The following is a 71,761-nucleotide window of genomic DNA, read 5'->3' as shown; positions in this document are numbered from 1 at the left end:
TAGGTCTTGTGTAACTGTTTCATAAATAATGCATTTTCCACATTCTTTAATAAATAGAGGGTAGCAGAATTGAGTATGGATTTTTTTTTTTTACAAGCTGCTTAAACAAGTCTTTTAAAGTTTGAAGACAGGAAAGAACGGGAAAATGTATTTGATTAAACAGAAGATGTATCACCTTCAAAAATGTGTATTTTGCGTTTTCCTTAGGTTTTATGCTATCTTTCCATACTGAAATTGGGACCCAAACTATGTTTAAAAGTTACTGAGAAAAAGTTAAATGGTGTAGTCTAAGTTAATCTGGAATCTGACACGCTATACTTCTTCGACACAGCATTAAATGTTAAAGATATTTTTCAACAATAAAGAAGACCAAAATTATAAAGCAACTAGCATACTGGTGTGACATCTATAACACAGTTACCTATCATTACTCTATAACTCCCAGAATGCAAGTCATCCCCTTCCCTCATAAAATGCTTCCAAAAAGGAAAAACAAGAGGTATATGAAGAAATGTCTGAGAATGTACTTGGATGGTAATTTTCCTCTCAGGGCTTTAGCTTTGATTTTTTTCAAACCATTAAATCTCCTTTGAAAAATGGTAAATGACAACATGTCTTCGTTGTTTATAGAAAATTCCATCAGGCTATGACATAGACTGTATTCACAGAAATGTAAAACTAAGCAATATTGCTTCAAATTTTAAAAATTTTAAAATAGCTTGTGTACTCAATATAATTTCAAAAAATTGATAACCGGCATTTAAGTACTTTCCAAAGGCCTACATTTAATGCTACGGTATGTCAACAATGGAGTCTCACATCATCCAGGCAACTGTAAGCAGCACGTTCAGTACACAAAAACCTAATGTCAGCATTCTTGTTAATTTGTCCGTAATTACCATCAAATAAATACTCATAAGTCCACCAGTGTAAAGCACTTAAGAGAAGAGTGCCCTAGGAACACAAAGGGAAAAGTCGTTTCAATTCAAAAGACCACAAGTAGTTTAGGTATTGATTCTTTCAAAGAGCCCTTTCTCCTTACTTTTCATACATATGAGGATACTGGTTAACGTTGGTGGGAGGCAAGGAAAGGATGGCCTCATTCTAGTAATTATATTAGATAAACCTTTATTAAGTCCGACAAAGATTATTCTATAGATGATTGCACAGATGAGTTCAACTATATTTTTTTGAGTTTTCAAGAAAGGGAAAGTAGGGCTGGCCGTTTTGCTCAGTTGGTTAGAGCACGGTGTTGATAACACCAAGGTCAAGGGTTCGGATCCCTGTTCTGGCCAACCGCAAAAAAAAGGGGGGGGAGTAATTTGTACTTCAAGTTCATTTATGGAAGGCTATAAAAAACAGTGTTAAAAGAACGGTAAAAATCATTTTACTAGAAGTACACTTAATATACTCATGATAAAGTGAAGAGGCAAAGGAAGTATGAACAGCAGAGATCAGAAATCGTTTGATGTTATAATAAAATCCAAATTACAGTTTATGAAAGTACTCACAATAGGACCTTGAGGACACCTAAGATCACTGAAAACATTTGGTAATCAAGCACTGGGTGATTAAGGACCAGACAACTTGCACTTAAAGGACTTAGCCTCTCTTGCCTTGATACTTTTCATCACTGTTTTGGTATTCGGAATCTATAGAATTCTGGCCACAGGGAGTAACAAAGATGTGGTGCTCCCCCTTGGGGAACTCGAATAAGGAGGCTGTGTATGGCGGAATAAAAACATTCTTAAGTGCTTTCATTTTCTCACTTAAATAAACACACAATAAAAGGAAATTTTATCTAGGGAGATGGAGAGCAGAATATTTCGGAAAGCATATGCTATGAATACAAAATAGCTGGTTTCAAAGCAGTCAAAGGAATTTTGATTATGTGCTAAAATTTATTTGTTCCTTCAGAGCTGCTAATGTATATCAAATAGTTAAAAGCATCTACTCAAGGTTTTGACAGTGTTTTAATAACTTAAATAAAAATCTCTGACATGTTTATAGGTCCTTGAGCCAGAAACGATACAAGACCTTTCAATCATTTTTTCAGAGAAAGATTAGTCAAAAAGAAGCTGTTGATTTTCACTCCACATCACTGACTAATGGGAACCCGAAGAGGAAACAATAAATTATTGGCTTATGAGAAAATATAGACCTTCTTGAATATAGTTGTGTTAATCCATTATCTGGTATCCCAAATGTTAAAATAAAAATGTACCTTCACCTATAAAGGCCTAGTTTTATTGAACTAAGCATGCCCTATAAAAATTAACCGTTTATCTGATACTTGATACTTAAGTTATACTTACCTTAACATGAGCAAGTTGCATCATCTGTTGGAATTCAGTTGGCTATAATTAATGCCAAGTAAGAATTTTTAACCTGAGTCTTCTTTTTTTTTATATTTTTTATGGTTATTAGAAGGGGGATAGGAAGAGGGAATGAGAAGGGGGAGGGAGGGGGAAGGTGGAGAGGGAAGAGAAGGGGGAAGGAGAGAGACTGGATAAGGGGCATAAAGAATAAGTATAATTTGTAACAATGAATATGCTAATAAAAAAATAAAAATAATTTTTACTCTTTGTAATCTTTCTAGCCATTAATCTGAGTCTTTAAGCAGTACACCTTCCCCAAGGAAAATAATACTTTTTTTTTTTTTTTTGGCAGTTGGCCGATAAGGGAAGATAATTTTAAAATAAACAATGACTAACAATTAGGTGATTTTCAAGCATTATTTTCCACACAAGTCACTAGTTGAATAAGACATTGTTTAATTCCTGAAAATCACCAATAGGCTAATTCTACCTCATGGATTATAAATTACAGGACTCAGCAAACTAGCTCCACTAAAAAGGTAAAAATCAATATAAAGTCCTAGAAACAATGAGCAGTAGCAGTGAGCATCCTTGGCGCCTAGATTAGGGCCTCTACAATTTTCCACTAAAGGAACCAGGGCTCCTTGGAGAAATGACTGGTTCCTGCGCTGCAGCAGGAAAGAACAAAATTATATCTCAGTTTTTAAAAATGATCACCTTTGGAGAATGCTAGGGAATCAATTCATTATTTTGAAAACTGGTAAAGGGGGCCGGCCAGTTAGCTCAGCTGGTTAGAGCACGGTGTTGATAACACCAAGGTCCCCGGTTCGATCCCTGTACCTAGGCCAGCTGCCAAAATAAAGAAAGAAACTGGTAAAGGGAAAGATAAAGCACTTATCCTAGGAGAACTATTCCTCAGACTAACCGAATAGTTGGTGAAGGAAGCTTTCTTTTAATAGAAGTATTCCAACTAATACTTGAAAAAGGACTGATAGAATTAGAATATCACCATTTTACAATCCCTAATGAATTACTGGGTCTCAGCAACAATCATTGATGGCTGCTAAGCAGAGAGATAACCAGACATATGCCTCACGATGAAAGTACACAATGCCACTAGCTAAAAAAGTCAAACCTAAGCCTGATCAGCCCTCTAGCTCTAACTATCAATTTACAGGAAATACAGGAGACAGTGAAACATATCACTGAAACTATGGGGATGTGATAGACAAAATCCAGTCGGTGGGAAACTCTATAAGACAAATTACCTGCTTTCTCCAACAAAAATTATAAGAAAAAAATTGGAGGGAACACCAATAGATTAGAAATGACTTAAAAGACATGTCAATCAATTGCAATGTATGAACTTCATTTCAATCTTTATTCAAACAAACAGCTGTAAAAAATGATAAGACAATTGGAGAAATGTGAACACTGATTGGACTGTTGTCAACTCTAACTGGATATGTGTTGATAAAAACAAATTATTGTTAACTCATTTAGGTATAATGATGGTGTTTTGATTATGTCTAAAAACGCGTCCTTATGGTTTGGAGATATATGACCAAAATATTTACAAATAAAATTACATTATATCAGAGATGGCCTTCAAAACAACATGGGGGGAGTGGAACAGGGATTGAGAGTGAAGTGCGTGGGGGATGTAAGTGAAACAAGATTGGCTGTGAGCAGACAATTGTTGAAGCTGGATGATGGCATGTGGGGGGTTGTAGCATTATTCTCCTTGTGTATCTATTTGAAATTTTCCATGGCAGGTTTTAAAAAAAACAACAAAAATAAATATACAAAAAAAATTACTTTCAAATGTCAAAGAATCTTCAGAACGGGGCAAGCATTACAGATATTAGTGGCTTCTTTTCTCACTTTTCTGTAGATCATATAACACCATCAATTTTTATTTTTTTCTTTTTCGTGACCGGTAAGGGGATCGTAACCCGTGGCTTGGTGTCGCCCACACCGAGCTCAGCCAGTGAGCGCACCAGCCATCCCTATATAGGATCCAAACCTGCAGCCTCGACGTGCCGCTGCGCTCCCACTGCCGCACTCTCCCGAGTGAGCCACAGGTTTGGCCCAACACCATCAATTTTCAAAACAATTAGCATAAGTAAGCAATGAAATCGGACCACTTATGATTTTTTTTGTTTGTTTTTTTCTGACCAGTAAGGGGATCGCAACCCTGGTACAGTGTTCTCTGCACCACGCTCAGCCAGTGAGCGCACCGGCCATCCCTATATAGGATCCGAACCGCGGCCTCAGCGCTACCAGCGCCGCACTCTCCCGAGTGAGCCACGGGGGCCAGCCCTGGACCACTTATGATTAAGAAAACAGCAATGGTTTTCAAATTTGCAAGGCAACACCTTGGTAAAGATGCAGATTCCTGGGCCCCAACTCCTAGGAACTCTGATCTAGTAAGTGAATGGTTAATTTTCGTTTTTTTAAGGATAGTCAAGTGAAGTAGTGGGAGTGCAGAAGGAACAAAGAAATCTGTAACTGGTTGTGATCAATTAGTTGTAAACACCACTGCACTCAGACCAGCCATGATGATTAATTTTAATGTGTCAAATTGACTGGGCTAAAAGATTCCCAGATAGCTGGTAAAACATTATTTCTGGGTGTGTGTGAGGGTGTTTCCTGAAGAGATCAGCATTTCAATCAGTAGACTGAGTAAAGAAGACCCACCCTCACCAATGCGGGCAGGCATCATCCATCGTCCAATCCATTGAGGGCCTGAATAGAACAAAAATTTGGAGGAGGGCAAATTTTCTCTCTTTCTGAGCTGGGGTATCCATCTTCTCCTGCCCTCAGGCATCGAAACTCCTGGTGCTCAGGCCTTTGGACTCAGACTGAATTACACCACCAGCTTTCCTTGTTCTCCAGCTTACATAAGGCAGATCCTGGGATTTCTTGGCCTCCATAACTGTGTGAGCCTATTCCCATGATAAACCTCCTCTTATGTATCTGTTGGCTTTCTTTCTCTGGAGGACCTTGACTAATACAATAGGTATGGGATAAGGCCAGGGAATCTGCAGTTTAACTAGGGCCCAGGAGATACACAGAAAAGTGGTCCGCATAACAATGACACTTTAAGAAATAGTATATCCTTGTAAATGCCTCTTTGCCCACATCTATAAGAGTGTTTCTTGGAGTGTAAAGTGGTAAAATTGCTGGGTATGTCACATCTTCAATATTACTATCCAAAATGACTATACTAATGTACATTCACTCCAGCAGAATAAGAGAATTCCTAATTCCCCATTCCTTGGTCAACCTTAATGTGTTCATGCTTTAAAATTTTTGCTAATCTGATAAGTGAGAAATGGTAAAAATCGTTGTTTTAATTTACATTTCCTTGATAACAAGTTCAGGATATCTTTGAATCTTTATTAGCTACAGTTTTCCTCATCTGGGAATTGGCTTGGAATAACCTTCATCTGTTTTTCTATTGAGTTGTCTTTTTTTTAATTCATTTGTCGAAATACTTTATATACTCTGAATATTAATCCTTTGCTTGTTATATATGTTATAAATATCATCTTCCTGTCTGCTGCTTGTTTTTAACTTACTTTGTCTAATGTAGTTTTTCAAGCTGCACATCATGAAGTCAATTAAAATCACCTGGGGAACTTTTTAAAAATACCATTGCCCAGGTCCCACTTCCAGAGATTCTTAATTTTATTTGTCTGGGTGAGAGCCCAGCATTGGTATATTTTTCAAAAGTCCTCCAAGTGATATTTATGTATATCAAGATTCAGAACCATGAATTTAGTGTGTTGCAACTAGAACTAGTTAAAAGTAGAATAGAAAATACAGTACATCACAAACAGTAGAATACTTTTGGTGAAGCTGCTTTTTCATTTCATATATAGAGAGGTGTAACAGGTCACAGTGTAAAATTTCCAAACCCGTGGCGGGAGCGTCGCTGCGCTCCCAGCGCCAACAGGCTCGGCCCAGAGGTCAAACTTTTAAAAGTCTATGGTCCAGATGAATGGATAAGGAAAATGTGTGTGTGTGTGTGTGTACGTATATATACGTATATATATGTAAACACAATGGAATATTATTCAGACATAAAAAAAGAAGGAAAACCTGCCATTTGCGACAACGTGGATGAATCTGGAGGGCATTTAGCTAAGTGAAGTAAGTCAGACAGACAAATATTGAAAGGCAAATACCGTATGATCTCACTTACATGTGAAACCTAAAAGTCAAACTCATAGGAACAGAGAGTAGAATGGTGGTTGCCAGGGACAAGGGGGTGGAGGAAATGGGGGGGGATTTTGGTCAAAGGGTACAAACGTTCAGCTATAAGATGAATAAGTTCTGGAGATCTAATATACAGCCTAGCAATTATAGTTAATAAACCTGTATTCTATACTTGAAATTTGGTAAAAGAGTAGATCTTAAATGTTCCTACCACATGCACGAAATATGTAACTATGTGAGGTGATGGATGTATTAACTAAATTTATTGTGGTAATCAATTCACGATATATACATATATCAAAGTATCACATTGTACACCTTAAATACATGCAATTTTGTTTGTCAATTATACTTCAATATGGATTAAAGACTTAAATGTAAGACCTGAAACTATAAAACTCCTAGAAGGAAACATGGGGAATCACTTCAGGATGTAGGACTGGGCAAAGACTTTGTGAATAAGACTCCCAAAACACAGGCAACAAAAGAAAAAATAAACAAATGGGATTAAATCAAACTGAAAAGCTTTGCACAGCAGAGTAAACAATCAACAGAGTGAAAAGACAACCTACCGAGTGGGAGAAAATATTTGCAAACTATACATTCACCCCAGTTAGACAGGGAATCTAACTGTCAATCTCTTTATCAAAAAGAGAATGACAAATGCTGGCAAGGATATGGAGAAAGGGGAAGCCTTCTACACCATTGGTAGGACTGTAAATTATTGCAGCCATTATGGAAAACAGTATGCAGGTTTCTCAAACAACTGCAGATAGAACTACCATACAATCTAGCAATCCCACTACTGGGTATATAGCCAAAGGAACGGAAATCATCATGTTGAAGGAATACCTGCACTCCCAAGTTCATTGCAGCTCTATTTACAATAGCCAAGATACGAAACCAACCTAAATGCCCATTGATTGATGACTGGATAAGGAAAATGTGGTATATATATACAATGGAATACCACTCAGCCATAAAATAAGAATGAAATTCTGCCATTTGCAGCAACATGGATGAGCTTGGAGAAAATTATGTTACGCGAAATAAGCCAGACACAGAAAGAGAAATTCTGCGTGTCCTCACTCATAAGTGAGAACTAAAAAATAAAGTAACTAAGAAACAGTAACCAAAATAACACCTTGAACTTTCAGAAGGAAAGAACAGAACTATGGTTACTAGAAGTGGGAAAGGGGGATGGGGATGGGGGCTAGGGAGAAATTGTGCAATGGACACAAAGAGTAATTACATTTTGGGATGATGAATGTGCTAATAATCCTGATTTGATAATCACATATTGTACACAAATACTGATAGTCAACTCTATACTCCACAATGTGTGTAATCAGTTATGTTTCAATAAAAAAATATATACCTCAATAAAGTTGAAAAAAACTTCCATGGTGGCTTTGAAGTCTTTACTTTTTGTGTTATCAAATCTATCACTTTTCCTTTATAGCCTGTGCTTTTTGTATCCTGTCTAAAAACTCCATGTCTTTCCCAATATAATCAACATTGACTCTTAGAGTTCCTTCTAATAGATTTAAATTTTGTCATTTAGTTCTTTAAGCCATCTTGAATCTATTTTTGTGTATGGTGTGAGGTAAGGACTTTATTTCATTTATTTCTGTATTTAAAACCAATTGTACAAAATCATTGTTAAACAGTAGGTCCTTTTTATATTGATTTATGGTGCCAACTCTGCCATATAATATGTTTTTATATATGCATGAGAATGTTTCTATGCTTTCTCTTCTTGTACAATGATGTATTTATCTATTCCTACACACAAACCACAGTTTACTGCTATAACTTTGGTTTGGTTTTTTTTAGTTTTTTTGTTTTATTTTTATTTTTGTGATTACTATATCTTTATTGTGTCTTTATTTTGTTAGGTCTAATCCCTCCTTATCCCAAATTTATTGTCATTTTTCAGAATTGTCCTGGCTTATCTTAGAAATTTCCATGTAAAGTTTAAAAACAGTTCATCAAATTTGAGAAAACATCCTGCAAGTATTTTAAAACTACATTGAATTTGTAGATTCACTTGGAAAGAATTGTTATCTTTATTCAGTCTTTCCATCCATGAGTATAATATATCTCTCCATTTATTCTTTTCTTCTAATATATGCTTCATAGAAATGCTTTGTGATTTTCTTCATAAAAGTCTCCAACATATTCAGTCAGATTTATTTCCATGTATATTATAGTTTTGTTATAAATGAGAGATTTTGTTCTAAAATATTTTCTAATGTGTAGGAACAATAGAGATCCACAATCCCTTATCCAAAACCCTTAGGCCAGATGTGTTTTCAAATCCTTATTTTTAAAATTTTAAAAAGAAATACAGTGCATTTATTACATATTATGTAACCCTGCCAGAGTCTGGACAGCACACTGGAATCAAATGCATTAATATTTCTGTAGTGAGGGCTGGCCAGTTAGCTCAGTTGCTTAGAGCATGGTGCTGATAACACCAAGGTCCAGGGTGCAATCCCTATACTGACCAGCCACCAAAAATATATGTTTATATGTTTCTGTAGTGAAACTTACAAGCATTTTATTAAGTGGGATCAATTAAGACTGTAGATAGACTCAAAGTTTTACTGCCAAAGGAATATAGGCACCAAATGTGCAAGAAAAAAAAAAAAAAAAAAAAAACTTTTGCTTTTGAGAACTTTTTTACTTTAGACTTGTAATGAAGGAATTATGATCCTGCATTAATTGCTGTAGATTGATACTGTATCCTGTGACCTTGCTGATTTCTCTTATTAGCTGCAAAGTTTGAACACTCCTTTCATTTTTATGAAAATGATCAGTTCCCCTGAAAATAATGACAATTTTAACTCTTCATTTCAAATCTGTTTTGGTTTTGTTTGTATGTTGATTTGTGGGTTCGTTGGTATGATTGCACTGGCCAGGACAATGCTGAACGACAGGAATGATGGTGGGCCTCCTCGACTTGTTTCTGAATTTAACAGGAATACTTCTAAGGTGTCTGAAGCTTGGGAGTAGGTTTTGGTAGCTAAATTTTACCAACATAAGGAGGTTTTCCTCTGTCTTTAATTTGCAAAGAACTTTCATCAGGAGTTAATGTTGAAATAATCATACTTTTTCTTATCTAATCTGTGCACATAGAGATTTGCTTTTCTAAAGTTAAACAATTCATGAACTCTTGGGATAAACTCTACTTAGTCATAACTTTTAATACACTTTTGTATTCCACTTCTAATCTATAGGATGACTCTTACATCTATGTTTATAAGTGATATCAGCTTACGGTTTTCTTTCCATGTAAGTTCTTTTTCCAGTTTTCATGTCAAGGTTAAAGTAGCCTCCTAAATGAGTTGGGTAGCATTCTCTTTTATTACTGTTATTGATATTTGAAAGTTAAGATAAGGATTTTCTGTTTACTTGTGGGTTGGATAAAACTCTCTTATAAAACCCTCTGGGCCTGGTTGTATTTTGTGTGTGTTTAAGTTTTCTGTTTTAGGTGATTAAATCTTTTTACTGTTACATCAATTAATTAATGTTCTGTGTCTGATTTCTATTTCCTCTTGAATTCATTTATGAAATTTATATTTTTCTAGAAAATTGTCCATTTCATTGTGAGTTTTCTAATGTATTTGTATAAAGTGCTTCACAATATTCTCCTGCGAGTTTTGGAACCTTTACCATTTATATCATAGTGTCCCCGTCTTCATTCCTATCATTGTCTATTATGCCTCCTATTTTTCTCAATTAGCCTTCCAAGTGATTAGCCTATTTTCAATTCTTTCAAATTAACTTTCAGTTTGGTTGTTCATCTATTTTTCTTTGTTTTCTTTGTTTATAACATTCTGCTTTTATACTTACTGTTTTCTTCCTTCAATATGCTTTGAGTTTATTAATATGTTGCTTATGGCAGATTGGTAATTGTCCCCCAATGTCTTTCTCCCTTTCCTTCAGAGTAATGGAACTTTAATTGGACATGAAATCCACAGCTAAAATCCACACTTCTCAATCCCCTTTGCCACTGGCTGTCACCAGATGACCAAGTTCTGACAATGGAATGGGGAAAGAGGTACTGTATGCCTCTTCAAGGTTTTGCGTTTTAAAAATGTGTCTGCACACTCTTGGGCTCTTTTCCACTGTGCAATGGCTGCAAGGTGATGACCACCTGATACTGCTGCTTTGGACACGCAAATGAAAGGGTTATGTTGAGTTTGGCTTGGATGCCTGCCAACTCTGGACCTTCCACCTACCACAGTACTATTTTGTGGGAGAGGAATAGAGTTCTACCTTATTTAAGTTGCTATATTTAGGGCTCTCATTGATAAATGTACTAAGCCTGTACCCTAATTATTATCTTCCTTTTCTGAAGAATTTAATTATTAATTATAAATATTTTTTCTTATCTAATATATGCATTTAAAACTTTAATTTCCTCCTAAATAATATTTAGCTATATCACACAAGGTTTGATAGATTCTGTTTGGTTGCTGTTCAGTTCTAAATATTTTGTAATTTTCACTTCAGTTTCTTTTTTAACCCGGTCATTATTTTAAAATGTTTTTAAATGTCCCTACTTGGGTCAGGGAAAGGTTGTGCTTTCATTATTTTATTTATATCAAATTTGATTTCTTTTAGCCAGAGTAGGTGCTGTATATCAGTGCTGCTCAAACCAACTGCAGCAAAAGACCAGCTTTTAAAAAAACAATTTCCAATCTATTGCACACTGATATTTCTATAAAATATAATAAAAATAAATTACTAGAAAAGTGAAATTTTTAAATGATGTATATAATACAAAGACAATTTATTTTTTACTATTAAAGGCAGCAGACATAAAATTACTTGGCCAAATGTTATAAAACTTTCTAAACACTCTCAATTTCTGTATTTATCTCATCACAGACGGATAATAAACAGTTTATTGACTGGTACCACTCAATAAACCATATTCGTAATAGAACTAGTGGATATAACATACATAACATCATACATAACTACATTACATAATGGTCTTTCAGTTAACAACATTTGCCAAAGCACCTCTTGAAAATTATACTACCTCCTGAACAGACTCTTTTTTTATGACATAATGACTTTTCACCCCAAAATACATTAAATAAATATGCTAAAAGAAGTGATAATTCAACATTACAGTTTAAGGCAAAAATATACTTACCAATTACAGGACATAAGAATTCCTAGTCAGAGAATATCATATGGAACAAATTTGGATTGTGCCCTGTGCTTGAATGAACCACAAATGTTTTCTGCTTATTTCTTTTAGCATACAGACATCAAGCAAAAGAAATAAACACCCCGAATTGAGAACAAAACAGGAAGAAGCAGCTGGCAGACTGTGGAAAGTTTTGTAATTCTCCCAAAGGTGAGGCAAGCCAAGGACACAGCAGGAGTCTGTCGGAGTAAAATTAAAGTTTCAATGAGGTCTGAATTGTGCCCTGGCAACAGAGCCCCACTTTATGGTAATAACATTATATTAAGGGGAAAACTGACATGAAGATGAAGTAAGCAGTAAGGAGAGTCAGAGTATTACATGATCTGGTCTGGTGAGGAATTTGGAATTTTTTACTGTAAGGAATGATTTCATGAGTAGGAAAAAAATGGATTTAAATAAAAGGGTTAAACTGAGCCCGCGCTCTGGAGCAGAGCTTCTCCGACTTCCACGCGCACACCAGTCACCCGGGGATGATGTGAAACTGCTCACTGATGCAGCGGCTCCAGGACCGGCCTGAGCATCTGCATTTGCAGCCAGCTCCCGTGGACGCTGCCGGTCTGCACAGCAGGGGGTTCTGGGACCCTGCAGACCTGTCGTTCTCCCGCTGGCTTCGCATCAAGTCTGTGTCACTGAGAAGTCATATATCACGTGTACCTGCCAGCACCGCTGCTAGAGAGACAGCAGGGACTGGGAAATGACAGAAACCCTTTCCCTCGGGTGGCCTGTAGAAAGGGGCTGAGCTGGTGGCAGCCAGTGGCTTAGATTCCTGCCCTGTGCCTTCTATGGCCCCGGAGGGTCGGGAGCAGAACAGGGAGTCAACTGCTAATATGATTAATACTTTCACCCAAGGCCCAGTCCTGAGGAACCATCACATTAGAGGTGGAGGAGAGAGAAAATGACGAGACAGATGACAGATGCAGAGCACGGAGAGTGAAGTGATGCGCACAGACAATTGCTGTTCTTAGCCAGGAGATGCAAGAATGAGAGATGTCTTAGAAAAAGATTTTCCGAAGCTTAAGAAAGATCTCTATCTGCAGGCTGAAAGAGCTTACGACATTTCAGGGAAAATTACCTACATATAAACACATTTGGCAACAATTTTTAGCTACAAGGGAAAAAAATTCCGCAATCGTTAAGACAGGAGAAGACAAATCATCCTTTCCTTCGGCATGCTACTTGGGGCTTTACACGGATTCTCTCATCTAAACCTCAGGGCATCCCAATAAAGTGGCAGTGCTGGCCTTGGTGACTGCATTGGGGAATTCAAATGATTTTGTCGGGATCCCTTTGCTCTCCAGCTCTCGGCTCTGTTTCATTCTGTGTGGCAGCCTGAGTCTCTCCTACTGCAGACAGGCTTCGTCCAGATGCAGCACAGGCAGCTCTGGGCTCAGAGTCTCCCTTCCGGTTTCTGCACAGAAGAGCAAAACAGAGCTGCTGACACAACTATGGCAAGTTTTGGAATCCTTGCAAAGGTGAGACAAGCCAAGGACACAGCAAGAAAGACCAAGTAGAATTAAGGTTTCAATAAAGTCTGACTGGTGTACGGAAGACTCCTAGGTGCCCTGGCAATGGAGCCCCCACTTTATGGCGATAATATAGAAGGACTCTGGTTGTCTTTGTGTTATGTGCTCAACACTTAGATCCAGCCAGAGGCCAAGAGAATGGAGTAAGATCACCAGCCAGGCGGTGAGGCTACTATGATTGGAAATCCCACCAGAGGGACAAGGTTGGAGTGAGAAAAAAACAGACCAGACAAATAAAAGGGAGCAAGGCTGGTTTGGCCAACAAGTGCAAGGGGCCCACAACAGGGAGGGTATGTGAGTTTCCCTGCATCACAGATGACGACAGGATTAGAGAGGTCAAGTAACTTGCCCAAGGTCACACATCTCCTAAGTGGGGGAGCCAGGATACAAACCAAGGCTGTCTAACTCCAGAGCTCTTAACCACTCTGCTGTAAGGAAACAAAACCAGTTTGGTTTCTGACTTCTCCGCAACATTAGCTTTCAGAAGAAAATGGAGCAACGGCTAGATGTTATGGAGAAAAAGATGGTGACTGAAGACTCGTGCACTCTGCCAAATTGTCTTTCACATTTCACAATAGCTAGCAAGTATTCAACACACACCATGGGACAGGCAGTGGTCCAAGTGCGTTATACGTACAGTGAGTCATTCACTACTCGAAGAACCCACAAGACAGGAGTTCTTATTAACCTCATTTTACAGAGGAGAAGACAAGCCCAGAGAGGTTAGGAAACTTACCTAAGAGCCAGGATTGAGCCGAGGCAGTCACATCTTCTGAGCCTGTGCTCTGATCTTGGAACACGGGACGTCTCTCCATTTATTTAGGTCTTTAATTTCTTTCAACAGTGTCTTGTGATTTTCAACCATTCTTTCTTCAAATATTTTTTTCTTCTTGTTTCTCTCTTTCCTCTCTATCTCTTTTCCTACTATGTACATTTGGTGCACTTAATGGTGTCTCACATTTCTGTAAGGTCTGTTAATTTTTCTTCATTCTTTTTTTCACTCCGTTCTTAAGATTGCATTTTGTCTATCTATCAATCTTAGAGTTCACTCTTTCTTTTTTTGGCCAGCTCAAATCTACCATTGAGCCCTTCTAATAAATTTTTCATTTTGGTTATTTTGCCTGTCAACTCCAGGATTTCCATTTGGTTCATTTTTATACTTTCTCTTTATTGATATTCTCTATTTGATGAGACATTGTCATTGTACCCTCCTTTAACTCTTTAAACATGTTTTCCTTTGGTTCTTCGAATGTATTTATAATAGCTGCTTTGAGGTCTTCGTCTGCCAAGTCTAACTCATTTGCTCCTCAAAGGCAGTTTCTATTGCTTGCTTTTTTCCCTATGTATGGATCACAGTTTCCTTTTCTTGCATGTCTTATATTTTTTTGTTGAAAACTAGACGTTTTAGAGACTACATTGTAGTAACTCTGGATACTGACTCCCCCATACCTCCAGGGCTTGTTGTTATTTGTACGTTACTTGTTGAGTGGGTTGACTACACTAGTTTAGTGTAGTCCGTGTTCCCACACAATGTGATGTCTTCCTCAGAGGCCTTCCCTCACACTGAGATGCCAGGGGTGGGTTGGGAAGCGGTACGTGGGTCAAATGCCACATTCGCCCATTGTTCTTACCGAGGTTTAGTAGTAGATTTTTTGAATAAGTGTTTCTCCATTTGTTGTATGTCCTTAGGACAAATTACAGAGAAATTTAATGGTTGGGTTTTTAAAAATAATTTTCCCCAGTTAAATGGTTGTTTCATGGGGAAGTGTCCCTACCAATCTCTTCATCCCACCAATTGTGAAGTCCTCTACCTCAGTAAGGTTTCTTTAAAGGTAAAAAATAAATGTTTAAATTCATGGATTCAAACTTATTTGATGTGTTTCAATCCAATGCAATAATTTTTATTGAAGCTCAAGGTATCCCAATTGTGGCTAATGGGAACTTCTTTAAGTTGGCTCCTGAGTCCTTTTGACAGGAACCTAGCAATCCTTGACAGCTTTCTTGCTATTAAAATACCTTGTACATTTCTTTCCCCAGACCCACAGAATGCTTTTGAAAAACTTAAAGGTTGAACTTACCAGTATCTAAAGGAGTGTAGGGGGCCGGCCCGTGGCTCACTTGGGAGAGTGTGGTGCAGATAACACCAAGGCCACGGGTTCGAATCCCATATAGGGTTAAGACCCCCTTACCGGTCATCTTTTAAAAGAAAAAAAAAAAAAAAAAGGAGTGTATATGTTTCCAAAGAACTGAAGAAGCTAAAAGCAAATACTCAAAGGTGGGACGGGGGACAAATTAAAAAATCGTAAAACAAATTTAAAATGACACAGAAGCTTTAAAAAATAGCAGAGAAAATATGGCAAATAATAAAACTAAAACAAAAATACTAAATGTACTGAGGATGGATATAAATGGAATCTACTTCCCTATTAAAAATTAAGATTCACAAATTGGATTAAGAATTCAACTTTATGTTATTTAAAAGAAGCACACAATGAAATAAAAAGATTAATGTAAGAGAAGGGGAAATATTCAAAACAAATACAAATTAAGAGAAGTCAAAGATGAAGATACTTAAATTAGTAGAATTTGACACCCCATAAATAAATTGATATTTATGAAGTGAAAATATGAAGAAGGATAGAGAATCACTTAATAATATAATTAGTAAGTCTCAATTAATAGCTTCCTGGAAAGAAAATGTATATCAGACAATACTTTTTTTCCGTAGTGTCCGTGCAGTGTTTACAAAAATTGAATACATAGCTGCACTAACAATGGCACTTAAACAGGGTTCAACTGCTAAAGAAGACTCACAGGATCTGAAATATCAACGCTTACAAGTCTACGGTTTACTACAGGCAAAGGACACACTATAGCAAGAGCATGAGGGTCAGGCTGCACATCACAGCAGAGGACTCCCAGCGAGGGGTCTGGAGAGGCCAGGTGCAGGCTCCTACTGCCCTTTCCTTCTGGCACTACCAGATGTTTCACACTCAACTTGTCTTTTTCCTGCCCCAGCCCTAGAGTCAGCCATTTCTTCAAGGAGCTCTGGTGTGTTTTATTGGAGATATTTGGGATTTCTTTTTTTTTTGGACAGCTGGCCAGTATGGGGACCTGAACCACTGACCTTGGCATTATAAGGCTGAGCTCTAACCAACTGAGCTAACTGGCCAGGCCACAGAATGATATTTGGAAACAGAGATCTGGGTGTTAGGTGTGCTCATTGCTGCTGGAGTTTGTCACTACTTCTAGGCCATCTTAGCAGTCAGAGCTGTGTATACTAATCCATGCATACGTATTACAAGGGTGCTTCAAGAAGTTCATTGAAAGATCTATATTATCTTTTGATAATATTTTTCCACAAACTTTTTTGAAGTACCCTAATATATCTATATTTCTGTATTTATCTCCCAACTAGAGTACAGTGTTTATGTACAGTTCTTTTTGTCCTTAGCCTTACACTATTTTTACATACCAGGCAGCTGGCTGGTATGGGGATGCGAACCCTTGGCCTTGGTATTACAAGGCTGTGCTCTATCAACTGAGCCAACTGGCCAGCCCAAGCCTCACGCTATTCAGTCAAAACACTTTTTTTCAACATTAGTCAGCAACTATCCCCCCACCCTCTTCAGCAAAGTTATGTCATACATATTTAATAAAATTAAATTTTTATTTATTATTTTAATCGACAAATAAAAATTGTATATATTTATTGTGTACAACATGTTGTGAAATATGTATACACTGTGGAATGGATAAATCAAGCTAATTAACATATATGTTACCTCACATACTTATTTTGGGGGGGGTGAGAACACTTAAAATCTATTCTCCTAGCAATTTTCAAGAATACAATACATTGTTTTTAACTGTAGTTACCATGTTGTGCAATAGATCTCTTGAATTTATTCCTCCTGTTTAACTGAAATTTTGTGTTCTTTGACCGACATCTCCCCATTCCCCGACCCCTATACTCCCAGTCCCTGGTATCCATCATTTTACTTTCTGCTTCCATGAGATCAACTATTTCAGATTCCACATATAGGTGAGATCATGCAGTATTTGTCTTTCTGTGCCTGGTTTATTTCACTTAACCTAATGTCCTCCAGGTATAATTAAATTCTTTTGTCACCCTCTGCATTCCATCCTGGGATCACTGACAAGCAGGTTGGGTTTTTTTCAATTTGCATACAGTGAAGTTCACGCTTGGTGGTGTACCATTCTATGGGTTTTGACAAGTGTAAAGTCATGTATCCACCACCACCTTTGTGCAGCCCGTTATGTACTCAACCCTTCCCTCTCCCCCAAGCCCTGGAAACAATTGATCTGTTTGCAGTCTGACTCCACAAAGATATCCATGTCCTAATCCCCCAAACCTGTGAATGTTATCTTATATGGCAAAAGGACTTTGCAGAAGTAAGTGATTCTATTAAGGATTTTGATATGAGATTACCGTGGATTATCTGGGTGGGCCCTAAATGTAATAACAGGGGTCCTTTAAAAAGGGCAGCACTTAGGTCAAAGGAGGTAGTAGGAGATGTGAGGATGGAAGCAAGAGGTTGGAGTGATATGAGGAAGGATTCACAAGCTAAGGAATGCAGATGGCCTCCAGATGTTAGAAAAGGCAAGGAACTGAATTCCCCGCTACAGCCTCCAGGAGGAACCAGTCCCATGGATACCTTGAAGTTAGCCTGATGAAACTGATTTCGGACTTCTGGACTCCACAATCATAAGAGAATAAATTTGCGTTGTTGTAAGCCACTAAGTTTGCAGTAATTTGTTACAGCAGCAATAGGAAACTAATACACATCCTTATAGTTTTGCCCTTTTCAAAATGTCACATACATGGAATCATACAATACTTTTGGGTCTTTGGGGTCTGACTTCTTTCACTTGGTGAAATGCATTTAAGATTCATTCATGTTTATGTTGTGTATATTTTGCCACTAAAAAAAAAGATTCATCCACATTGCTAAGGACTTAATAGAACTTTCTTTTTATCACTGACTAATATTCCATCGTATACATGAACCTGAGTTTGTTTATCCATTCACCTGTTGAAGGACATCTTGGTTGTTTCCAGTTTTGGGTGAATAAAACTGCTATAAACATTTGCATACAGGTTTTTTGTGTGCACATGAATTTTCAATTCACTTGTCTGTTAAAGAAAACTCATAGGTATTCATGATTTTTAGGACACGGAGATGTCAATTTAAATATCATTATCAGGGCTCTCACTCTCTGCTCTCTCTGCTTCTACCATCTTGCAATGTGAGACCCCTGGGTCACTGTCATCACCACCAGGTGGACTTTGGACTTTCCAGCCTCAGAAACTGTAGGCAATAAATTTTATTTTCTTTATAAAAATAAATAAATAAATAAGTATCATTACCAGGGAAACAGATTATTAGTAATTAATAATTAATAAAAAAGAATTATAGGCTTTTTAATGCTAAGGTTACATTCATAGAACAAGCCACAAGCTCTGAATTCCAGATGTCTTGCAAAGGACCACTTTGTTAGAAATAACATTTTCAAGGACATTTTAAGAGATCAGAAAATCATTTTTCTGGTGGTTAGTCGGTACAGAGGAATAATTCAGAGCTGCACCCCTCAATACGATATTAGGTACATGTCACATAATGTTCAAAAGCTTGTAAAACCAACTGCAAAGTTGATAACAAATATTTGTCAGGAGCTGGGATTTCCCCTACTTAGAAATTAGCCTTTTATGGATCTATTTATCCATTTCACGAATGCTAGCAGCACAGCAAGCAGCATGAGCACCAGCATATTTGCGTCAGTTTCCCCAAGTCTCCAAGTCCCACAGGGCCATGCAGGGGGGCCCAGGTGAACACGCTATGTACACACTGCACGTTTGCATCACAGCCAAGGAATACTGGCCTTGGGTAATCCACATTAATAGCAAGCCTGCTCTTTGTCCCAGAAGAAGATAGCACCTCATCCCTCAAGGCAGCTCCCTGCAATGCAGCCCTGAGAAAGGGCCCAGGTAAAGCGCAGTCAGGGCCTTGCATTCTTGGCATTCCCTGCAAGAACATGCAGGGACCCTCCAAGCCGTGGGGGATTGTATCTCCCGACAATATTAGGTCTAGAGAGAAAACAGACCATCTCTTCTTCCATGTGAAATGGATAACAAGATGTAGTGCCCAAAGTTTTTCCCTAGGAATATTTTCTGTCACCACTGTCTTCCAGGGGCTAGAATGCAGCTACCACCCACTTTCAGATGGTGCCAGGAAACTGTATAAATCAGGCCTGTGCTTTTTCTCTATTAACCAGTCATAGGAACTCTCCAGGAAGCCATAAATGCAGGTTAAAGAAGTAAATCAGTAAGAGTAAGTACCATGGGTGTCTGAGCACCACTCTTTCACACAATCTACTTGTGCCTTCCAAACAGCTTGGACCCAAACTTATGTATACCGTTATCATTTTCTAGTGGACCTAGCTCCTGAGGGGCATTTCAGGTGGCCTACCCCAGATCTCCTGCCCATGCTTCCCACTGAGTGAATCCACCCAGAAGTTGGAGGGTGAGGAAACCAGTTGATACAGTCCCTTTCCAGGGCACAGAGCAGGTGGAGCAGAGTGGAGTGAGTCTAGAAGGACAGATGGAAGATATCCAGCACAGCCCATAAATGGCATTGATGTCATTGGTGTGATTTTCTAAAACATTAAGCCATTCTTGGTGAGGATCCAAACAAAACAACACACACTCCTTTCGATTTACACAGTAGTTCTGTTACTGGAAAATTCCATGTATATGAAAACCATGCAAAAAAATACTGTGAGTTATGCTCACTTCAGCAGCAATTTACTAAAAGTGGAATTATGCAAAGAAGATAAGCACGGTGCCTGCGCTAAAACGACATGCAAATTTGTAAAAGCACTCCATATTTAAAAAATAAATTTTATAAAAAGAAAAAATCTACTTTGAGTTTACATGTAAAACAAGGCTAGATTTAGGCTCAGATAATTACACATAGATTTTTCATATACATGAATGTATAAGGGGACATCTGAAAATCATGCAAGATGTAGGAAAATTCTTCCTTGCAGGAATTTCACATGCACTGAAGGACATATGACATTCTTGGCTCCTGCCCACTAAATGCCAGGAGATCCCTGCCAGGAGATTCCTGTCAATCACTTTAACAACCAAAATAGTCCCACATGTTTTCAAAGCACACCCCTGTGCTGTACTGCCCCCAGTAAGACCCACTCTTCTAAGGTGAAACCTTCAACTTCGCAGAATTTGAGTTTGATACTTCATCTACTTAGTGTCTGGGGCAACACTGAATGGAAGAAATGACTTCTCAATTTATGGGTCCCTGTTCAATCCACTATACAGAAGTCTCTGACCCAGCTACCAAACACTTGCTGCCATTTCTGGCAATGTATAATTGTGAATTGGAATTTTTTGATTTGGCATAAAGAAAAAGTAATAACTGACTAGCTGTGAAGCTCAAGCTTCACATTGAGCCAGAGAAAAGTTTATAAATAACCACATTTCATGTCATTTGATATTGAACTAAAATATTTTTCTATTTTTAACTTATACATTTCATTTTATTTCATTTGGGGCTGCTGGCTGGTATGGGGATCCAAACCCTTGACCTTGTAATTTATACATTTTAAGTAATTCATGCCCATGACATAAAATTAGAAAATGCAGACATAAAAATAAAAAATGAAAGCACACTCTGTGGTGGACAGGATAATGGCCCCCTAAAGATGTCCACGACCTAATTCGTGGAAACTTTTACATGGCAAAAGGGACTTTGCAGATATGACTAAATTAAGGATTTTGAGATGGAGATATCCCGGATTATCGGGGTGGGCCCAGTGGAATCACGAGGATCTTTATAAAAGGGAAGCAGGAATGTCAGAAGGCAGAGAAGGTGATGTGCTGATAGAAGCAGAGAGTGAACTGATGTAGCCGTGAGTCAAGGAATACCAGCAGCCTCTAGAAGCTGCAAGAGACAAGGAATAAATTCTTCCCTGGAGCCTCCAGAAGAAACCAGCCCTGCTGACACCTTGATTTCAGTCTGATAAGAGTCATTTCAGACTTCTGTGGTCATCTATCTGGGAAAACCTTTGGTCTCTTACTTTAGTCATGAGAAAACACATACTGGAAAGAAACCATATGAATGTCAGCTATGTGAACAGGTCTTTAATAATTGCTCTAACCTTGGAAACCAGTAGAGAGCTGACACTGGAGATAAACCTCATGATGGTCATCTACATGGGAAAACCTTTGGTCTCTTACCTTAGAGAAAACACATACTGGAGAGAAACCATATGAACGTCAACATTCTGACCTCCAAAACTGTAAGAGAATAAATTCGTGTTCTTTTAAGCCACTAAACTTGTGGTAATTTGTTACAGCAGCAATAGGAAACTCATGCACATTCCCATCCCCCAGAGGTCCACCATTGTTAACACCTGATTACCTGTACTTCCAGATCTCTTCCTGTACTATTTTGTGTGTGTAGACTTTTTGCAAAAAATGGAAAACAGTGTACATGCTATCTTATAATCTGCTTTTTTCGGTTAGCAAACTCCACCTGTCCATTTCATCAAACCCCTAGATGATTAAAAATTTCCTAAATGACGCAAAAATGCCCTTAACAGCTGTTTGTCCCAACCAGGATCTGTTCAAGGACTACACATAGCATTTGATTATTAGGTCCCCTTTATTATAATGTTGACTATTGAGGAGATTGTCCTACAGTTGTTCTGAGGAGTGTGCCACCTTTTGAGTTTGTTTAGTTGCTGCCTCTTGGATAGAAGTTTGTTCTTCTATCCCTATTATTTCCTGTAACATTTCTATTAAACATTTTGGCTAGAATGTTGTATAGGTGACAGGTGTTCATGTTGAATTGCATCAGAAGACCTATGATACATGGTTAATCCGTTAATGATTTTAAGATTGATTACTAGATTAAGGTGATGACTGCCTAATCCCTCCATTTTATTTTTTTGTTTTGTCTCATTTTGGTGGCTGGCCTATAGGGGGATCCGAATGCTTGACCTTGGTGTTACCAGCACCACACTCTCCCAAGTGAGCTAACCAGTCAGCCCTCTCCATTTTAGTTATACTTTTGCCCTGAAACTAGGAAGTGATCTATTCATTTTTACTTTTGCATTTTAAAAATATCAAGTTCTCATCAACGATTTTAGATACCAGTTGATAATTATGATCTGATATGATAATGATGATTAGCATAATTATCATTATCATGATAATTTCACTAAAGTTTGTAAAGTAATGTTTTTCTAAATCTACCATCCCTTCTACATTTATTAGTTGGTATTCACCTGTGAAGTACAGCTTTCCCTCATCTATTGGGGATATTTGGTTACCTGAAATACAGATTCTACTAGAAAGGCAGGATAAAATGTTTAATTTTTTACCATTAATTACCACTTTTCACAAAAAGTAGTTGATTTAATAGTTTTCTCAGATGGTGACAAATAAAGATTTTCAGGCTTTCCCTATTTTGAACATCATTATTAAATTATGAATTTTCATAGATTCCATCTGTTTTACTTCATTGCCACCATTAGCTTTTATAATGCTCTAAATGTCACGACTGTGACCAATGGAACATGACCCCATTGACCCTTGAGAACTTTACTGATTTCTAGCACAGTAAAATATCCCTGGTTCTCCTTGTACTTTCCCTGCCTCTGACCTGGAATATGCCGTTTCTTCAAAGAGCCCAGCTACCCTTTAATGGAAAATGATTTTCAGATACCACAACTTGAGCACTAGGGGTATTCATTATTGTAGAGTGACATTGCTTTTAGGCCACTTCAAAGGACAGAGCTAGAAAAATACACCTATTTGTGGCAGACAGACTTAAGGGTGGCCCCCATGATCCCTGCCTCCTGGTGTTCATGCTCTTGTGTAATCCTCTCCTCTTGAAAGTGGGAGGAACTGTGACTTGCTTCTAATCAGTAGCATATGGCAAAGGTGACACGATGTATATGATTACATATATATGATTATATTATGTACGTGACGATTACTTTATGATTATAATGCCCCTCTTGCAAGGAGACTCTCTCCCTTACTGGCTTTAAAGAGACAAGCTGCCTATGAGAGGGTCACATGGCAAACAAATAAGGGCAGCCTCTGGCCGACAGCCAGCAAGAAACTGTGGCCCTCACTGCAGCAGTCTGCAAGGAACTAAAGGTTGCCAGCAACCATGTGAGCTTGGAAGCAGATGAGAATGTAGTCCTGGCCGACACCTTGATTGAATCTTTTTGAGACGCCAAAGCAGAGCACCAAGCTAAACCATGCTGACTCCTGGCCCACAGAAAGTGTGAGATAATAACTGTCTTGTTTTAAGCCTCTAAGTCTTTGGTAATATTGCTATGCAGCAATACGTAACTAATACAATTCTTAATCATGGGTTTATATGAATATTTTCAATTCACTTTTAATATTATGGTGCTTTCCTTAATATCTTGAATTTTATCCTAATTTTTTTTTCCCGTTGGCGTCTGGCCTATGCGGGGATCCGAATCCTTGACCTTGGTGTTATAAGCACCACACTCTCCCAAGTGAGCTAACTGGCCAGCCCTTCAATATTTTTATAAATAATGGAATTACTGGGCCTATCTCCTGGAGGCCCACACACCAAAAAGACTGAAAATAAGGGATCTCCTCTCCTTTATATTTTTCCATTCTTCCCCCTTTTTGGAGGGGAACACTTATTCATACATATTTATTCTCTTATGAGCTTGCTCATTTAAGTAAACTATATCTATGAAAGCATTTCATAATAATTATAGTCCTAGGATTCTTTTACATTGTTATTGCAAATTGTAATCGTTCCTGTTGATATAGTACTTTATGGTTTAAATTTTTTTTCTCATGTATAAGTTTCTCTAATAAATTTTACGGTAGCATTCAATGAACAGAAATTTGATTTAGGCAAAATTATCATACAAATAGTTTGCTTTCCACTAACAGTGTCTATTCCCCCAAACAAAGCACACCTATGCTTTTGAAATGTTTTTTAAAAAACAGTTAAATACATAATTTGATTTTTCCTATATTTAATAAGCACATGAAATAGAAATTCAAAGCCCAATCTCTGGACAGCCACTTATGATGAGCAAAAAATGTTCTTAATCTAAATCAACCATTTCTTTTTTAAGATATATACATTTTTAATTTTAATTTTTTTTTTTCACAGCTGGCCAGTACAGAGATCTGAACCCTTACCTTAGTGTTATAACACCACGCTCTAACCAACAGAGCTAACCGGCCAGCCCCTTTTAAAAAACATTTAGTGATTTTTAAATATTATACAAGTAAGGGCTAGCCAGTTAGCTCACTTGGTTAATGGCTGGCCACCAAAACAAAAAACAAAAAAAAATTATACAAGTAAATTTATATTTTTCATATTTCTGCTCAAAAATTAAATATTTTTAAATGTCCACTTGAGATGATGCTATTAACATTGATAAAAGAAAAATTACTCAGATTCATTTTTAATGCTCTTCTATGACTTTCAGGTACATCATTTAGCACAAGATGTTATAGAACAAATAATTCAGCCTGAAAAAATAGCATTTTCCAAAAGTAATATTTCCAGTAACCATTTCTCTATGGAATGAGACTTGACAGTAAATATTATGAAATATCTCACAATCACCCTGCATAGGGTCAATAAATATTACTGTAATGTATTTTATAGAAAGTAGCTGGTCTGGCTTTATAGAAGCTTGAGGAACAATGGGCAAGTTCTCCTGAAGAAAAATATCATACCTACTAGGTAAAAGATTGTCAAAGACTTTTCTAGCACAGCTTCACATGTTCCTGAAAACTCTGTTCTATGCCATGAAACTGTTTTCTCTGGATTGCATTGAAGAGAGCGAGGGAAACTTGAGGAAAGGGTCTGGGTTTTATTTCTTTCTCTCAATCCCCAGGCCTAGTATAAAACCTGGCATATTCACTCAATTAATGTTAAATAAATGACTGAATAATTGGGGGGGGGGGATTGAAAAGGATCCAATGAGATGGCCTTAAGTGGCTTTAAGTTACTCTGAAATATATTTAAATATCTTAAAGGGAATAAAGAAATGCAAAGCAATGAAGCAGTGAAGAAAGTTAGCTGAATTCTTCATGAAAGCTGCAGATTTCCATAAGTCAATGAAATAAATATGTATCGGTAGGGTATAAGCCCAGAAATCAGGATGACGTCCACTGTGGGTACAACCCCTATTTTAAAATTTTGGAATCCATGGCATTTTGTCTATAAAAAGGGGATTAGTCTGGCCTTTGAGATCATGAGAAACTGGAGCCCTACAGCCCAGATCTAACAACCCAGTCAGTCTCTGGCCAAAAAGCAAACTTAGTCAAGAGACAGTTAATTGTCTCTGAAGTCCTATGGGCTCAACAAGGACAATACTGCCCTCCAGGGAGCGTTTTAGGAGTTCATGGGTACTTTTTTTTTTGATACATTGGAGTGAAACTGCAAAACATTAATGATAAAAAGAATCTAAAAACCACAAGAGAAAAAATACATTAACACTAAGAAATAAAAATTAGGTCATTAGCAGACTTTCCATCAACCAACAACTGAAGCCAGAAGACAGTGGGGCAATATTTTCAAAGTGAAAAATGGAAATTATTAGCAACCTAGGATTTTATACCTAGGTAATTTATCTTTCCAGAGTAAAGGCAAAATAGAGGTGTTCGCAGACACACAAAGAAGTAGAGTTTACCACCCACAGACTCAGTAAAGGAATATTGTGGGTGTACTGATTTCTGGTGTCAGCCAAAATGGAGTAAGTCCACAAAAAGCAACTACCTGAGAACTCTGAAAGGTAACCAAGAACAGGTGGATTGGGAAGGGAAGTTAAAATTTGAGGTGGCACATACGGGGGTGAGTTGCCTACATTTTTTGGCCTACTTTCTCTTCCAACATTGATCAATGGGGAAGTCTCCAGCAGAGCTGCTGTAGGCAGTGAAAGAAAAAAACTCCAAGGAACCCCATATTTCTGGACAGAGGACTGAGAAAATGGGCCCTTGAAAACTGGACAATGTTGGGGGAACCTAGAGAAGGGGATCCTTTGTGTGTATGAACACAGCACAAATCCCAGGCTTACCTCTGAGCTGAGCATGGATGGGTCAGACCCGAAGCAACATAGCAAAGACTTTGAGAAATGAACTATGACATAAAACACCACTCAATGAAAAAACAAAAACAAACAAGCAAACAAACAAACAACAACAAAAAAAAAACTCCACTCAAACTAACCCGAGTAGACCATATGTGAAATAAGCCAAAAATAGCAGAGCAAAGGCTTTGAAAACTGAACTGACTTTGGAACAGCTGCACACATAAGGTGACGTAGAACTTGTAGTCTGAGCCTAATCAGGTAGATCGCCTGATTAAAAAAAAAAAATCACATTCATCAGAGGACTTTAATAGGACACCGATTCTTACAATGTAATATTCAAAATATCCAGTATACAATCCAAAATTAGTTGGCATACAAAGAACCAAGAAAATATCAATTCTCAAGGGAAAAGACATTCAACAGATGCTAAATCCAAGATGACTCAGATGTTGAAATTAACAGACTTCAAAGCTGTTATTATAATTATGCTCTGTGAAGTAAAGGTAAACACCTTTTAAACAAATGAAAAATACAGTTCTCAGCAGAGTAAAAAGAAACTATGAAAAATAACAAAGTGGAAATTTTAGAGGATAAAAATATGATATATATTAAGGCAGTGAAAATACTCTGTATGATAGTATAATGTTGGGTTCATGTCATTATACATTTGTCCAAACCCACAGAATATACAACCCCAAGAGTGGTCCCTAATGTAAACTATGGACTTTGAGTGATTATACTTGTCAATGTAGGTTCATTAAGTTTCTATAACAAATGTACCACTCTGGTGGGGAATGTTGATAGTGGGTGAGGCTATGCATATGTGGGGACAGGAGGTATATGGGAAATCTCTATACCTTCCTCTTAGTTTTGCTGTGAACCTGAAACTACTCTAAAAAATGAAGTCTTTCAAAAAGACACCAAAGAGCAAAAATAATAATAATACAGTATATTAAATTAAAAATTCACTAGAAGGGCTCAAGAGCAGAAATAGATGTGTATTAGTCAGCGTTCTCCAGAGAAACAGAACCAATAGGAGATATACATATCTATTGGCAAGTCCAGGGCAGGCCAGCAGGCTGGAAACCCAGGGAAAAACTGATGCCACAGTTTTGAGTCTGAGAGCAATCTGGAGGCAGAATTCTTTCTTCCTCAGGGGAGGTCAATCTTTACTCTTAAGGCCTTCTGCTGATTTGATGAGGCCCACCCACATTACAGAGGGTAATCTGCTTTACTCAAAGTCTACCGATTTAAATGCTAATCACATCTAAAGACATACCTACACAGCAACATCTAGACTTGTGTTTGACCAAACACTGGGTACCACAGCCTAGCCAACTTGACGCATAAAATTAACCATCACAGATGACATAAGAAAGAGCAAGTGAGCTCGAAGATAGATCAATAGAAATTATCCAATCTGAAGAATGGAAAGAAAGAAGATCAAAAAATTTTAACAGTGCCTCAGGCCTGTGAAAAAATGTCAAAAGCAACATTTGTCACACTGGAGTTCCAGCAGAGCAGAAAGTCCCAGAAGTGCAGAAAAAATATTTGAAGAAAAAGTCGCTGAAAACTTCCCAAATTTGGAGAAAGACAAATTATTAGATTCAAGATCAGCAAGCCCAAAACAAGATAAACTCACCAACAAGAAAAATTTTAATTTGTTTATTCTTCTCAATTACAAACAAAGCCTTTACAAAAATTGACTGGATATAAATGATCAGAGGAAGTCCCAACAAATTTCAAAGAATCAATGTTAAATAGATCTCACTCTGTAACAGAAAATAACAATAAAGATAGTTTTAAAAAATAAGTGTTTAGAACACTAAAATGCTACTAAATAACTCATGGGTTTAAGAGGAAATCAAGATTGGCAAAGGATTCTTAGATATGATGCCAAAAGCACACGCAATAAAAGAAAACATAGATAAACTGGTCTTCATAAAAATTTAAAACGTTCATGTTTCAAAGGACGCCATCAAGAAAGTGCATAGGAAGGGCAAGGATTCAGATCTTTGTACCAGCCAGCAGCCAAAAAAAGAAAGTACACAGAAAACCCACAGAATGGGACAAATTTGTAAATCATAAATCTGTTAAGGAATTTATGTCTAGAATAAATAAAGAACTCTTACCAGGCAATAAGAAGAAGATAACCCAATATCAGAAAAATGGGCAAAGGATCTGAATAGACAGGATCTATCTTTCTCCGAAGTATATACAAATGGCCAATAATCACATGAAAAGATGCTCAACATCATTAGCCAACAGGGGGATGCAAATCAAAATGACAATGAGATACCACTTCGGACCCAGTAGGATGGCTAAAATCAAAGTCATACTAAGCTACAGGAACTCTCATTCATTGTGGGTGAGAATGCAAAATGGTGCAGCCACTTTGGAAGACATTTTAGCAGTGTTTTAAAAAATTAAACATACGGGCCAGCCCATGGCTCACTGGCTGAGCGTGGTGCTGACAACACCAAGTCAAGGGTTAAGATCCCCTTACCGGTCATCTTTTAAAAAATTAAATTAAATTAAACATACTCTTACCATATGATCTGGCAATCCGTGCTTCTTGGTATTTACCCAAAATAACTGAAAATGTGTCTACGTAAAAACCTGCATATAAATGTCTATAGGAGCTTTATTCAAAATTGCCAAAATGTGGAAGCAACCAAGATGCCCTAAAATAGGTGAATGAATCAACAAACTGTGGTACCTTCATAAAAGAAATGAGCTATTGAGCCAGAAAAAGATATGGAGGAAATTTAAATGCATATTTCTGAGTAAAAGAAGCCAATCTGAAAAGGCTACATACTGTTTGATTTCAACTATATGAAATTCTGGAAAAGGCAAAACTGTGAGGAGAGTAAAAAGATCAGTGGTTGCCAGGGGCTCAAGGGGAGGGAGGGAGGAATGAGCAGGTGGAACACAAGGAATTTTTAGGGCAGTGAAACTGTCCTGTAAGGTAGTGTAATGATGGATACATGTAATGATGGATAATTATACATTTGTCAAAACCCATAGAATATACAACACAAAGAGTGAACCTTAATGTAAAGTGTGGACTTCAGTTAAAAAAACAAACCAAAAAACCTGCTGAAGAATAAACAATGTTAAATAAAAAGAATGCAGCCAAAGAAGTCACAATAACAGGCGTTGGTGAGAATGTGGAGAAACCGGAACCCTCACACACCGCTGGTGGGAACGTACGATGGTGCGGCTGCTTTGGAACACAGTCCGGCAGTTCCTCAAATGGTTAAATATAGATTTGGAATATGCCCAGCAATTCCACTCCTAGGTCTATACTGAAGAAAAATTAAAACATGTCCACCCAAAAACTGGTACACAAATGTTTATAGCAGCATTATTCAGAATAGCCAAAAGATGGAAACCCAAATGTTCACCAGCAGATGAAAGTATAAACAAAATGTGGTGTATCCATACAATGGAATATTATTCAGTAATAAAAAGGAATTAAGTACTAATAGATGCTATAACTTGGATGAACCTGAAAACGTTATGCTAAGTGAAAGAAAACAGTCACAAAAGACCACATATTGTGTGGTTCTAGTCATATGAAATTCCAGAGTATGGAAATCTGTAGAGATAGAGAGTAGAGTACGGATTGCTTACCACTGGGGAGAGGGGGTTGCTGAGGGGTAGGGCGATGATAGCTACCGGGCATGGGTTTCTTTGTGAGGCTATGAAAGAATTCTAAAATTCACTGTGGTGCTGGTTGCACAACTCTATAAATACGCTAAAAACCATTGAATTGTACACTTTAGATAGATAAATTGTATGGTTTGTAAATTATATCTCAATAAAGCTGTTTTTAAAAAATGAACTACTGATACATGCTACACAACATGGATGAACCTTGAAAACATTATGCTAAGTGAAAGAAGCCAGACACAAAAGATCACATGTTATATTATTCCATTCATATGAAAGTCCAGAATTGAAAAATCTACAGGCAGAAAGTAGATTAGTGGTTATTAGGGCTGAGGGTTTGGAGGAATGGGGGAACGGAGGACTGATAACCAAAGAGTATGGGGTTTCTTTTTGAGGTAATTCAAATGTTCTGTCATGATGGTTATACATATCTGGGAATATATTGAAAACTAGTGAACTGTACATTTTAAATGGGTAAATTGTATGGTATGTGAATTACATCTCAGTAAAGCTTTTTCAAAAAAAAGAGGAAATCAAGATAGAAATTACGGGCCCCCGTGCTCACTGGGGAGAGTGTGGTGCTGATAACACCAAGGCCACGGGTTCGGATCCTATATAGGGATGGCCGGTTGACTCACTGGCTGAGCGTGGTGCTGACAACACCAAGCCAAGGGTTGAGATCTCCTTACTGGTCATCTTAAAAAAAAAAAAAAAAAAGATAGAAATTACAAAATATTTATATCTCAATTGGAATAGTTGTATCTCAATTTGATACATACCAAAACTTATCAGATGTAGCAAAATCCGTATTTTGGAGTAAGTTTTTATTCTTAAATAGATTAATTTTTAAAAAGGAAGGTCCAGAAATGGCTGATTCCAAACATGGGACAGGAAATGTACAAGACAAACCTGGGACAACTTGCAAGGATGCTATTAGGAAAGCGTAGGTGAGGACGTGTTCTGAGGAAGTCAGAGCCAGAGCCCGCGTGGCTGGCAACATGTAGCCACTGTATCAGCAAACACAGAAGCAGGCCCATGAGATCCAGTCTCACAGGGGGCGCCTGGAGATGGCAGACAAGCAGTCTCTGCACTTAGTCAAAAATGAAATCCAAGCAAGCATAGACCAGATATTCAGCCATCTAGAACATCTGGAGATTTTGTCCAGCAAGGAGCCCCCTAACAAGGGGCAGAATGCCAAACTTCGTGTCGACCAGTTAAAGTATGATGTTCAGCATCTGCAGACTGCACTGCTCTCAGAAGCTGCCAGCATTGGCGCTATGCAAGGGAGGAGCAGGAGAGACAGTGAGAGGAACTCTGTCTCACACCTTCACCACTAATGACTCTGACATTACCATACCAATGGATGAATCACTGCAATTTAACTCTTCCCTCCAGAAAATCCACTATGGCATGGATAATCTCATTGGAGGTAGGCACAGTATTCTGGAGAGACCGAGGGCCCAGAGACTGACCTTGAAGGAATGCAGAAGAAGATCCTGGACTTTGCCAACATGCTGGGCTTATCCAACATGGAGATGTGGCACACTGAGAAGCAGGCTTTCCAGGACAAGTATCTTATGATTGGCAGGATGCTGCTTACCCGTGTGATCATGTTCCTCGTGGTGCAGTACCTGACATGAGCAGCCAAGCCCAGCAGCTGAACAACATTCCCACTGAGTGAGAGGGTATGTGAGTGTGTGTGTGAAAGAGAGAGGAAGGCCCAGAGGCCACCTTTTGAAATGTATGCTCATCTTAACGGTGAAAACCACTTTGGAGTAATTATGATCTAGTTTCAAACCTGCTCTGTTTTCTGTGACAACTTGTAGGAGAAGCTAGTACCACCAAGATGCACAGTGCTTAGGAAATGAAAGAAGTCCCTCTTAAAGAAAAAAGGAAGGCACAAGAGTTACCTTGAAGGGGCTCCCACTGGCCAAACAAAGGATAATTTCAGCATCAGAAATAATAATGATTGCAATTGCTTGAAATATGTAAAACATATAATATCCATGAGCCCACAGAGATAATCGTAACAAAACTCCACCATGCTAGAGCACCATCTCATAACTCTGGAAAGGGATAAATGGAAAGACTCAAACATTTACAGCATTCCAGTCCCTAGACAGAATTCTAAGTTTGGCAAATAGTTAATGGAGAAAATTTTTTCTTCATAGAAGAATTCCAGCAAAAAAAAAAAAAAAAAAAAAAAAAAAAAATGCAGAAAGAATGGGAGAATTAGAAAATCAACATTTTGCCACTCTTAATGAAGTTATGAATTAGGTTACAATTATCAAAGGATGTTAAAACCTGTAGATGAGAGGTTAAAGGGGAATTTTATAATGGAGGATCACACTGAGAACACCTGAACCTAATAGCCAATTTTAGCCCACTAAAAATGGGACAAGCAAAGCACATCTATGAAAACCACACAGCTAACATCATACTTGATGCAGAAAGATTAAATGTTTTACCCCTAGGATCAGGAGCAAGCCAAGGATGTCTGCTCTCGCCACTTCTACTCAACACTGTAGTAGAGGTTCTAGCCAGGACAATCAGCCACAAAAAAGAAATAAAAGGCACCTTTGGAATGAAAAGGAGGAAGCAAAACTATTCACAGATGACAGTCTCAAATATAGAAAATCTAAGGAATACCCTAAAAAACAATTAGAATCAATGAATGAGCTCAGCAATGTGGCAGGATACAAAATATACAAAAATCAGTTTTATTTTATACACTGGCAATGAAAAATCCAAAAATCAAACTATAAAACAATCGCATTTATAATAGGAGCAAAAAGAATAAAATGCCGATGAATAAATTTAAGCAGCACAAGACTTGTACACTGAAAGCTATAAAACACTGTTGAAAGAAATGAAGGAAGATCTAAATAAATGGAAAGATATCATGTTTATGGATTGCAAAACAAACATTGTCAAGATGACAATATTTCCTGTAGTGGATTGAATTATGTCCCCTCAAAACTCCCTGAAACTTGAATTGTGTCCCCCAAGTTTTATGTATTAGAAACTTAGCCCCCACTGTGACTGTTAAGAGGGTGGGAAATCCTATTACGGTAATTGAGAGGTGGAGCCTTGAAGAGGTGATTAGATTGTAGGACTATGCAGTAGTGAATGGATTAATACCGGTGGTCAGGGGTGTGGTTCTGAGGGCTTTAAAAAGAGAGTGAATGAGGAGGTTACTCGCTCTCTCTGCTCCACCATTTTCCCAAAGTGGTACTCTGCCACCACCAAGTGGTACTCTGCCACCACCACCAGTCAACACCACCAAGGCTCTCACCAGATGTGTTCCCTGGGCTTTGGACTTCCCAGCCTCAGAAACTGTAAGCAATAAATTGTTTTCTTATAAATCACCCAGTTCTGTTTATTTTGTTATAAGCAACAGAAACGGACTAATACAATAAATTCCCTAAATTCATCTACAGATTCAATGCAATCCCTATCGAAATCCCAGGTTGTTTTGTTTTGTTTAACAGAAATAGATAAATTAATTGTATAATGCATATGAAAATGCATGGGACCCAAAATAGCCAAAATAATCTTGAAAAAGAACAAAGTTGGAGGACTCACACGTCCTGATTTCAAAACTTACTACAAAGCTACTATAATCAAGACCGTGTAGTACTGCCATAAGGATAGGTATACGGATAAATGGAACAGAATTAAGAGCTCAGAAATAAACCCTTACATTTGTGGTCAATTGATTTTGAGAAGGGTATCAAGACCATTCAGTGAGTAAAGAATAGTCTCTTCAACAAATGGTGTTGAGACAATTGGATAGCCACATGCAAAAGAATGAAGCTGGACCTCTTCCTTACACAACACACAAAAATTAACTCAAAGTAGCTCATAGGCCTGAATGCAAGAGCTAGAACTATAAAACTCTTAGAAGAAAACACAGGAGTAAATCTTCATGACCTTGGATTTGGCAATGGCTTCTTAGATACAACACCAAAAGCACAAATGACAAAAAATAAATAAATAATAAATTGGGCTTCATCAAAATTAAAAGTTTTGTGCTGCAAATGACACCATCAAGAAAGTAAAAGGATAATCCACAGAATGGGAGAAAATATTTGCAAGTCACATATCTGATAAGAGGCTTATATCTGGAATACATAAAGAACTCAATAATAAAAAGACAACCCAACTTAAAAATGGGCAAGATGGAATGAGGGGGGTGCCATGGGCCTCGACCATGCTCTCCCTCCTTCCTCCTCCTCTGCCCTATTTCCCTCCCACATTCCTTCTCCCCAAACCCCCAACTGCTCCACAACACATCTTAGAATGTAAAAAAGTAATATTAATAAATAAATAAATTTAAAAATTTTTTTAAAAAAAAGGGCAAGAGAGTTAATAGACAATTTCTCCAAAGAAATACACATGACCAACAAGCACACGAAAAGATTTCCAATATTATTAGCCATCAGGAAAATGCAAATCAAAACTACAACGGGATACTACTTCACATCCACTAGGATGGCTAACATCAAAAAGACATAAAATAATTAAGTGCTGATGAAGGTGTCGAAAAATTGGAGCCCTCAAACATTGCTGGTGGGTATGTAAAATGGTGCAGCATCTGGGGAAAACAACCTGAAAGCTCTTCAAAAGGCTAAACACTGAGTTACCATATGTCCCAGCAATTCCATTCCCAGTTATATACCCAAGAGAAGTGAAAATATATGCCCACACAAAACCTAAATGTTGATAGCAGCGTTATTCATAATAATGAAAAGGTGGAAACAATCCAAACGGCCATCAGTGGATGAATGGATAAAGAAAACATGGTATACCCACATTATTCAAATATTATTTGGCAATAAAAAGGAACAAAGTACTGTTGTGGGTTGGGATGTGTCCCCCAAAAATGATATGTTGAAGTCCCAACCCCCTGTACTTCAGATTGTGACCTTATTTGGAAATAGAGTTTTTACAGACGTAATCAAGTTCAAATAAGATCATTAGGGTGGGGCCTAATCCAAGAGGAAACTTAGACACAGAGACAGACACACATACAGGGAGAATGCCACACGAAGATAAAAGCAGAGATAAGGGTGATGCATCTACAAGCCAGGGAATGCCAAAGATTGCCCCCCAATCACCAGAAGCTAGGAGAGGCCTGGAACAGATTCTCCCTCACAGCCCTCAGAAGGAACTAACCCTGCCAACACCATAATCTCAGACTTTTAGCCTCCAGAACTGTGAGACAGTAAATTTCTGCTGTTTTAAGCCACCCAGTTTGTGGTACTTTGTTACGGCAGGCCTAGAAAAGTAATACAAGTACTGGTGTGTGCTACAACATGGATGCACTTTAAAAACATGATGCTAAATGAAAGAAGCCAGGCGTAAAAGGTCACATATGGTATGATTCCATACACACAAATGACTAGAATAGGCAAATCCATAGAGACAGAAAGTAGATCAATGGTCGCCAGGGGCTAGGTGTGTGTGTAGGTCAGGGAGCTGAGGAAGGTTACGAATGACTACCTAATGGATATGGAGTTTCATGTTTTGGAATTAGACAGTCGGTGATGGTTGCACAACTTTGTGAACATACTGAGAACCACTGAATTATATAATTCGGAAGGGTGAGTTCTATGGTATGTAAATTGTATTTCAATAAAAAATGAAATAAAATGAATAAAATAAAATAAACAAAACACACCCAAGCCTCAAGTAACTGATCAGGGTCCGGTGGTGAGATGTTGAACCTGCTGGCTCCTGAAGGGGATTGATTAAAAAAAAAAAAAAACTGTAAAAACAAAAATAGGAAAGCCTGAAAATAAGTGAGTTATATGTTCAGTTCAAGACCCCAGGGTGAAAAGGTAAACCCAAAAGAAACAGAAAGATAGGTATAAAAAAATACAAGAGCAGAAATTTATGTCAGAAAACAAAACAGCGATCAATACAAAATCTTGTTCTCTGACAAAAGCACTAAAATAGAAAAAATTCCAGCAAGTCTGATCATCTGAAAGGATCAAAGGAGAGAGAAAATGAACAATATTAGGAATAAAAAAGGAAATAAAACAAATAATAACAGTAGAGATTTTTAATAACATATGAGAATACAATTGTATTTTAGTTCATTTGAAAACTAAGAGGAAATGAAAAGATTTCAAGAAAAATATAAATTACCAAAATAGCAACTGATAATCAAATGTCTCTCATAAGAAATACCAAGTCCACACAGTTGTACTAAAAAGTCTTACCAAACCTTCAAAAAAAGATAATCTCTCTAAACAATGTAGTTCAGAAAACAGAAGTGGAAAAGTTACTCAGCCCATTTTATGGACTAATACAAACTTGATATCAAATCCACAAAACAGTAAAAAAAAAAAAAAACGTTTGAGACCAATCTCACTTAGTAATATGCATACACAACTTCTAAATAAAATAACAAACCAAATTTTAGCAATGTATTAAAAAAGTAATGTGGTATCATCAAGTAGAATTTTATGAAGAACGCATCAAGAAGGGTTCAACATCAGAAAATCTAGTAATATAATATCTTGTACATTAAAGGAAAAAATATAATCATCTCATGAGATACAGAAGAGACAATAAACATCTACTCATCATTTAAAACAAAACAAAACAAAAATCTCTAAGAGAATTAGAATTAAAAGGAAATTTCCTTCATCTGAAAAAAGAAATCTATTTTAAAAAACCACAATACCATAGTAGAGGCAGGACTTCCAAGGAAGGTGGAAGGCAAATCCTCTCCCAGAAAAGTAACTATAAAGTTGGACAAAATGGACAAAAGCAATCATATAACAATTTGAGACATGATCATGCTTGAAAAACTGCTGAACTTTGTGGGAGAACAGTGGGAGTCTGCAGCATTCCTCCCTGGGGCTGCTCCCGGATCCCCCCAGCTCACTTGGCATGGAGGTTCTGCTAGGGCTGGGCTGGCCGTGAGAACTGGCAGCTTGGCTGCCACAAAGTGGTCTTACTCAGTTTGGAGCAGTGGATAATGCCTATGCACAGTAGCACTGCCAGAGAAAGTGACAATTTCAGCAAAGAATGAGAAGGGAAGTTCAACACCTAGTCTCCTAGTCTAAGGTGCCATAGTGGTTGGGGCAAGCACATTCCTGGCTGAGGCTGTGTGTACAGCAATATCAGGCAAAATAGACTTTAAGACAAGATATAACACTAGTGACAAAGAGGTACATTTCATGATGATAAAAGGGTCAATACATCAGGAAGATATAACAATTGTAAGCTGTATATACACCTAACGAGAGCTTCAAAATACATGAAGCAAAAAATGAAAGAATTCAATGGGGAAATAGACAATTCAGCAATAATAAGCAAAGATTTCAATACCCCACTCTCAATAACCGATAGAAAAACTAGAGAGAAAACCTGAACACTATTATGGTAAGCATAATAATGGCCCCCCACAGATGTTCACATCCTAATCCCCAGAACCTGTGAATATGTTACCTTACATGACAAAAGAGACTTTTGCATATGTGATTAAGTTAAAGATCTTGAGATGGGGAGATTATCCTGGATTATCTGGGTGGGCCCAGTGTAATCACAAGGTCCTTTATAAATGAAAGAAGGAGACAGGATGAGCCAAGGAATGCAGGCAGCCTGTAGAAGTCAAAAAGGCAAGGAAATGGATACTCCCCTAGAGCCTCCAGAAAAGAATGCAGCATTGCCAAACACCTACATAATCACCCAGTGAGACCCATTTCAGACTTCTGACCTCCAGAACTGTACAATAATAAATGTCTGTTGTTTTAAACCACTAAATTTGTGGTAATTTGTTATAGCAGCAATAAAAACTAATACAACTATTAACTAACTTGACCTAACTGACATTTTTGGAACATTCCACTTTTCAAGCACACACGGAACATTCTCTAAGATGAACCATATCATAGGTGATAAAATAAGTATCAATAAATTAAAAGAATGGAAATCATACATGCTTCTAAATAATCTGTGGGTCAAAGAGGAAATCTCAAGCGAAATTTTTAAAATACAGTGACTTGAAAAGGTCAAGTCTACATATATGATTCTACTTGTATGATGTATCAAAATTAATCACATTCATAGAAACAAGAAGTAGAATGGTGGTTACCAGGGGCTGAGGGGAAGGGATAAAGGAGAATTGCTGTTTAATGGGTATAGAGCTTCAAATCTGCAAGATGAAAAAGTTCTAGAGCTCTGTTCTACAACAATGTGAATATACTTAACAATACTGAACTGTATACTTAAAAATGGTTAAGACAACAAATTTTATGTTATGTATTTTTATCACAATTAAAAAGTAAACATATTTGGAAAAAAATTGGAAAGAAAAATAAATCACCTATTATCAAAATAAAAACAAATTTTTTATGTTGTGAACTAAATGGAAGTGAAAATACAATATAGCTAAAGCAACTCTGGAAGTAAAAATCTCAAAGTAATAATCTAAAGAAGAACCTAGAAAAAGAAAAGCAAAATAAACCCAAAGAAAACAGAAGGGAGAAAATAAAGATACAATTGGAAACCAATGTGAAAACAGAAAAACAACAGAGAAAAGTCAATAAAACAAAAAGCTGGTTCTTCAAAACAGATCAATGAAATCGAACTAGCAAGACAGACAAAAGAGAAAGAGGAAAGACACAAACTACCAATATCAGGAATGAAACAGAGATATCGCCACAGATCCTGTAGACATCAAAAGATAATAGGGGAATACTACAAATAACTATACACCATTACTTGACAACTAAGATGAAATGCACCAATTCCTCTAAAAACACAAACTACGACAATACACCCAATACAAAATATATGATTGGGATAGTCTTATATCTCTTAAGGAAATTGAATTCTTAATCTTAAAAATCTCATGTAAAATGGGGTAGGTGCTTTGGAAAATAGTTTGGCAGCTCCTCAGAAAGTTAATACATATAATTACCATGACTCAGCAATTCCACTTCTAGGCATATACCCAAAAGAATTGAAAACAGGTGTTCAAACAAAAATTTGTAGATGATTGTTCATTGCACCACTATTCACAATAGCCAAAACATGGAAACAGCCCAAATGTTCATCAACAGATGAACAGATAAACAAAATATGGCATATTATTCAGTTATAAAAAGGAATGAAGTACTGCCACATGCTACAACATGGATGAACCTTGAAAACATTATGCTAAGTGAAAGAAACCAGACACAAAAAACACACGTTCTATGATTCAATTTATATGAATTATCCAGAGTTGGCGAATCCATATAAACAGAAAGCACATTAGTGGTTGCCAGGAGCTGGGAGGAATGGGAATAGGGACTAACTGCTTAACGGGTATAGGGTTTCTTTTTGGGATGATGAAAATGTTCTGGAATTAGATATTGGTAATGATTGCACAACACTGTGAAAGTACTTAATGTTAATTAATTTTACACTTTAAAATGGCTAAAATGGGAAACGTTATGCTATGTGATTTTACTACAATAAAAAACTTTCCTTTTAAAAGATCATACACCATGATCAAGTGAGGTTTGTTCAATGGACACAAATCCGGTTCAATATTAAAAAATCAATCAATGTAATCCACCACATTAGCAAGCTAGAGAATAAAAATCGCATAATCATACCAATTGATGCAGAAAAAGCACTTGACAAAATTCAACACCCATTTCTGATAAAAATTGCCAAAAAACTAGGAATAGAGGGTAACTTCTTCAACTTGCTAAAAAAAAAAAATCTACAAAAAAAACTTATAGCTACCTGTACTGGCAAGCTGCCAAAAACAAAAACAAAAACAAAAAGTAAAAGAAAAAAACCTTACAGCTAACATTGTACTTACTGGTGAAAGACTGAATGCTTTCCCCCCAAGAACTGGAACAAGGCAAGGATGTCCCCTCTCATCACCTTATTCAACATAATACTGGACCTTCTAGCCAGTACAGCAAGGCAAAAAAAAAAAAAAAAAAAAGAAAAAGAAAAAGGAAATAAAAGGCATTTTAATTGGAAAGAAATAAAACTGTCCCCATGTATTCGTCCACTTAAGTTGCTTATAACAAAATACCTGGAACTGGGTAATTTGTGAAGAAACAATATTTATTGCTTACAGTTTCAGGGTCTGGGAAGTCCAAAGTCCAAGAAACCCATTGGGTGAGGGCCTTTTCTTGGTGGTAACTCTACAGTGCAGGGTATCACATGGTGAAACGGCAGAAACAAAGAGAGAGAGAGACTCTCACATGCTCTCCTTTTAAAGCCAACAGAACCACATCCATGACCACTATTAAACCATCAACAGATTAATCCATTTTCCAGGGCACAGTCTCACAATCTAATCACCTCTTCAAGGCCCCATCTTTCAATTATTATACTAGGATTTCCCACCTTCACAGTTACAGTGGGGGTCAAGTTTCTTTTCTTTTTTTTTTTTTTTTGTTTTAATAGATGACCAGTAAGGGGATCTTAACCCTTGACTTAGTGTTGTCAGCACCACACTCTCCCAAGTGAGCTAACTGGCCATCCCTACATAGGGATCCGAACCCATGACCTTGTTGTTATCAGCACCACACTCTCCCAAGTGAGCCACAGGCCGGCCCCTCAAGTTTCTAACACATGGACTTTGGGAGGCTGCAATTCAGTCCACAGCGCCCTATTTGCAGATGACATGATTGTCTATGCAGAAAATCTATAAAAGAACTCCTAGAATAAGTGAGTTCAGCAAGGTCACAGGATACAAGATAAACACACAAAATCAATTGTATTTCTTTTTATTTTATTTTATTTTTGTCAGCTGGCTGGTGCAGGGATCAAACCCTGGACCTTGGTGTTATCAGCACCATGCTCTAACCAACTGAGCTAACAGACCTGTATTTCTGTATGTTAGCAATGAACACACAAACACCAAAATTTAAAACATGCCATTTACAATTGCTCAAAAAAATGAAATACTCAGGTATAAATCTGACAAAACATGTATATGACTTATATGCTGAAAACTACAAAACATTCGATGAAAAAAATAAAAGAAGATGTAAATAAGTGTAGAGACATTCTGTGTTCATGGATTAGAAGACTCAACATAGAAAAGATGTTAATTCTGTCTAAACTGGTATACAGGTTTAATACAATTCTTACCAAAAGTCCAGCAAGGTTTTTTATTGATATAGACAAGCTGATTCCAAAATTTATATGGAAAGCAAAAGGAATTAGATTAGCTAAATTAATTTTGAAAAATAAGAATAAAGTGGAAGCAAGACCTGATTTCATGATTTATTATATAGCTACAGTAATCCAGATTGTATGATATTGGCAGAGGGATATAGATCAACGGAACAAAATAGAGAACCCAGAAACAGACCCACCCCATCTGATTTTTACAAGGGTGCAAAAGTAATTCAATGGAGGAAGAAGAGCCTTTTCAATAAACAGTGCTGTAGAAATTATACACTCATAGGTGAAAAAAAACCTTAACCTAACTTCACACCTTATACAAAAATTAACTCAAAATGGATTGTGGTCTTAAATGTAAAACATAAAACTATAAAACTGAGGCCGGCCCGTGGCTCACTCGGTAGAGTGCGGTGCTGATAACACCAAGGCCACGGGTTCGGATCCTATATAGGGATGGCTGGTTTGCTCACTGGCTGAGCGTGGTGCTGACAACACCAAGCCAAGGGTTGAGATCCCCTTACCGGTCATCTTTGAAAAAAATAAAAAATTAAAAAAATTAAAAAATAAAATAAAACTATAAAACTGTTAGGGAAAAAAAAAAAAGAGAAAATCTTCAGGATCTAGGGCCAGGCAAAGCATTCTTAGACTAAACACCAAAAGCACCACGCAAGGAAAAATGGATAAGCTGGACTTCATCAAAATTTAAATTTTGCTGTAAAAGAACCTACTTAGAGAGGGACTGGCCCGTGGCTCACTTGGGAGAGCGTGGTGCTGACAACACCGAGTCAAGGGTTAAGATCCCTTTACCGGTCATCTTTAAAAAAAAAAAAATAATAAGTACCTACTTAGAGGATGAAAATAAGACTGGGAGAAAATATTTGCCAGCCATATATTCAACAAAGGATTAGTATCTCAAAACTACACAGTAAAAAAGCAAATAATCCAATTACAAAATGAGGAAAAGACATGAACAGTCATTTCACCAAAGAGGATGTACAGATGGCAAACAAGCCCATAAAAAGACATTCAATATCATTGGCTATTAAAGAGACGCAAATTAAAACCACAATGAATTATCACTACACACCTATCAGAATGGCTAATATAAAAAATAGTGACAAGGGCCGGCCCATGGCTCACTTAGCAGAGTGTGGTGCTAATAACACCAAGACTACGGGTTCGGATCCCTATATAGGGATGGCCGGTTAGCTCACTTGGGAGAGCATGGTGCTGACAACACCAAGGCAAGGGTTAAGATCCCCTTACCAGTCATCCTTTAAAAAATAATAAATAAATAAAAATTAAAAAAAAATAGTGACACCACCAAATCCTGGCCAGGATGTGGAAAAACTGGACACATTGTTGGTGATAATGTAAAATAGCACAGCCACTCTGGAAAACAGTCTGGCAGTTTCCTTAAAAACAAAACATGTAACTGCCACACAATTGTACTCCTAGGCATTTATTCTGGAGAACTAAAAACTTAAGTTCAGACAAAGACCTGTACATGAATGTTTATAGGCAATAACTGGAAAAAACCCAACGTCCTTCAATGTGTGAACTATGGTACATCCATACCAAGGAATACTATTCAGTAATTAAAAGGATTGAACTATTGAACTATTGATACACACAACAATTTGGATGAATCTTCAGAGAATTATGCTAAGTGTAAAAAGGCCAATTCCAAAAGGTATGATTCCACTTTAATAATATTTCAAGAATAGAAATAGAGAACAGATTAGTGGTTGTCGGGGGTTAAGAACCGGAGGAATGGGGGTAGGAGGAAAGCAGATGTGTCCACATGAGGGATCTTTGGTGATGGAAAAAGGTATCCTGACTGTATCAATGTCAGTATCCTGGTTGTGATATGGTACTACAATTTTGTAAGATGTTACCACTGGGGGACAGACACTGGGTAAAGGGTACATGGGATCTCTCTATATGATTTCTTAGGACAACATGCGAATCCACAATTATCTCATAATAAAAGGTTTAATTTTAAAAATAGAATGGGATACAGAGAAAGTGGTTCTTTAAGAGAAATTTACAGCTTCAAATGCCTATATTAGAAAAGAAGAAAGTATCAAATCAATAGCTATGCTTAAGAAACTAGAAAAAGAAGAGCAAACCACACCCAAAGAGAGTGTAAGAAAGAATAAAGGTTAGAACCGAAATCAATGAAACAGGAAACAGAAAAACAATAGAGAAAATCAAACTGAAAGTTAGTTCTTTGAAAAGATCAATATAATTGAAAAATCTTTAGCTACACTGACCACACAAAAAAGAGAATACACAAATTACCAAAATCAGGAATGAAAGAGAACATCACTATCTACTCTAAAAAATTAAAAGGATTAAAAGGGATATATGAACAATTTTATGCCCACACATTAGACAACTTAGATAAAATGGATGAATTCCTAAAATGATACAAATTGCCAAAATTAACCCAATAAGCAATAGAAAATCTGAATATACATATAACAAGCAAAGAAATTGAATTAGTAATTAAAAATCTTCCCCAAGAGAACAGCTTAGGTCCAGATGGCTTCGTTGGTGAATTCTATCAAATATTTTTAAAAGAAATATTACCAATCCTTCAAAAACTTTCAGAAAATAGAAGAGGATAAAACACTTCCTAACTAATTCTAGGAGGTCAGTATAACCCAACAAAGCCATCACAAGAAAAGAAAACTAAAATCAATTAACATAAAATGCAAGAATCCTTAACAAAATATTAACCAACTGAATTAAGCAATATATAAAAAGGATTATACACTATGACCAAGTGGGATTTATTTTGGGAATGCAAGGTTGATGTAACATCCCCAAATCAATCAATGTAATACATCGCTTTTAAAAGAATAAATGACCAAAAAAAAAAAAAAAAAAACCCACATGATCATCTCAATAGATACAGAAAAAAATTTTCACAAAATCTATCACCCATCCAAGATAAAAACTCCCAACACAAGAGGAACAGAAGAGAATTTTCTCAACCTAAAAAACCCACAGCGAGCCTCATACTTAATGGCGATGGACCACACGCCTTCCCTGTTAAGACCAGGAATTACAAGGATGTCTGCTGTTGCCACTTCTCCTCAACATTGTGCTGGAGGTTCTGTCCAGTGTAATAAAGAAGAAAAATGTTAAAGGCACCCAGATTAGAAAGGAAGAAGTAAAACTGTCTTCATTTGCAGATGACATGATCCTATATGTAGAAAATCCCAAGGAATCCACACAAAAAAGCTCTACTAACTCCAATAAATGAGTTTATGAGGATCACAGAATATCAGATCAATCTATGAAAATTAACTATATTTTTACATATGATTAACAATCCAAAAATTAAATTAAGAAAACAATTCTATTCACAATAGCATCAAAAATAACTAAATACTTAGGAATAAAAATTTTTAACTTTCTTACATTGAGTTTAACAGTTAAGAATAAACTTAACAAAAGAAGTGGAACATTGAAAACTAACAAAACATTACTGAGAGAAATTAAAGAAAATCTAAATGAATGGAGAGACATTCCATGTTTATGAATTGGAAGAATCAATATTGTCATGATGGTAATTCCTCCAAGCTAGATCTAGAGATTTAATGCAACCCCTATCAAAATTCTAGCAGGCTTTTTTGGAGAAATTGACAAGCTGATCCCAAAAGTTCTATGAGTATGGAAATTCAAAGGACTTAGAATAGCCAAAACAATTTTGAAAAAAAGAAGACAAAGGTGGAGGACTTACATTACTTGATTTCAAAATCTACTGTAAAGCCACAGTAATGAAGACAGTGTGGCATATAGATGAATAGAACAGAATTCAAAATATTTACCTTTACACCTATGTCAACACCTTGATAAAGGTGCCAAGACAATCCAGTGGGGAAAGGGCAGTCTTTTCAACAAATGGTTCAGGACAATTGGATATCCATACAGGAAGAAAAAAAAAAAGAACTTAGACCTTTACCTCATAACATAAAAAAATTAACTCAATACAGATCATAGATAGACCTAGAGAGAATTAAGTGAAACAAGTCAGGCACAGAAAGAGAAATATCACATGTTCTCACTTATTTGTGGGAGCTAAAAATAAATAAATAAATACACACACACACACACACACACACACAAAAAAAAAAACTGGGGCGGGGGGAAAGAAGACATAACAATTACAATTCCTTGAAATTGATACGACAAGCAGACAGAAAGGACATTGTTGGGAGGGAGCGGGGAGAGGGAAGAGAGAGGGAGGTTTCAGTATTTGGCCACAATAGTCAACCACATTGTATACTGACAAAGTAAAATAAAATTTGGAAGAAAAAAAAAAAACAGATTATGGATTTAAATATAAGAGACAAAACTATAAAACTTCTAGAAGAAAACATAGGAGAAAATCTTTGTGACATTGGGGTAGGCAAAGAGTTCTTATATATGATATCAAAAGCATAATCCATAAAAGGAAAAAAAAAGATACACTGGACTTCACCAAAATTAAAAACTGCACTTCAAAAGATACCATTATGGCCGGCCAGTTAGGTCAGTTGGTTAGACTGTGGTGCTGATAACACCAAGGTCAAGGATTTGATCCCTGTACAGCCAGCCACACACACACAAAGATACTATCAAGAAAATGAAATAACAAGCCATAAAACAGGACAAAATTTTTGCAAATCATATATCTCGTATAGGATTTATATCCGGAATATGTAAGGAACTCTTAAAACTCAATAATAAAACAAATTACCCAATTAAAAAATGGGCAGAAGACCTGAATACACATTTCATCAAAAAAGTGATATTATCCTGGGAACACAAGGTTGATGTAACATCCAACAATCAATTAATGTAATTCATCATGTTTAAAAGAATAAATGACAAATAGTTAATAAACACATGAAAAGATGATCAACATCATTAGTCATTAGGAAAATGCAAATTAAAACCAAAATGAGATACCACTATATGCCCTCTAAAATGGCTATCATAAAAAGGCAATACCAGGTTGGCCAGTTAGCTCAGCTGGTTAGAGCATGGTGTTATAACACCTAGGTCAAGTTTTCTTTTTTTTTTTTTTTTTTAAGATGACCAGTAAGGGGATCTTAACCCTTGGCTTGGTGTTGTCAGCACCACGCTCAGCCAGTGAGCTAACCGGCCATCCCTATATGGGATCCGAACCCGGGGCCTTGGTGTTATCAGCACCGCACTCTCCCGAGTGAGCTACGGGCCGGCCCCCTAGGTCAAGCTTTCTGATCCCCTTACCGATTAAAAAAAAAGACAAAACCAAGTGTTAAAGAGGATGTGGAGAAACTCGAACCCTCCTACATTGCTGATGGGAATATACAGTGGTGCAGCCACTTTGGAAAATAGTTCAGTAGTTTCCTAAAAAGTTGGACATAGACTTACCACACTACTCCAACATTCCACTCCCAGGAATCATCTACTCAACAGAAATTAAAACATACGTCTGCACAATGATACGCATGTGAATGTTCATAGCAGCATTATTCTTACTAGCCCAAAAGTGGAAACAGTCTACATGTCCATCAACTGGAGAGTGAATAAACAAAACATGATATATTTTTACAGTGGAGTGTTATTCAGCAACAAAAAGGAATAAACTATTAATACATGCTACAACATGGATGTCTCTCAAAAATGTTTTAAGTAGAAGCAGCCAAATGTCAAAAGACTACATACTGTAGGAGAATGAGGGAATTCTCTAGTGTGATGGAAATGTTTTGTATCTTGTTTGAGCTGATGGATATATGGGTGTATACAAGAATCAAAACTCATCAAAATGAATACTAAAGATTTGTGCATTTTATTGAATTTAAATTATCCCTGAATAAATAAAACTTTGTTTGATTCAGCTGTAGAAGTCTCAAGTGGGAAATGTTTAGCCTTAATGTTACAATAGAAAGAAGAAAGGTTAAAAGAAAATTAATGAGTTAAGTACTTATAAGAAATAGCATAATAAATCCAAAGAAAAAAGAAAGGAAATAATAAAGGTAAGAAATCAATGAAATTGAAAGTGCAATAGGGACTCTACAAAGTCAAAAATTGGTCTTTTGAAAAGACTAATAGGGCTGGTGAGTTACTCAGTTGGTTAGAACATGGCCTTGTAACACCAAGGTCAAGGGTTTGGTACCCCGTTCTGGTCAGCCACCAAAAAGAAAAAAAAAAAAGACTAATAAAATTTTTGAAAAAATAGGCCACAAATTATAATAGTATTGAATGAGAAACTTTAAAGACAAACAAGAGTGGTGGATTAGTGCTTTTGGGAATGCAAACCACTGGATTAATGGGTTTTGTTATATTTTTACAACCCTTTGAAGTCTGAGCTATACATATTCTGTATCTTAGCATCACTAAAATTCATTCCTGGTTAGTTGAAGCTCCTACTGTGACATTCTTGACATACATATTCATTTTGTTTACTTTGTTTTTTAGCAGCTGGCTGGTACAGAAATCAAACCTTGGTGTTATCGGCACCACGCTCTAACCAACTGAGCTAACCGGCCAACCCATAAGAGATTTATTGTTATCTCTCTTGGAGTATAATACTTAAAGTTATCATTCCTGCTGAGTCTTTTTATATGTTTGTTGTGGGGAATATATTAATCACTTTACACTGCAATAGGAAATCGTATTTGATAGAAAATATTTGTTGTAGGAAAATATTGTAATGGATACATCAGCCAAATAGTGATAACATTTAATGTATAATTTCACTACTATAGAAGTGGCATGAATTCCCTTGTTAGTCTTGGCCTTCTGCCTATAAAGCTGTTTGAGAAAATAAACTTGTGATTCTAACAGATTCAATGCTAATACCGATGTGGAGCTTGTTCCTTTGACACTCCTCTTCCCCCTTTCTGCTGAGGTGAGTGATAATCAATACTGTATTTCGAATTTTCAAATCACTTTAAGTCAAAAAAATTATTTCCTCTCAGGGATTTCCATAAAATACTTTTGGGACCAATATTTTCACCTTTAATTTTAACCAGGGCTGAATCAAAGGTAGCTCATAGCTTTATTTCATAATAGAATAAATGTACCACAAAAATGTATTTAATTGTTCCCTCTGACTAACATTTAGGTACCTTACAATTGTCGCTATAATAAACAATGCTGGAATGAACATCCTTCTACATATGCTTGTGAACATGAACAAATATTCCTTTTTCATTCTGAGATGTAGAATTCTGGATCAAAGGGTGAGACATTTTAGACCTTGATAGATATAATCAAACTGCCCTCTTTAAAGAATGTGCCAGTTTACATTTCTCACCAGTAATACATCCTCACCAACTGATTATAAATCTTTTTAATATTCGAGAATTTTAGTAAGTGGAAGTGATATTACATCATTGTTAGTTTTTCTGTTTCTTATTACTAGATACGCTGAGCATTTCACAAATGTGTATTGGGATTTCTATTTCTTTCATAAATTGCCTGTACATACTTGCGAGAGATGGATTTTCCCTGTTACCAAAAAGCTGAAGTCAGATGTATTGTTCGATGATGCTGCTCTATCCTCCAGAAGCGTGTAATTTCCCCCCGTGCTCAACATTTGCAAACATTCCCTTCAATGGAAACATTAAAAGTATTCATCTAAATTCTTCCTGAACAGTGATATAATCCCTCAGTATAGAAGTACAATGGCCCAGCACAAAACTCAGTGTCTCTGATCCAGTAAGACCCTGCTTATAATAAAGTCACTAACAGCAGCACAACCCCTCCCTGTTGTGGAGTCTGGGGCACAAAAAAACTCCATGGGGATATGCTGCATCTGTTCCTGTTTTGTGGGACCACTTCATTGCCAGTAACTTCTGAATCTTTGCCCAAATCATACATCATGTAAGTATACACAAAGGGTCTCTTCCTGCTAGTCTTTGGCTCACTAAAGCAATGCAGTATATATTTTGCCCCATTTCTATTCTATTTCCTTATCTTACTGATTTGTACTAAGGATATTAACCCTTCTCATGTTATATAAATTTTAAGTATTTTCTCCGAAACTATCATCTTTTTAATCTGTGATATCTTCAGCCATAAGAAGTTTTGAACTTTTACGTATCAGATGTCAACTTTTCCCTTATGGCTTTTGGGTATTGTTTTGACTTCATCCAAATTATTACAATAATCTCCTACATTTTCTTTGTTCATCATCTTATCTCAATTAAAATTAAATATCAAACACATTTTTATTTATTTTTTGGTGGCTGGCCGGTACATGGATCTGAACCCTTGACCTTGGTGTTATAACACTGCACCCTAAACAACTGAGTTAACTGGCCAGCCACAAATAGTAAATATAATTTTAAATAAAAGATCTTTTATCCCCAAATGGCTAGTCATTCTGACTACAAAATGGTCTATCCTTTTCCTCACTGATATCAAGTGCTGCCTATAACATATATTACCAAAATTTTACACTTGGTTGTAAAGTTTGTTCCAATGATTGATCTATTCCTTAAAAACACTTATATTGTGGCTTTATGTGTTCTAAAATGTGGTATTATCAGCTCTCCAGTCATAATTTTTTCAAGGTTATTTACTATTATGGTGAACTTACTTTTCCAAATCTTTAATATCAGCTAGACAAGTTCTTTAAAAAGACTTACTGAAATTTTGATTGAGATTGCATTGAATTTGTAGGGAAAAAAAAAATGGGAGGCAAAGTGATCTGTACAATATTGAGTGTTCCCATCCAAGAATATTGTCTACTTTATTATTCATATCTCCCTTTCTATCCTCTAGCAAAATGTTATCATACGTATCTTGCGTACCCTTGTTAAATGCATATCTGAATAGTTTATATCCACTGCATTTTGATTGGTGTGTGTGGTGTATAAGTAAATTACTAATATTGCCTGTTTATCTTGAATTTTGTCACCTCACTGAACTCTCTTAGTTTTTCAGTTTCTGGGTTGTCTTTTCTAGGTAGACAATCTTATGCCTTGTAAATAATGTTCTGTCTCTTCCATTCCCAATATTTATCTCATTGGCCAAGCCCCAGAGAAAAATGTAGAATTGAAGTGGTAGCTGACATCCCTGACTTGTTCCAGACCTTAATGAGAATATAGAGAAACCAAACAATAATGTGAATTCTGACATAATGTAATTGATGATTGCTTTCCCACCCTCTGAACTTCATCCTAGTTTTCTCATTACCTCATAATAGCCCCATATTTTACCCAACTGAAAATTTTACCCTACTTATGGCATTATGAAAAGATGTTACCATGCTCCAATGTTTCCTCAGTAAAAACAATGGTTCTGATAGTTCTTTGCTTAGTACACTACATCAAGTGCATAGTTTACTTCTCTACATTACCTAGGTTTTTTTGTGTGTGTTTTTTTTAAAGGTGACTGGTAAGGGGATCTTAACCCTTGACTTGGTGTTATCAGCACCACACTCTCCCGAGTGAGCCACGGGCCAGCCCTACATTACCTAGGTTTTAAAAGTTACTTTGAATAGCATCATACATCTCCAAAATACTTTTTTTCTTTCAACATATAAAATATCTATGTATACACAAGAACACATTATTCTTTTAATACACTGCTGGACTTAAAATTTTATACTGATGGAGTTTATATCTATATATGTGAGAATGGTCTCTAGTTTTTGTGTGTGTGGTTTTTTTTGGCGTATTCTCTCCAGGTTTGGGTGGCGGGGATATAATACTCTTGAACAATGAGTTGGGATATTTGCTTTTTTCCCTCTTTCTTTTCCTATATTCAGGAAGTTTAAATAACATAGAATGATCTATGTTTTAGGGCCGGCCCGTGGCTGACTTGGGAGAGTGTGGTGCTGATAACACCAAGGCCACAGGTTCAGATCCCTATAGAGGGATGGCCGGTTAGCTCACTTGGAGAGTGTGGTGCTGACAACACCAAGTCAAGGGTTAAGATCCCCTTACTGGTCATCTTCAAAAAATAGTAATTAAAAAAAAAATGACCTATGTCTTGAAATTTAGCAGAATGTGTACTTTGAGTTTGTGGACATTTTTGCAGAGGTAATTTTTAAAGGACCTTCTCATTTTCATGATTATCAATCTTTCAAGGGTATCTGCTTCATTTTTGGTAATTAAAAAAATATTATGTATTTCAAGAAAAGCATCCATTTCATTGGAAGCATCACCATATCAAGTTTTCCTAGAAATGAGATTTCAAGAGTTTTATGAATGTGGTTATTTGCACACTATTAGTTCTTTTTCCTGTGCAAAAATATGCACACACATGTATGTAATCTTTGGAGGTTACATACAGGGTAAAATAGGGAGGAGAGCTTTCTAGGTCAGCCTGGAAATCATTTGGATGATGTGACAGCTAGACTGTCTTCATATCCCTTATTTCTGTGAGACTACTTTCATAATTTATCATCACAGAGTTGTACATAGCATTCTCTCACAAAAAGGATAACTCTGGCTACTGTATTGAGAACAGACTGCAGCAGAAGTGGAAAAGCAGGTAGGAGTTAGAAGGCTAATCCAGGTGAGAGTCACTGGTGGCTTTCACTAGGGTGGTAGCAGTGAAGGTGATGAGAACTGGTCAGATTTTGAAAACGACAGTAGAGCCAAGGGGATTTACATATGCAACGTACTTTCATCAGTAACTCATGTTACAGATTCTCACCCAGGTACATCTATTGCTGAGAACCACTTCACTGACTTTAAGTTCTACGAAAATAAGGTCCGTTGTTTTCATATCTATATACATCCATTACAATAAGCACAGTGGTTTGCAAATTTGTCGAAATTCATGTGGATGTTTGAAATTAAATATAATAGATTTCCAGTTTCAGTTCTGACATGAGATTAATTATGTAATTTAGTCAATATTTTGGATCTTATTCCTGAATTTCTGGGAGAAAGTACTCACAAAACAAATGAGGAAATCTCAGATATAAAATTAATGTTTGATTTAGAACCTTATTTTATTTAAATGTGTTCCTTATGCTGCAAGACAGCCCTTCAAAATCAACCACACATACAACATTAATATGCTTCCTCAACACTTATAAACTTAAATAACCCATAGCCCCAGCTTCTAAACTTCTACAAGGCAACTTCAACGCCCAAAAGAGCACAATATGATGACTATGACATCAAATCCCATCTCAATGCAAATTTAAGAAAAGCAAGCTAGAGTATTATCAGACTACCAAAACTCAGTAAGTTTCTGTTACTTAATATACTTAATTCTCAACTGTCTAAACCTGTTTCTCAAGACTGGGGAACTTTTAAAAATACTGACACCCGGGCTCTGCCCCAAGCCAATTAAATCAGAATCTTTGGGGGCCAGCCCATGGCTCATGTGGAAGAGTGTGGTGCTGATAACACCAAGGCCACAGGTTCGGATCCCTATATAGGGTTGACCGGTTAGCTCACTTGGGAGAGCATGGTACTGACAACACCAAGTCAAGGGTTAAGATCCCCTTACCGGTCATCTTTAAAAAAAAAAAAAAAGAAAAGAAAAGAAATCAGAATCTCTGTAGAGCATAAGCTGCACCAGCAATTCTAATGTCAGCCAGAGTTGGGAAACACTGCTCTAATAGAATCTCTTATGAAGCAAAAACATAAATAAGAATGAAAAAGCAGCACAGGAAAAGTGCAGAGACATGGAGAATAAGTTTTTTAAAAATCAAAAAGAACTCACTCTTTGCTTTCTTTTTTCTTTTCTTTTTCTTTTTTTTTCTAAGTTGAAATACCATTTATTTCACCAGAAAGAAAAAAGTGATCCAACTCTACGGGTCTAGCCATTGGGCCAAAAAGCACCCTTTATTTTGCTTTCTAACATCTTTTACCTCTTGACCTCTCGAAAGGTCCAAAGATTACTAATATCATCATCTATATCATAACCATATCAATTAAACAGTTAAGAAAAAAACATAAAATAAGGCCTGGAAAGATCTTTGTTACTTATCTAGAATCATTTGGTACAACAATATTTTCCAATGGGGGAAGGCTGTCAGCTTTCAGGCATAAAGCAAAACAGAAATAATCTCAGGGCATCACAGATAGAGGGTGAGAACTTCTGGCTCTGGTTTCCTGTGTTCCAGTCCAGGAAAAGAGAAAGGGGAGGGAAAGGTTTGTTCATGGGAACAAGCACTCATGCTCTAAAGGCCAATTTCATTTGAACCTATTAATTTTCTTTCACTCAAAATTTCAAAGATCAAGCAACATAAAATGAGGCCAAACAAAGGGGAGCTGTTCTCCAAGATTTTGCATTGTCAAGTTTTTACTGGTGCAACAGTCCTTCAGCTTGGAGCTACTTAAAAGATGAATCACGAAAAAGAACTTTATTTCAAACAGGTTCAGTGGTATGTGTACTACAGCAAAGGCTAGCTGTAGCAGTTTCATTTCATCTTTGCCTTGATATACAAATTAGACATTATTTGGGAATGCTTAACTTCTGCTAAAATACAAATTCAATCCAACATGATTCCAGTTTTTATTAAAGACACTATTTTAGTACTAGAGGTTAAATTTTCATCACCAAAACATGAGAATGTTACTAATAAGATAATGAGCTGTGAAATTAATTCCCTAGTATTGCTTTGAAAATATACCCCTAGGTTGTTAGGAGAAATTCCAACCCCATCCAATGTATTATTTAACAGAGATTCTTCAGTCATCATCTACTGTTGGCTTGATTGTCACTCCTCTTCTTATCTGACCCCAACCAATTAAACTGCAAAATGAAAATAAAAGAAATCATGAATTTTACATCCATTATCATTACCACACAATCATATGATAGAACCGGTATTACCTGCCTATCTTCTAAGTTCAAATTTGTTCCCAAAGCCTACTCCTCCATAAAGAAAGCCTATACTATCTTTTGAGATCCTTAGAATCAAACAGATGAGCTCTGGCCAGCATGAATGACAAGAAAAGCAAACAAAAAGTTACTACCATAAATATGCTCATCTTCAGTCTATCAAAACATATCTACCCCTTCAGAACCACCAAAGAGCCCTTTAGTCCACCCAAGGAACCATGCCAATACACAAACCACCCCAGTCTGATTGTTTTTTTAAAATCTAATTCTCTATCCTTTTCTCCTTGAAAAATGCTTTCCTACCATTCATAGCACCAGAACAGGTCATAATGCCTTTAGCATGACCTTCGCTGGTAAATGAAAATAAGAGAACTAGAGGAACATATAGTCTATAAGCAGATTAGTCTCAGTAGCAAAGGGACCTCTGCTCCCTCTTTCAATGTCTGCTCTAGTCAATGACAGGCTGGATATTGCTACCTCAACTGTAGCTTCTAGAATAAAACCCACCTAAATATGGGTAAAAACCACAATTCTAAAAGATGTAAGGATCATTCAGATGCTCTCTTATTTCATTTAAGAATTTTAACATACTTGCTCATTTTGAAGCTAAATTTGAAATTTCATTTGGATAGAATCCTCTTATAATATTAATGAGCAGACACAAAAAGAACCTTTGTTTTAAAATCTGTTCTAATCTAGGAAATGTACCATTCAAACCAAATGATAATAATAAACCCCATGTTGAGAGTTTTTGAAAGTTTCTTATTTAAACCCATTTTAAAATATACTAGAAATCATTATGTCTATAATAGCATATAGTATAATCACACAAACGAGTAAAATCAAACAGGCATAAATCACCAAAAAGCAGGATTATTTACTTAAAGGGCAATAAAAAGTTTTACTCTTTTTAAGTTATGGAGTAATAATACAGATCAATCTTCTGAAAAATAAGTGAGGAGAGCTCATCATGGGATACAGTATCAGGGAAGCCTTAATAAAGGAGGTAGGTAGTGAGGAAAAAACAGAGAGCCAAAGGTGATTTGAATAATTATGGAGATAATCAGGATGTGAAACAGCTAATTTAGAGGGTTTACATAAGAAGACAAAGCAGAAGGGGAGGGAGAAGGGAGGGAGGTTTTGGTGATGGGGAGCAATAATCAGCTACAATGTATATCGACAAAATAAAATTTAAAAAAAAAAAAGAAGATAAAGCAGAAGAAAAGGTTAAACAGGAAAGGTCGTGAATATCAGAAAGTAGTGAGAAGCTACTAGAAATTACTGAGCACAGCATGATGAAAAGGTTTTAGGAAGATCAATTTTGACTGAGCTCTTACATAACAAAGACAGAGCCAAATTAGGAGTCTTCTGCAATAACTTTTAAGTGTGAAATGATGGTGGTATGGACTATGATAAGGTCATACAGAATGGAAGGAAAGGAGCAAACTCAATAACTAACCTGAGAAAGAGCAAAGAGTCAGGGGCCAAAGATGTGTGTTTCCTAGTTCTATCCAAAGGACCTAGAAGCAACAGTACCCTAGAAGCAATGAGCACACCTAGCACCCAAATCTTCATTTCTAAATACCCTTTCCCACTAAAAGGAATTTGTAGAGGGTACTAACATTAATAAAGCACATGTATTTCACAGGGCCTTAACCTTTAGCCTAGTAGGACCACAGTCCTTAGATCAGACTGTAGCTTAGCAGGATCTTTATCTTAGTAGGACCACAGTCCTTAGCTGTTAGAAGGTCCAAAGCCCTTTAGTTTAGGCTGTAGCATAGTGGGGCCACAGCCCTGTAGTTTTACCAAGGCCAAAGCCTTGTAGTTTGAGAAAGAACCTAACCTTTTAGAATTGCACATAGAAATGCTAAGCTTGGGAAAAAACAGAAAACTTTCACAGGACTAAAAAGTCTCTGGTGGGGATATGAGAATTGTAACACAGAATAAGTGCTTGCTCTAAGGGCAGATGCCCTTGTTGCAGCTAAACCTAATTATGGGAAAATATGTGTACTGAAAGCTTCAAGGATACTCTGCCAGTCAGCGGCTGGTTCCACATTTCACCTTCAACTGCTTCTCTAAGTTTCCTAGGGAACTAAGTGTTGCCATAACGATTATCTCATTGGTTCTTTTGTATGTCACATAGCTTAGTTTTATGACTCCTTTGATGGTAAACTGCTTAAAATTACTTTTAAAAGTTGCACCTGCTTTAATGAAAATTGTTATGTAATCAGTTTGTTTATGTTTTCACTATGACTGATTAATCATCTGTGTTCTTTTCTGTAACTTTTTGCCTGGACAATAAAAAACCAAGAAAAGCCCTGATTTGGGGTCATTTCCCAGGAATTCCTTCTTTCTTGAAGAGGTTGTTCCTTGGATTTAACCCCTTCTGGGCTTCTCACTGCTCTGGAGAAATGGGCTTTGAGTAATCCTTTGCATTTCCGTCTCTGTCACCCCAAGGGAGAGGTGACAGAATTAGGGTTCTTTGGAGAAATGGCCAATTCTAAAATCAGAACATGGAAGGTATAAGTTGAGTCTGGAATATCTTGTGTCAGAAAACAAGAAAGTGTTTAAAAAAAAAAAAGATGGGGACATGTCAAAAAAACCCAGGAGCCAGCTTGAAGGGTCTCTACTGGTCAAATCTTGGACAATTTGCACATTAAAATAAATAAGGACAGTAATAGATCATAACCTATTGAATGAAACAGGACTCCATGAGTCCTTATTACAGCTAGATAAATAAATAACGGGGAAGAAAAAAGCCAAATGATAAATGTGGAATGTTGAAATTGGTGGGGGGAATCACTATTTTGCAATCATTACAGTCAAGTTTAATTCAGGCAAGAATCATCAGTGGATGCTAAATCCAGGGGGCTGGGATTTGATGAGCAGTGAAATATTTGCATAGGCTCAAAGGGTCTCCCCACAGATTGATTATTAGTTGCAAGGGTAAAAAGAGTAACCACACAGCAGGGAAACTGGACACCTTTACCACATAGTCAAAATTAATCTTAACAAGGAGGAGCAGTTGGATATCATGTGCCTGTGGCTGTGATTTCCTCAGAAGGAGACATCACCACCTAAGTAAGTATTCCAGCCATGAATACATTACCTGAATCTTAGTTTTCCAAACCATCAAATAAACCCAAATTGAGGAACAGTCTGTAAAGTAACTAGCTTATATTCCTCAAAATTTTCGATGTCAAGTAAGACAAAGAAAGGCTGAAGAAGTTCCAGATTAGAGATCAAAAAGACATGAAAACTAAATGCAATACATGATTCTAGGCTGGAGGAACATAAAGGACATTGTTGGGACAAATGATAAAACTGAAATGTGTACTGTAGATTTCAGTATTTTAGTAATCTTAAATTTCTTGAAATGGTTAAAAGATTCATGGAAAGACTTGTATTATCTTTCAGTTCCATTTTTCCATGAACTTATTGAAGTACCCACATACAAGAGAATGTCCTTGCTTTTAAATATACACTGAAGTACAAAGAGGTCAAGGAGCACAACATCTATAACCTACTCAGCAAACAGTTCAGAAAAAAGTTTAAATGTGTAGAGTGTGTGTGTGTGTGTGTGTGTGTCTATCTGGGAAAAGGGTATAGAGGAGTTTTCTGTACAAGTCTTGCAATTTTCCTGGTAAGAGAGAGAGAGAGAGAGAGAGAGAGAGAGAGAGAGAGAGAGAGAGAGAGAGAGAGAGAGAGTGTGTGTGTGTGTGTGTGTGTGTGTGTGTGTGTGTCTATCTGGGAAAAGGGTATAGAGGAGTTTTCTGTACAAGTCTTGCAATTTTCCTGGTAAGAGTGTGTGTGTGTGTGTGTGTGTGTGTGTGTGTGTGTGTGTGTGTGTGTCTATCTGGGAAAAGGGTATAGAGGAGTTTTCTGTACAAGTCTTGCAATTTTCCTGGTAAGAGAGAGAGAGAGAGAGAGAGAGAGAGAGAGAGAGAGAGAGAGAGAGAGAGTGTGTGTGTGTGTGTGTGTGTGTGTGTGTGTGTGTGTGTGTGTGTGTGTGTGTGTGTGTGTGTGTGTGTGTGTGTGTGTGTGTGTGTGTGTGTCTATCTGGGAAAAGGGTATAGAGGAGTTTTCTGTACAAGTCTTGCAATTTTCCTGGTAAGTGTAAAATTATCTCCAAACCAAAAGTTAAAAAAAGTCAAAGACAACGGAAATACTGACCGTAAATTCATTGGTTTTTGCATAAGTTGTGTCTAAGAGGAAGGGAAGTCAATTGGACTAAAATATGGAACTACAAATCAAGGCTGGATATACAGTTTTAAAAGTCATCCACATAAATAGTTGAGAGGTAAAGCCACAATAACTGTTGTGTTCAAGGAAGAGTGTGCAAGTGTGTGTACACCACCAAGAAATTAAGGAAACTGACTTTGTCCTTTTTATTAGACAGTGGCAAAAGCTGGTAAACTTACCGCCAGTGTTTCTCAACTCTTCGGCTAAGGGCAATTTTTTCTCCTACTTCTGTGCACACGGGATTAGTTAAAACGATTTTGCCCAAATCAGCCTTGACGGCACTAACTCTCCCTCCTGTTGACAAGGAGCCTATGTTCACCATGAGCACTTCATTCTTAGACAGCTTTTGCACCTAGGGAAATAAATTGGGGAAAAGTAAACCCCCAAATCAAGAAAATGCTTTCCAAAAATGAGTGGGTATTTACCAAATACTTCTGGACATAAGTCAGTCAAAAAAGAAAAAAAATTCTACAGAAATTTGATGATGATGATAAACAAACAAACAATCAAATAAATAAATAAATCTACTAACCATAACATAGAACCTTTTAAATGTAGGTAGGACAACTGCTATATGGCTCTGGGAGTCCAATTCCACTCATGTACCAAAGCCAATTACTAGAAGTCTGAGCCTCTGTAAAATTGGCTAACACCTACCACACATGGTTGTTTTTAGATTAAGTGAATTATTAGCTGGTATTCCTGTTACTACTGTTTTCCCCACTTAAAGCCTAATGCCCGAATTTAGATCATTGTTTTATATGGCTTCATATTTTTATTAAAAGCCAGATGAGAAAAAAATTTTGTATTAAAGGAATTCTGAAAAACATGACAAACCTAAAATTTTACAATATAGGCATGTAGCTCACAGTCAAAATGATTTACTTCCTTACTGCTTTCTCATGAAAATAACTTTTTGTACAGTTTTATTTGTGCTGTGTGAATTTTTCACCATGAGACTCTTACGGTTTTATACTTAGAAAGCCCAGTGTTACAAAGATAAGAGAACTCTATAACTCTTCTATAACTTGTTTCTCTCTCCTTATTTAATATATTTTGGAGATCTTTCTATATGGCAATACCTATAGGTTTCAAGCAGCACATTTTCCCACTGAATGGACAGTCCCATAATTAATATATTATTATTAATACAAAAAATGCTACAGTAAAATTTGCTGGGACAGGGTGTTGCACATTTAAAATGTTGATAAATATCACCAAATTTCTCTCAGAAAGTATTACCAATTCACACTTTCTCCAAAAGCATGAATGCTCATTTTCCTACACCCTTGCCAACACTAGGTGTCAGTAATTTTCCACCTCTGCCAACCTAATCTTATTGAGATATTTTTTTTAAATCTTATGAATATGTCTTTGTCATACATGACAAATATTTTTTATTTATTTATTTAACCTTAAACTGATTATTGCCCCATAGAAATTCTCAATTTGGGGGAATTTAAATTTATTTACCTTTTTTTTTTCTTAATTCATGCTAACTATAAAAGAATAAAACTTGAAACTGGTTTTAACTGTTTGCCACTTTTTTTGAAACAGGAATTATAAAAAGCATTTACCTTTGCTGCTTTCTTGTCTCCTTCAGTGCGTACACCTAAAAGCCGTCTAAGTAAGAAGTAGGAGATTTCCAATTCTGTGAAGATCTCAGGTAAAGCTCCAACTGCACCAAGTACTTGCCCCACCATTCTGTCAGCCCGGCACAAAGTGGGGTCAATTTTCGTTCCAACTCCTAATATAAAATAAGATGTATATAGTGCAACTACTTATAAAGCGAATTATTTTACCCAAAGGTTTAGTCAAACATGCATAGCACACATCTATACATTTTAATACATACTTGTATTTTCATACTCATGTAATAGCTGCACAGGCATAACATAATACCTATCTTATCTGAAGAAACAGAATTGTAAGCCCACAGGTTCACTGGGCAATTGAGAACAGAAAGATTCTCTTGATTAAATTCTAAACAAAGGGCAAATAAAGATAATAACCTAACTTAAAATGAATCTGAATATCCTTAATGAAGGCTGAAAAGGTATAAAATTCATAATGAGTAGTCTGCAGAATATTTGCATGGCATTTCCCCCCTGGAAGGCTGATCAAAACAATAGCTTAAAGACTTCATATATGATTCCTGGGACCCACAAAATATTTTAGCTGTGTGTCTTAGGGAGGAGGGAGAAGATACATAGATGAAGCAAAACTGGTAAAATATTTTGTCATTGCTGAAGCTGAGTGGTGGTCACATTGGGGTTATCATTACAGTACTCTACTCTTATGTTTGAAGAGTTCTTTAAGTTGAATCTTAAAAAACATTACCAGTTTCCTTGTTTACAAAAAAAAAAAGATAAAATCATATACAGTAAACTCTTAATTACAAGATAGAATGGAAAAATGAATTATATAGCCAAAACCCAGAGAACCAACTTGTCTGGTGAAGAATAAACTGTTTCCTCACCAAACATTTTCTTCCTTAATCCAAAGCTGCAACATCTCCAATTTTCACTGAATCTTGCCTTTCTCTGGGTATCTGGTAATACACTAAGTTGTGAGGGACTAGAAAATCCTTAAGTTATTTCAGTAATTCCCACACAATGGAAATTATCTTCTTTTATTCCCACCTCAGTGTAAGTATAATCTGACATCATTCAACTGACATTTGTAAGTAACTTTCCATTTGCAAAACATACATAAAAAGCAACCACTCACTACTCCAAAAACTGCAGACAAAATCAAAACATATTCTTCATGTTTAAAAAAATAATTTTTACAGACACACAAAACCATCTTATAACCTAAAATCAACAGCTTAACCACATGAATGCTCCCCTACCACATTAAATTACTAAAATACCCAATTAAAATTCTTTAATTCAGGTGACCCTTGAACAACACAGGGTTTAGGAGCACCAACACCTCCCCTCACCCCCACAGTCAAAAATCCATGTATAACTTTTGACTCCTCCCAAAACCTAACTACTGGGCCGAGCCCGTGGCGCACTTGGTAGAGTGCTGCGCTGGCAGCGTGGCGACGCTCCCGCCGCGGGTTCGGATCCTATATAGGACTGACCGGCTGAGTGCCGGTCACGAAAAAACGACAAAAAAAAAAAAAAAAACCAAAACCTAACTACTACTTAAGTACTTCTTGTACTTTCCACCCCATAGTAGTTATGTACATAACTACCAATAGCCTTCTCTTAGGTAGGCTATTTAACTCTTTGGTGAATAATGTAATTGTACAATAAAATCATTTGTATGGAAGTTCTAACATCCTGACTAAAATGTTATAATTCACCATGAATGCATGACATACCTAACCAAAAACGTTCCAATATACTCACTGAAAAAAATCCATGTATAAGTGGATTTGCACAGTTCAAACCCATGTTGTTCAAGGGTTTGTTGTATATCTTTTTGAATAATCCATTTCCCATGAAAAGTACCATGAATATCTGCAAATTAAAAAAGGAATGAGAGAAAAATTCTTACCAATAAGACCCCCTGGAGCAGCATACTGAAGATCATTATGTTCTGCAAAAAGTGATACAATTTTGGAGAAGATCGGTTTACACATAAGTTTTCCTTCACTATCTTTGGAAACAATACCAGGTCTGACTTCTATCTCCTGGCCCACCTGGAAACATACAATTAGTAATTAGAATTACAGTGGGACAACACAGTTATCATCTGCCTAAAGTTCTAACGGGAAGACCACAAAACTGAAAAGGCAATCCTTCTATTTCAAAGATCATTATTTAAAAAAAAAAAAAAGATGTGCAAGAGATCTTCAAGACCAGAACATCCAACTCTTGCTACCTACCTACCACATAAGTCTATCACCGGATAAAATGTGGTCCATACTCTCGAGAAACCTATAAACTTAGAAGTCAGACATATTCAAAAGACATAAGGAGTAAACAAAGAAACCTATATCAAGTACCAGACACCATAAAAATTTTTATATTTCAACTTGGATTGTCCATACTTTTTTTCCTGATTAAGACAAGAACAAAACAAAAACACAACAACCAAAACCCAAGTTTACCTTTAATACTCCTTTTAGAATACTACCTCCAGCTACACCTCCCTTAAGGTCATCAACTTCACAGCCAGGTTTGTTGACATCAAAGGATCTAATAACTAAAAGAAAATTTTAAAAATTAAAGGCAATTCTGTTAATTTAACCTTAGAAGAAATATTCTTTTCCAAGTTAACTTTTCTAAAACAGTAGCCATACAAGATTTATACCAAAGGGGTGACTCTGTGACAAAATCTAATACTATTACTCTAATGCTTACTTCAGCCTTACTTATGATGGGAAAAATGGAAATAACTTGAAAGTTCATTAATAGGTGGCATATCATAGTATAGCTGTACTATGGAGTATTGTGCAGCTATTAAAAACAATGTTAGAGCTATATGTAATGACCTGGAAGGATGACCCTCATATGCTGTTACGAAAAAAAAAAAAAAAAAAAAACTAGTTACAAAAATAACACACACAGTATGACCCTACTTCTACAAAGAAAAACAAAACAGTAAACATATGTATGTGTTTATATGTGACGACATAAAGAAAATGGTATGCGGGCCGGCCCGTGGCTCACTCGGGAGAGTGTGGTGCTGATAACACCAAGGCCCCGGGTTCGGATCCCATATAGGGATGGCCGGTTAGCTCATTGGGTGAGCGTGGTGCTGACAACACCAAGTCAAGGGATAAGAGCCCCTTACCGGTCATCTTTTAAAAAAGAAAAGAAAAGAAAGAAAATGGTATGGGAATAATATACACCAAATGTTAACTTTGTTTACCTCACGGCTAAGTGACTAGAACTGGAAGGCACGGTGATTGTGGACATTTTCTTTACACACCTCTATATTATATGACTTTGCAATAAAAATTTAGTTTTAAAACTACAAAAAAAACCCCACTAGGACTACGTGACCTACACTTAGGTCACCCAATAGAACATTTTCCACCAAACACACAGGAGCCACAGACGAAGGCCCAGAGGGATTTAAATGTATGCTTTGAAAAGGCTCCTATAAGCTTCTAAACCAGAAGCTTAGACGATCAAATTATACCAATATCAGTTCTTCAGTAACTGTACAATGAAATCATTTGTATGGACGTTCTAACATCCTAACTAAAACGTTATAATTCCACAGAGAAGATTGTGTTACTCCATCTTAATCACATAACACACCATATACTGAGCACAAAAAGGCTAACAATTCCTACTATATTCAGGACCCTGTCCCTCATCAGTAATGCAATCTAGCATTATCAATACAATCTCAAAATTAATGGATTTTTAAAAAATTTTTATGGATTTAAATCACCACCTCTGCAGAAAGAGGAAATATTAGTAAACAGCCTAAAAGGGGAATAACTGATGTGGAAAAGACCGAATTAAGAGTTAAGGTGACTCCTATCACTTACCAATAAGTCGGGGTTCTGAAGTAAAGTCTCTTGGGGGTACTGGAATTTTCTTTACTATGTACTCACAGACTACTTCGATATTGTATTTCAGCTGAGCAGAAATTGGAATAATGGGAGCTCCTTCTGCTACTGTACCTATACAACAAAATTCAGAAAGATCAAAATTCTTCGTTTTTACAAAACTTGTTCTATACATTGCATAAAACAATTAAGATTACTAAAATAGATGTCTAAACATGCCCACAAAAATGCCAACAAGTGAAAAGTGATAATTCTGTTTAGAAAGATGGCAATATTCTATGTTTGTTTTAACTTCTTAAAATCAATATGCTTCCCTTTATGGGAAAAAATAAGTTATATTAATGGACATATTTAATATAGAAAAGTGATAAAACTGTTGAAAGAAATAAAATATTAACACTCATGGGAAAGAGCACTTTACTAGTTGAAAAGAGTCTAATATGTAATTAACCTCCCGATAAATGTCAAGACAAAATTATAGACTCTTTGCTGTATAATATTAGTTGGCACATATAATATTTGCTTCTTATTAATTATATGTCAAACAGACTGGTCAAAGAAATGGACTAAACAAAATCAGATTTTAATCTAAATGACTTACTTTTTTTTGTGATGACAGAACTGGGTTCATAGGAAGTAAACCTTTCTAACAAGATAAACAAGTCTAATAGAGAATAAAATGTCAACAGTAAGACACATCACATCTTCCCTGAAATGAAAAACACTGTGCAGCCAGAGAAAAGGACACTATAAAGATTAAGTAAATCACTGTAACTTTCAGTTCTGAAAGTAGCTACTTAATAAGAATAAATAGTTTAAGACTTAGGGTTTTTTAAAAAAAATGCTTTTATTCATTTTTCTACCACTGAGGATTTTTTTTTTAATCTGATTGATAAAGTTTCCAGAATACAATTACAGCTCTAACTTTCAGCCAGCAAAATTATACTTTAGTATATCAAATTCAAATTCAGAAACATAGATTCCACTACTTATATCAGATCACTAACATGTAGAGAAATAACGCTTAAGACCCTTAAGTCTACCTTGTTTTAGATAACCTATATTAAAAGTTAATTTAATATCTACTATCTGGATTAAAAACCCTCAAAGTGATTCACAGATTTGTTGGATATTATGGCTTCTTACCTTGTACAAATGCAAGGATCTGTTCATACTGTTCTTTAGCCTGACTTTCTTTTACCAAATCAATTTTATTTTGTAGAATTAAAATATGTTTCAGTTTCATGATTTCTATAGCAGCCAGGTGTTCAGAAGTCTGAGGCTGAGGACAAGATTCGTTGCCAGCTAGTCAAAGAATAAAAGAGATGCATAAGAGTAGCTGGAAATATCCAGAATAAGCAAATCCACAGAGATATAAAGCAGGCAGATTATTGGTTGCTAGAGGCTGGGAGGAGGGGGGAACGGGGAGTGATTGCTTAATGGGCATGGGGTTTCCTTTTGTGGGGATGAAAAAGTTCTGGAACTAGATGTAGTGATGCTACAACCACTACACTGCGCAACACTGTGAATGTATTTAAAGCCACTGAATTGTACTTTAATTGGCTAAAGTGGTAAATTTTATGTTATGTGTATATTTTACCACCCCCTCCCCTAAAAAAAAGTTGGCATCTACTAAAGGAGACTTTTGAATGTTCTAGCCTCACCCAAGGCCAAAAGCCCTGGACATCGTTGCCAAGCATCCACCTTTTGCCCCTGCTTCACCCTCTGTGCCTGCATTCACTGGAGCCTCCCAGTCTTCTGGCTCCCATACCTGGTCCTAAGCAAGAAGCCTGGAATCAACAAGTTTGGCTTCTCAGGGTCTGCCCTGAGCTTTTGCTCAGGCAGAAGGTATAGCTCTCTGGCTCTATCCAGTCTTAGAGATGTTCTGGCCCAGACAAGATCCTGAGAGGCAGAGAGTAACTAAGTGGGGAAGACACTTAATACTGTCCATGAATTTTAACTAATATCAGAGACTATTCCTTAACAAAGAGAGGGAACAACAATAACCATGAAGATAACCAACAGTGTACAAGGGTACTTCAAAAAGTTTGTGGAAGGGCTGGCCCGTGGCTCACTTGGGAGAGTGTGGTGCTGATAACACCAAGGCCGCGGGTTTGAATCCCTATATAGGGATGGCTGATTAGCTCACTTGGGAGAGTGTGGTGCTGACAACATCAAGTCAAGGGTTAAACTCCCCCTTACGGGTCATCTTTAAAAAAAAAAAGTTTGTGGAAAGATTCATATTATCTTTTAATTCTATTTTTTCCATAAACTTTTTGAAGTACCCCCATATTATAAAGAAATAAGCATGTTTTGTTGAGCGCTCTATCACCCTTCCTAGGCTGAGATGTTCAGGTGTCCTTGGCAAGGTTTTAAAAAATTATATCCCATATCAATAAAATCTCTTGACAGCTCACATAAGGAAGAACCACAGACTTGACAACCCCCACCCAAGCCTTGACTTCAGTACTGACTACGTATGATATTATTTGAATCTAAATAAAACCATTATAGTCTACAAATGGGCAGCTCAGAGACCAAAAACAAACAAAAAAACCCCACAACACATACATATACTTTTACAGGCACATTTAAAACTAAATAAATCACCTCATATGATTTAAACAGGAAAAATGCTCTATTGACTTTTTCTTTTTTTGGGGGATACCACTATAAGAATTGTCACAAGCCATCAGCCTCAGGTCTATCTTGTTATCTTGTTTATTATTTTGTGATAGCTGGTAGATAGGAATGTCATCCTGGATAACATGTTAGTTCCCATTCACGTCACCCTTAGGTAATGGATAGGACCCTTAAAGCCCTTAATCCCCCTTTAAATATTCCATCTTGGATTTGTTCCACAGATTTTCTTAAACCAATTCTGATGTATTTACCTATCAACAGAAGAGCTGCATCCATCACTGCTGCCCCATTCAGCATAGTAGCCATCAGAATATCATGTCCAGGACAGTCAACAAAGGAAACATGTCTAACAGTTGAGAAATAACAATTAGCCTTTAGATCAACCAATTTTGAAACATGCAAGTTATACATTTCCTAAAGTTAACTCTTATTGCTGTAAAATGGTTATAGGACTTAGTGTTTCTAGAACTTGGAAATAAGATTACTAGCTGAGTAAAATCACTGCAGATCATTACAAAGCAAATGAAATTAGCTCTGTGTAGAAATAACTGAAGAGATAGAAACTCCCATATCTAATCGAGATGAACATGATATAGAATAATGGTATAGAGTTTATACTGGGAATATGATTGATTTGAAAGCTAAAACCCAATAACTTGCAAAAACTGTGTACACAGAATGAGGACTGTCGTCTGAAAAAATAATTTGCCCAAAATTCCTCTACCACCTTGAAAAACTGGAACTGCCCATCTCATGTGAAGATGACAGCACTAACTTAACAAAACTATGGTACTCACTGAGAATCATGATTGTTTTTTAAAACTGTATGTTCACTGTCATGATCTGAAACAGGTCAGCAAACTATGGCCCTTAAGCCAAATCTGGCCCAGCGCCATATCCATTCATCCACGTACGGTCTACATCTGCTTTTGTAATAGAAGAACAGAAACGAGTACTTGGAACAGAGACTCTATGGCCTGCAAAGCTGAAAATATTTACTATCTGGCTCTTTACGGGAAAAGTTTGCTGATTCCTGATCAGGGTCCAGAACTATTGTGAGGCAAGTGAGGCACTTGCTTCAGGAACAAAATTTAAGGAGATACCAAAAAAACTCAGTAATCAAGACAAATAGTTAAATTTGCAAATTTTTTTTTTTTTTTTAAAAAGATGACCGGTAAGGGGATCTTAACCCTTGACTTGGTGTTGTCAGCACCACGCTCAGCCAGTGAGCGAACCGGCCATCCGTATATGGGATCCGAACCCAGGGCCTTGGTGTTATCAGCACCACACTCTCCCGAGTGAGCCACGGGTCGGCCCTGCAAAATTTTTTAAAAAATCAAAATTAATGAAAAAAAACCCCCCATAATGAACAAAATACAGCTGGCCAGTACAGGGTTCCGAACACTTGACCTTAGTGTTATCAGCACCACACTCTAACCAACAAGAGCTAACCAGACAGCCCCCAAATACCAAAATATTAAATGAAAACAGAATCAATTAACAATATTATGCAGAACCAAAAAAAAAAAAAAAAAAAATTGAAGCAAAGGAAAAATAATCCAGTAATATTGAGTCTGCCTTTATTTAAAATTCTGATATTCTATTCTTTGCAATTTTTGCATTAATTTCAAAACAATACTGCATTAAAATACCATGATTACTGGGTTTTTTAACATATCTCTCCTTAAATTTTCTTTTTTGCTAGCCAGTACATCCTCTTAAATTTTGGGCCCAAGGCAAGAAAGGCCTTACTTGCCTCTCCCTAATCCCTAAAATTTCTTTGTGGGTCATCCCCAATCCCCCATAAAAATCACTAGATAGATGTCAGTATTCTCTGATAAAGAACCAGGATAGGCAATCATATTCAGAAAACTAGACAGGGAACAAACCCATGAGTTTTAGAGAAGTAATTAAAAATACCTTTTTCCTCTTCTATCTAATAAACAGAAACAACACTATTTAAAAGAAATTGAGGAATCCTGGAAAAAGAATCCCTTAAATCCAATGAGCTGTCTCCTTCCATTCTGTTCAGCTTATGCAATACTTTGAAGTTTGCGGAATTTGCGTGTAAGTACTTTAACTTAGATTCAAATACTTGACTTTTCAAATTACCATCATTACAGGCAATAAAAACATAAAATAATGGGAAAATAACAAAACTATTTAGCAACTGGGTTCATTGTTTAATATCTCAATTAAATATTTCAAAAAACACAAGGCACAAAATAATAAAACAAAAAGAATAAAGTGTTTTTTAGCACCAAAGACGTCACCTGACTAATTTGAAGTTCCCTTTGGTCCCTGGAATGTCTGTAGGAAACTCATCAGGCATACTACTTCCACAGGATCTATAACATTCTGGCCGAGGACAACTTGGGTCATCAAGTTTATAAATCTAAAAGTTTCGATAAAAGAGATTTGGATTTGTTATCTGCACAGCAACTAAAGTTAAATAGTTTTTAGTTCCACAGGACACAGCTCACCTTAGCATTAGCATATCCAAGCTTGATTGTAATATTTCTTTCTAATTCATTTTTGAACCTGACGGTGTGAACTCCGGAAATAGCTTTTACAACTGTGGATTTCCCATGAGCTACGTGACCAATTGTACCTAAAAGTACAAAACAATTAACTTATGTGAACTCAATTACACCAAATATTTTTTCAAACAGTGTTAAGAGTAGAAAACCCAAAGCCATAAATCACTGTAAATAGCAACGTAAAACTAACAGTGACTTCAATTTTTCCTCTTATGTATCCTTTCCTACTAAAAACTTGTTTTGATACAGGACTGAAGGGAACTTTTCATGTAACTAACAATCTTATTTAAAAACCATACTCAGCATAACAAAAGCTATTCATCTTATGTTTTTAATCACAGAAAAGACTGCCTTCATTTAAAATAAACACTCAACAAAAAGTGCATAAAGTCTTGTACATTAAGAAACTTTACAGCATTTCCAGAATGAAATAAATAGGTATGACAAGCCTTGACACAACAAAAAGGAATTCACAAAAATGAAAAAACAACCAAGTTTAATTACAATAATGTTGTCAAGGATAACACATTTTATAACTTTTTAATAGCTTCATGGCAGAGTCTTACTTTTAACAAGGTTTTACTGTGTTGTCTAGACTCTCAAAATGTCCAAAATTTACACTCAGTCAACATAACTTCTCTAAAGTTCTAGGTGCTAATTAAGAAAAAAAAGATATGCTACTTAATTATACCTTATATATCAAATAAAACTTTCATAAACTGCCCTCGCAATAACCCTGTCTGGCAAGTACAGACAGGGTCCACCCTTCTTTAAACTGCTGCCACAAATGATTACATACTGCCTTATGCTATTAAACTTTTCATATGTCTACAGCTTTTCTTCTCACTCGTCTATAAGCTAAACATGGGCGGCATTCTTCGTTTCCCCAAAATATCTTTGCTCACAAGAACTCAACATCTATTTCTTGAATATCTGCATCCTCATATTATTCAAGTAATCACACAAAAAGAGAGGTTAAAATTACTTGGTGAAGATTAAGCAAGTCGGGTCTCTAAGTTATCCTTATCTTACCTATGTTAATTGTGGCTTGTCTGCTGATAACTTCGTGTGAAAGTGGCGTCAACTTAGTAACGTCCTGCAACGGAATATATTCATTTTAAAACACTGCACGTACAACAGATCAAAACTTTTCCTTTCACTTCACATTTGCTATCCACAGTTCGCCACCATCTGTATAGCTCCCTTGTCCTTCCAAACCGCCTTTCCTGTATAAGCGATCTGATGGCTGGGAAGCCCTAAGAGCCCTTCAGCGTTACACAGCACACTACATCTCCACTCACCACAGGAGATCTGGAGGCCCCAGGCCCCCAATCTCGGGAGCATTAGCACTGAAGACAGTATAGACATCCCCTTCCCAGACCTTCACAGGTAAAATTCTCAATGACGTTTAACACCCAGACTCTCCCGCTGAATCCCTCAGAAGCTAGAGGTCCCAAGATCACACACCCCACCAAGCCCAGATCGCAGACTGGCCGAGGTACAGGCGGTGGCGCGAATGCGGCTTAGGGAGCCTGGCTCCGGGGCTCCCTCCTAAGCCCATGCTCCCGACAGCACTGACTCGTCCCAACGCCTCCCGAAGGCTCGGTCATCCCCGCTCCCAAGCTCACTCCGTATCCTCCCATAAGCGAACCCTCACCAAAGTGGTGAGATCCTGACGAGACAGATGCGGCTGGCCGAGAGTCACGCCAACCTCGCCTCCCGCCATCTTGCTCTAAGAGGAAGGAAGTCACCCCAGCTGCTGCCTAATCGTATGCAGGCCCCCTCGTGCGGGGCGGGGCAGTGGAGGCGGGACGACTGACTAAGGCCCACGCCAGGAAAGTAGAATGACTGGTGCAGCAGTGGCCTCACTTCTTGGCCTTTTTCCCGCTTGGGTTTGTACAGTGCCTGCCGGCAGGCTTACTAGAAAACACGATGCAAAGTTTCGGGATCTAGTCATGGGAGACCTGTTGGATATCTGTTCAGGCATCGCTGAGGGCAGCCCCATGAAAGGACCCACTCACCCCTCCCCGCGAGGCGGGTGATGCAACCAGACGCGCGCTGTCAAGGGAGAAGCCATTTCCGTATCGTATAGGGTTGGCCGAAATAGTTTCCCGTAACGTAGCCTGGGAATCTTATCTGGGGAGTGAGATCAGAAAGAGGGAATGTCCCTTTTTTTTTTTTTTTTTTTTTAACCGATTTCTATAATTCAGTGAGGAGAGATGGGCTCAGGGTCCGCGCCCGCCGCGACGGGGCTCTTGGTTTGGAAGAGCCCCCGTGCTGAGCTGGCCACGCTCAGGGCGCCGCGCAGCCCCTGGCGGGCGGCAGGAGGGCGCCCTCTCGCGGAGGTTTGAAGGGCTCAGCGGCTCAGGGCTGGGAAAAGCAAAGTCCCAGCCTATTCCTAGAGAGCGGTTTCTAGGACCAGGGAGGTGGTACGTGGTGACGCTACACTGCGTTTAGAGTGAGTTTAGCATTGGGTAGAAGATATGCGTCGTAAAAGCGACCAAAGTTAGGTTTTTAAAAAAATCCGATCCAAGAAAACCCATTTCTTTAATAAAAGGATTACCGATAAAAAGGTATTTTAAAATTTAAAGATTTTTGAGACTTCCTTTTTCATCGTGTGTCAAAAAGAAATTGAGTAATTTTCGTTTTTCTCTATGCATTCCTATACAAATTTTCTGTTATAAACAGCTCTTCGTTTCTAACGAGAAAAAAATGTAAAAGTGAATAAGAATTTAGTTTATCTGTGTTCATTGAATACCTAAGTAAATCTA

General features: G+C 37.0%; 1 protein-coding gene, 1 non-coding gene and 1 pseudogene across 3 annotated transcripts; 2 read left to right on the top strand and 1 right to left on the bottom strand.

Annotated features, from left to right (window-relative positions):
* Positions 1-20,102: 20,102 nt before the first annotated feature.
* LOC134368796 (U6 spliceosomal RNA) lies at positions 20,103-20,208 on the top strand. The gene has a single exon (XR_010022500.1). It is a non-coding gene; the product is annotated as a U6 spliceosomal RNA (small nuclear RNA).
* Positions 20,209-31,123: 10,915 nt separating this feature from the next.
* On the top strand, positions 31,124-31,765 carry LOC134367559 (Golgi SNAP receptor complex member 2-like; annotated as a pseudogene).
* Positions 31,766-52,217: 20,452 nt separating this feature from the next.
* Positions 52,218-70,737, bottom strand: EIF2S3 (eukaryotic translation initiation factor 2 subunit gamma). 2 transcript variants are annotated; one of them, XM_063083777.1, is made up of 13 exons: positions 70,648-70,737; positions 70,023-70,086; positions 68,934-69,061; positions 68,724-68,845; positions 66,702-66,796; positions 64,954-65,112; positions 64,409-64,471; positions 63,787-63,921; positions 62,392-62,486; positions 61,836-61,980; positions 59,903-60,072; positions 58,505-58,677; positions 52,218-53,993 (listed from the first exon to the last, which is right to left on the bottom strand). In XM_063083777.1, exons 1-13 carry the CDS (start codon positions 70,714-70,716, stop codon positions 53,930-53,932), a joined length of 1,482 nt encoding a protein of 493 aa, XP_062939847.1. In that variant the 5' UTR covers positions 70,717-70,737; the 3' UTR covers positions 52,218-53,929. The 2 variants fall into 2 exon arrangements, with proteins under 2 accessions (XP_062939847.1, XP_062939848.1); XM_063083778.1 differs by lacking the exon at positions 64,409-64,471.
* Positions 70,738-71,761: the final 1,024 nt, after the last annotated feature.

The sequence above is a fragment of the Cynocephalus volans genome, chromosome X (genome assembly GCF_027409185.1).
Source record: "Cynocephalus volans isolate mCynVol1 chromosome X, mCynVol1.pri, whole genome shotgun sequence".
Lineage (NCBI taxonomy): Eukaryota > Metazoa > Chordata > Mammalia > Dermoptera > Cynocephalidae > Cynocephalus > Cynocephalus volans.
Note: the sequence above shows the minus strand (reverse complement) of the source record. Positions and strands in the feature narration are given on the sequence as shown.

What these genes read in the sequence shown, in the direction of transcription:
- EIF2S3 (XM_063083777.1), bottom strand. Translation starts at nt 70,716, where the DNA reads ATGGCGGGAGGCGAGGTTGGCGTGACTCTCGGCCAGCCGCATCTGTCT. An exon ending in TGCAGCTCTTCTGTTGATAG is followed by an intron (nt 65,113 to 66,701) that starts GTAAATACATCA and finishes TTCTTTGACTAG; the next exon opens with CTGGCAACGAATCTTGTCCT. An exon ending in GAGACAAGAAAGCAGCAAAG is followed by an intron (nt 58,678 to 59,902) that starts GTAAATGCTTTT and finishes TTATTTCCCTAG; the next exon opens with GTGCAAAAGCTGTCTAAGAA.